This window comes from Monodelphis domestica, chromosome 3, assembly GCF_027887165.1.
Source record: "Monodelphis domestica isolate mMonDom1 chromosome 3, mMonDom1.pri, whole genome shotgun sequence".
In the NCBI taxonomy this organism is placed as follows: domain Eukaryota; kingdom Metazoa; phylum Chordata; class Mammalia; order Didelphimorphia; family Didelphidae; genus Monodelphis; species Monodelphis domestica.
The window spans coordinates 103,807,187-103,868,134 of NC_077229.1; the positions used below are offsets into that span (position 1 = coordinate 103,807,187).

General features: G+C 44.3%; 3 protein-coding genes and 1 long non-coding RNA gene across 10 annotated transcripts; 2 read left to right on the forward strand and 2 right to left on the reverse strand.

Annotated features, from left to right (window-relative positions):
• Positions 1 to 30,240: 30,240 nt before the first annotated feature.
• Positions 30,241 to 36,840, forward strand: LOC100019741 (leucine-rich repeat-containing protein 14-like). The gene is made up of 3 exons (XM_001372460.5): positions 30,241 to 31,317; positions 34,473 to 35,090; positions 35,763 to 36,840. Exons 1-3 carry the CDS (start codon positions 31,031 to 31,033, stop codon positions 36,328 to 36,330), a joined length of 1,473 nt encoding a protein of 490 aa, XP_001372497.2. The 5' UTR covers positions 30,241 to 31,030; the 3' UTR covers positions 36,331 to 36,840.
• LOC100019770 (uncharacterized) lies at positions 36,819 to 39,070 on the reverse strand. Of its 2 annotated transcripts, none has more exons than XM_007488814.3 (2): positions 38,932 to 39,070; positions 36,819 to 38,206 (listed from the first exon to the last, which is right to left on the reverse strand). In XM_007488814.3, the coding sequence occupies exon 2, from the start codon at positions 38,168 to 38,170 to the stop codon at positions 37,034 to 37,036; it is 1,137 nt and encodes a 378-aa protein (XP_007488876.1). In that variant the 5' UTR covers positions 38,171 to 38,206; positions 38,932 to 39,070; the 3' UTR covers positions 36,819 to 37,033. The 2 variants fall into 2 exon arrangements, with proteins under 2 accessions (XP_007488876.1, XP_007488875.1); XM_007488813.2 differs by lacking the exon at positions 38,932 to 39,070 and adding an exon at positions 38,603 to 38,792.
• LOC130458312 (uncharacterized) lies at positions 39,039 to 58,415 on the forward strand. 5 transcript variants are annotated; one of them, XR_008917464.1, is made up of 7 exons: positions 39,039 to 39,175; positions 45,567 to 45,674; positions 53,560 to 53,689; positions 54,751 to 55,232; positions 55,556 to 55,635; positions 56,178 to 56,318; positions 56,904 to 58,415. It is a non-coding gene; the product is annotated as an uncharacterized LOC130458312 (long non-coding RNA). The 5 variants fall into 5 exon arrangements; XR_008917465.1 differs by having other exon boundaries at positions 55,147 to 55,232; XR_008917466.1 differs by lacking the exon at positions 54,751 to 55,232.
• LRRC24 (leucine rich repeat containing 24) lies at positions 39,716 to 59,345 on the reverse strand. Of its 2 annotated transcripts, XM_056822910.1 has the most exons (5): positions 58,952 to 59,345; positions 44,220 to 44,394; positions 43,540 to 43,818; positions 42,140 to 42,308; positions 39,716 to 40,927 (listed from the first exon to the last, which is right to left on the reverse strand). In XM_056822910.1, the coding sequence occupies exons 2-5, from the start codon at positions 44,382 to 44,384 to the stop codon at positions 39,969 to 39,971; spliced, it is 1,572 nt and encodes a 523-aa protein (XP_056678888.1). In that variant the 5' UTR covers positions 44,385 to 44,394; positions 58,952 to 59,345; the 3' UTR covers positions 39,716 to 39,968. The 2 variants fall into 2 exon arrangements, with proteins under 2 accessions (XP_056678888.1, XP_056678887.1); XM_056822909.1 differs by lacking the exon at positions 58,952 to 59,345 and having other exon boundaries at positions 44,220 to 44,459.
• Positions 59,346 to 60,948: the final 1,603 nt, after the last annotated feature.

Genomic DNA, 60,948 nt, shown 5'->3' on the forward strand with positions numbered 1-60,948 from the left:
GTTCCTGGATGTTCCAGTATGTTAAAGAACATGGGACTTCAATCAAGGTGAGATAACAGTCAAAAATTATATGCAGCACAGATGAAAAAACCAAGACACGTATGTTTCTACAATCAACATCAAAGACATGGAAGGACTTTGAAATGTTGAACTTATGGTCTGGAGGTCATATAAGAATGCAGCATACATGTTAATTTCACATATACATACATACATATGTAACTACACATAAACACAATGTGGAAGAAAATCTCATGGAATGGGTAAGTATACAACACATTTCATAATTGCAACGAAAATATTCATATTGATTTATTTATAAATTTCTGTGGAAAATTCAAACAGACAAAGAAAATTTCTCATCTACATGACTTTGCACAGAAATCAAAACATTGTATTATATTTGTACATATGTAAAGTCTGTATAGATACAACCTATGTACATATGTAAATACTAATGTATTTACAAACTAACAATATACAATAGAATAATTTATAAATGTTCTAATTATTAACACAGGTAGGGAAGGCTTAGAAAATTTGTTCAAATTCCTAGGGAATGTAGGGACAGAAATATAGCATTAATCATAGAAGTTAGGTTACATAATAATTTTAGTAACAACTATTAGTCATAGAAACTTTTACTTAGTACAAGTTATAGACATTAGGAGATAAGATAGTTATATTGTCAAAAATATTGTTTAAAATGTTACATTGTTTATTATTATGTTCAAAAACTATATTCATGTAAAATTCCTATTACCTAAGCCATTTTCCTATACCCAAACTTAGCATAGGGTTAGTTCTGCAAAATAGTTAAGACAGACTAGGATTTATTGTTTTGGAGGGTAAAGGAATATTTAACATAGTTTAGGGTCAAGAATTAGATAGTTAGAAAATTTTCAAGATAAACTTATGAGGTAAGTAACGTTAATACAGAATGCGGGTTGCATCCTGGCCAAAAAAACAAAATGGGGGATTTGTAAATGAGAAAATTGGAGAAAACCTGCAACAGAGCTGAAGGAGTAAGATTTGTAGAAGTTGTCAATCAAGAAGCATTCTGGAATGGAATGGTAACCAGGGGGAGACTGTTGAAAGGAGCAGCCAAACTGTGAGAAATGGTTTCTTGCTCTTGAGACAGGATGGAGTAAGGACTGAAAAGATCCTTCTCTTACTGATTTCTCCCTATTGGACAAAAGTGACTAAAAATCCTCAACCTGTTAGCCATTATCCCTCAATTCAAGATTCTATTCTATTATTCTTCAATTTAGGAGTATTTTAAGATTAGGGAAACCCTAAAGCCTCTTCCCCATAAAACTTCCCTGTCCTTCCCCTGTTCCTAAATAAACCCCCTTGTTTAAACTATCCAAAGAGAGAGGTATCCATTAGATTTATCAGGAAACTCACTCAGAGTTGTCTTCCAGTGTCAAACCAATTGCTGGTGGGCGGGGGGGGGGGGGGGGGGGGGGTAGGGAGGAGGAAAATGGAGGGGGGAGAAAAGGGAGGAGGGTGACAGATCTGATCTCTCAATCACCATAACCCTTAAATCAATTACCTAATACGCTCTTATTCCCAAATTATTGTAATTTCTCCTTAGAAAGTACAATATTATGTGTATCTCTAGTTGAATATCTTTAGAGATGTAAGTAGGTTATGTGTACTGATTCCATGGGGAAACTAGGCATGTAAATCTGGGAGATTTCTACAATCTCGTTTTCCAGCATCATGGGGGGGTTGTGTAATTGGGATTTCAACCCCAGAACTACAATTCCCAGCACCCCACTCTCCTTTTCATGTTACATACTGACGTAGGCAGGGTATAAATTTTGTGTAGCCCTGCCTCTTGTTCTCTCTTCTTGTGATTGCAGGCAGCTGTGGACGTGGGCTTTTTGAGAGCCAGGAGAACCTACTCACATTGGTTTACTTTTGTTAGATAATTAGGTTTTTATGCTTCTATTTCCTTTTTATTTCTTCTACTTCGAGTGATTATTAATAAACTTTATAAAATTAATACTTGGAGTGTTGGACATTAATTTAAATCATATACAGATAACAAACTTAGAAGACCAGATGATAAGACCATGTTGGAAGGCCATAGAACATTCTGCTCATCTTGTTTCATGGGTGCATCTCTTATCCTCTGAGTTTTGGGATTCATTATTTAATGGTTAGGCAACTCTCATTCCCTTTTGCTCTCTCAGTTCTTGTGTTACTGAATTCCAAACTACCAAAAAGCTTCATCCCCATTCACCTCAGCTCTACATCCTCCAATGTCCATATCTCCCTGTTCTGGGAAGCTCCTCATTCTCCATGACTATTTCCACACACTTCTACCACCATCACTCAGTTAACCTCTTCTCCTTTGAGGTTCTCCTGATCAAAATTTCTCACACAATCCAAATACTGGTAACTGTTACTTATAGACACCCCCCCCCGCCCCCCTCAGGACATTCTTCCTCCTTTCTCAATAAGTTTCAGTACCTGGCTCATTCTTTTTCATTCCTCATTCTAGGGAATTCCTCCCAAACACTTTGTCTTCCCAGTTCTTCAACCTCATCTCCCATGATCATCTCCATTCTACCTTGGCTACACACAGATAGTTGGTTTTACCATCATCCATAAATTCATTTCCATCGTCAAGGACACTGAATTTCATTTATCTGCTCACAATCTTTTGTCCTTCCCTCACTAATGCCTTAATAACAAATTATTCTAATGCTCATGATGATCTATAATTTCTCTACTCTTCAGTATTTTGCCAGCCCATCACTTCTTCTTTGGCTTCACCCTTTCCAAATCTCAACCATTTTGACTCTACACTGCCCTCTAGTCTTAAATTCCTAGCTCTTGTTTTAGCACTGTTCATCCTTTGTTAAATCCCAGCCACTGGATCCCACACTATCTGCCTCTTTCACTTTTACATGTTGCTGAATGGAGCCAGAGGAAGTCATATCCATCTTGGTTGGTACCACTGCAAATTTACTCAATTGGACCCTCCCTGGAACAAGGCAGTTTTTTCACTCAATTCTCTCCATAACATCAAACCTCTTATCTCCTTGAGCTTCCCATGTTACCTGTTCCCTCTACTCTCTCAGATGAGATTCTCATCTCCTAATTTACTTTAAAAAGAAAGCAATTGGCTCAGATCTCAATCACTTGACCTATATTTCTTAAGTGATCTTTATCATCAAGGCCAATCATATACTCTTTTTTTTTTTTAAACCCTTACCTTCCATCTTGGAATTAATACTGTGTATTGGTTCCAAGGCAGAAGAGTGGTAAGGGCTAGGCAATGGGGGTCATGTGACTTGCCCAGGGTCACACAGCTGGGAAGTGTCTGAGGTCAGATTTGAGCCCAGGACCTCCCATCTCTAGGTCTGGCTCTCAATCTACTGAGCTACCCAGGTGCCCCCTTATTATATACTCTTGACCTCATTCCTTGTTGTCTTCTCCATGAGATTGCCCCATAATCATCCTCCCTAATATTAAATTTTCCTCTAGTTTCTGGTTCCTTTTCTGATCCCTAAAAACATGTGCAGGTCTTCCCCAAGCCTTATAAAAACACCTTGTTCTAGCATAGCTAGTTGGCTCAGAGAATCGAGATCCAGGTCTGGAGATGGGGGGTCCTGGGTTCAAATATGACCTCAGACTTCCTAATTCAGAGACCCTGGGAAAATTACTTAATTCCAATTGCCTAGCCCTCACTGAGATTATCATGGAACAGATATTTCATATTGATTTTGAGACAGAAGATAAGGATTTAAAAGAACAAAAATCTACCTTGATCTCACTATTTCTATTTATCTTCTCCCAAGCTATCTACAAAACTTTGAAGTCAATGTTTTGAATTTATTTTATTATTGTTTAAATGCTTCTATCAATATTAATTGTTCCAAGGCAAAAGGTTAGTAGGGCTAGGCAGTTAGGTTTGCATGACTTGCTCATGGTCACATAGCTAGGAAGTATTTGAAGTCACATTGGAACCTCCTATTTCTAGATCTGGTGCTGCTCCTATCATATTATTTTTAAAAAATAAACTATTTGTTAATTAGCCAGGTAGAGTATGCTAGATTATGGAGAAACAAATCAAGCATTTATCAAGAGTTCACAGTGTGCTAAATAAACTATAGAGTACTAGATCCTGGGGCCTATTGGGATTGACAAGGAAGGCTTTGGAATCCTATAGATTGACTGACAGGAGCTGGAGTGGCAGTTTGAACAGCAAGGGATTGTGGGAGAGAACCGTTGTCTGGGAGGTATTCTAAGGAGCCTGAGTTCTTCTGTCTCAGTACTGAAAGCTGAAAGGTTCAATTTCTGAGTGGCTGAAGGGACCACGAGGGAAGCCACAAGGGAAGACTTTGATTCTTACCTTTGATTCCTGAAGCTATTTTCTCCAAAGAAATCCTTCTGTTTCCTCCACCTGCTACCAAGAATGACAGACCAGAGGAAGTGCTGGCTAGGACTCTCTCTCGAAACTCAGAGCCCAGCCCTCCTGGTCCCTCTTGGTCTCTCCTTGCCTTGCTTGAACTGTTTTAAGATTTAGTCTTGAACGACCTCTAGGAATCAATGCAGAGTAAAAGAAGCAGAACCAGAAGAACATTATACACAGAGATTGATACAATGTGGCACAATCGAATGTAATGGACTTCTCTACTAGCAGCAATGCAATGATCCAGGACAATTCTGAGGGACTTATGAGAAAGAGCACTATTCACATCCAGAGGAAGAACTGTGGGAGTAGAAACACAGAAGAAAAAAAACAACTGCTCGATTACATGGGTTGTTGGAGATATGATTGGGGATGTAGACTCTAAGTCTAATCAATCACCCTAGTGCAAATATCAATAATATGAAAATAGGTCTTGATCAAGGACACATGTAAAACCCAGTGGAATTGTGTCAGCTACAGGAAGGGTTGGAGGGAGGGGGGGGGGGAAGAACATGACTCTTGTAACCAAGGAAAAATATTATAAATTGACTAATTAAATAAAATTTTAAAGAAAGAACTAGCCTTTAGGATATACTAGCATAGAGATCATAAAGAGAGCAATCAGTTGAGAAAGGGGCTGAGGTGTTTGTGGCCTCTTGATCCAGCTGCTGAGGGAGTAACTTGACAGGGCATCTTCCTCCCATTTTCCTTCAACCCATTACCCTATCCCTTCAATAAATCCTTAGCTTTTAAGTCAGATTTGGGATTGGCCGATCTCTACTACAAGAAAGGTGGGTAGGTGACTGGGTACAGGTCTCAAAGCTTGAGTCCAGTCTCTTTCCATGGCAAGGCCTGCCACACATCTCCATTGAGGAAGGTAAATCAGAATCCTTCCTCAGAAGTGGCTAACAGGGGAATTGACATCTCATACCCTCAGCTTTTGCTCTCCCAGGGACTCAAGGGGTATAGTCTGTTTGATATCCTTTGAGAAACGAGAGAGAGGAATTCATCTTTTCTTCTCTTTGGAGTTTATTTCAAGCCCCTGCTCCTGTTCACCCTAGGGAGGGAGAGAGCCTGCCATTTCCCCCTCTCTCAAGAAAGTTTACCTTATCCCCTGTTACTCTGATCACTTGGTCCTCTCAACTTCTCCACTAGTATTACTGGTTAACAGTGAGACAAACTAATCAACCCTTTATTAAAAGAGAAGAATCCCCCCTTCTTTTTTACAGGCCAAATATAAAATTAAGATAGAAGCACACTGCATAATTTAAAAAACCCAACAAGCTATACACATTAGAGATTTGTGGCATCATATACAATCTTTTTCTGTTCTTCATGTATAGAAATGTTTGCGTTTGTTGACAGTTTGTTTAATTCAGACAAAAAAATTTGAGGAAAAAAATGCTCTTCAGTAGGTGCCTCCATTATTTTTTTGCATGCTCTTCATAATCCCTTGCGATCTGGCTTCTGTTTTGATCACTCATCTGAAACTGGTCTTTCAAGAATTACTAATGATCTTAATTGCCAAATCTAATGTCCTCTTCTCAATTCTTATCCTCCTTGACCTTGGTGTAGCTTTTGACACGATAGACCGTCTCTTCTTCTTTATTCTCTTTTCTCTCCTGGTTTTCTTTCTGCCTGTCCAATAGCTCTTAGTATCTTTTGCTGGGTCATCTTGCCACATCACACTATCATTGTACTCCAAAACTCTGTCCTGGGCCCTCTATTCTGCCATTTCTTGGTGACTTTATCAGCTCTCATGAGTTTTGTCGTCTTTATATGGATGACTTTTATACCTAGCTCTAGCTTCCTTCCTAAGCTCCAATCCAGCAGCATCATCTGCCTTTTGGACATTTCAACCTCAGCATGTCCAAAGTAGACGTCATTATATTTTCTCTAAAACATATCTTACCTCTCCTCTAGACTTCCTTATTTCTATTGAGAGTACTGCTATTCTTCATGTCATCCAGCTTCTAAACCTTCATTTATCATCCATGATTCCTCACCCCTCATATCTTTTTTTTTTTAAACCCTTACCTCCTGTCTTGGAGTCAATACTGTATATTGGCTCCAAAGCAGAAGAGTGGTAAGGGCTAGGCAGTGGGGGTTAAGTGACTTGCCCAGGGTCACACAGATGGGAAGTGTCTGAGGCCAGATTTGAACCTGGGACCTCCCATCTCTAGGCCTAGCTCTCAATCCACTGAGCTACTCAGCTGCCCCCCACCCCTCATATCTACTAAGTTACCAACACTTATTTCTATCTCTACAATAGTTCCTACATGTCTCCCTCCATTCACCACCTTTGCACATCTTCATCACGTTTTGTTGACCATTAAAATAGCCTTCTAATCAATCTCTTTGCTTCAAATCTTTCTCCACTCCATTCCATCCTCCACAAAACTGCCAAAGGGATTTTTCTAAAAGCATAGATCTAACCATGTTACCTCCTTACTCAATAAACTCCAAATGCTCCTGATTACTGATGCCCAGAATTTAATATAAATTTCTCTAGTATTTTAAAAGTTCTTCAAACCCTGAACTGCAACTCCCTTTTGTACATTATTGTACATTATTCTCTTCTACAGTAAACTCTGTGGTCCAGCCATAGTTGCTACTATTCACACATGACACTATCTCCCATCACTGTGCCTTTGTACTGTATGGGAAAAAGGTATTAATTATATAAAAAGGTTTTGGACCGGATTATATTTAAAATAGGATTACCAGGAATTTAATTTATTCCAAAGAGATTTATTTACAATTTATTTACAAAATATAGAAAGAATGAAGTGGGAAATCAGAGAGAGGATAGGGTAAGATATCTAGCCTAAGCACTAAGTAATTTACTCCTGGCCCCTGGCTCAACTCGGGCAGGGAGAGTTAGTCCTTAGCTGGCCTTGGCCCTTGTAGCCAAGGACCTGGGGATACAGGGAGCCTTTCTCAAGAGGGCCCAGGGGCAGTTAGTTTAATTCTGATTCATCACCCACTATTGCACATATGCACAGACCTTTCCCACTCAAGTGTGAATGGGGTGTTTACACTTTTGGTGATTAAATCTAAAACTAGGCAGGGGTTACAATTTAATTTTCACAATTAGGGGTGAGTTCATTAATTTTATTTTCACAATCAGGGGAGAGTTTAAATTTAATCTTCATAGTACTTACTACCTATTCTCCATTCCTATCCTTTCTTCCCTCTGCCTCTTAAAATCCTTGGTATCCTTTTAAATCTGGAGTGTGCTCTCTCAAATATTCACAATGACAGTGCAAATAATGGGCATATATGGATTAAAATGATTGTAAAGCACACACATAGGGTACACATGTTGCCAGAGCAACTTGTGCCTCTGGTTCTACAAGGCCCTAATGTCCATTTTCTTGGGCCCATCTTTAGGCAGCCAATGGTAACCTCCCTTCTATTTCCATGTTGGTAAACCTATGGCACATATGCCAAAGAGAGCTGCTCCCCTGCCCCTCTCCACACATGCCTGAGAACATTTCTTTCATCACCTGCTCCTCTGTCCAGCAGCCCAATGAGAGCGCTTCCTCCCTTGCCTGCCTGGGGTAAGGCAGGAGGCTCACATGCACCATGAGGGTTGCAGTTTGGACACTTGGTCTCTAAAAAGTTCACCATCACTGCTCTAGTTTCATCGTTTGCTTGGAAGAACTTCATTCTTCCTAAAAGAGTAACAAAAAGCATAGGTCCTTTTTTATGCCTCATTTAAAATCTTAACACTTGTTTGTCTCTCTTACCCTTCTCTTTCTGTAATCATATCACTTGGGCTAAGGGGAAATCAATTCAGAGTTTCTTAATCAACTCTCTCCCATAATAGATGTATAAACACATTATTTCTTCATTAGTATGTGATTTGAGGGCAGGGACTGTTTTAGTTTTTCTTTATCCCTAACTCAATACCTGATGAGCAGTGTGCACTTCTTAATGCTTGCTGATTAAAGAATGTTTATTGTCCATCCTATGATTTTCGATTGTATAGAAAGTCCATTTTGCAGGTTCATCCATACATTATCTTGGTCAGACACTACAGATGGACATAAGCTGGACAACAGAATTCAATGGAAGAAGGAAGTAGTCCGAATTGTTCCCCTCAACCTGTTGAGCCACTGCCAGGATTCCATGATGTAGTACCACAGCCTTAGTGACTAGTGACCTTGTCATCTAGTGATTGTGGTTGTCAGAGACCAGCCTATAGAGATTAACAAGATCCTGGAGCAGAGATGAAGGACTGGAGGGTGAGGAGGAACGGGAGCTCCCAAGTCTTAAAACTGGTAGCTATTAAGAATCATGATAATATGTAAAACCCAGTGGAATTGCTTATCAGCTCCAGGAGTGGGGAGAGAGAGAACAAGTGTCATGTAACCCTGGGAAAATAAAGAAAAAAAATTTTAAATCGTGATAGTAAGAGAGGACCACTACCACAAGTCTACTTTCCCTTAGTATAATGCTTGATCCAGAATAGAGATCTCAGACCCTACTATGTCCCCTACCAGTACAACCGCTCCTGCTCCCCCACATCTTTTCCTTGGTCTTGCAGGCATATGTGGTTCTAGAATTCTCTGACCACACCCAAAGAATTGAGTGTGTATGGAGAAGGAAATTTGGCAAAACAGCCAGCAGTGGGTAGGTCTGTAAGACAGAGGAATCTTTTCACTTTCACTATATTCAATAAACTACATGGTTACAGTATTGAAGTGTCTGGATCCTGTGAATGTGTGGGGTAGATCATGACCCTAAGGAAGTCACTCAGATTGGTTTGGGATTTCATATTCATTTTTTGAGGAATAACATAGTTCAATTGAGAACCCAGTCAACATTGGTTTAAACTGTTCAACTGAGCTACTCAAAGCCACAAAGCATGATGCTAAGGTGATGAGCCTGTTTCAGGATGAGTACCCTCTGGTGGTCAGAGAGAATACTGTAGCCTTTTTGGAGGTTATCTCAACCATGAGTTAGAACAGGGGTCCCTAAACTACCGCCCATGGACCACATGCAGCCCCCTGAGGCCATTTATCTGGCCTCCACTGCACTTCCGGAAGGGGCACTTCTTTCATTGGTGGTCAGTGAGATGCGGATGCATCCTGTGCTCCTGGAGTCCTATATGTGGCGGTGCTGCAAAGCACGGCATCAGTCACATACAGTACTACTTCCGACGACATCCTTTGCATGGCACCTTGTTCTGAGAGTAACTGAATGAGAATGAGGCGCCATGCAAAGGATTATGTGACTACACAATGGAAGACGTCAGCACGGTGAGCGGTGATCTGGGGAAAGGGATTCTGCACTGTGTATAATGATGCTCGGTATAGTGGTGGCAGTGATGGGTCTGTGCCAGGTGTGACAGGCCCATCACAGTCAGTGCTGCAGCCTCCGCTATCCCAGAGAGTGGTATACAGTGTCATGGGCCCAGAACCACCTCCAGTACTGTATATAGCCATTGGATAGCGGTGATCTGGCCTGTGACATCAGCGATGGGCCTCTACTAAGAGAAGCCCACCACTGCCTCTGGGTGTTTTATAACCACCCCCTGGTTTTTTTGGGTCAAATTAATATGAGAGTGTCTTCAGGAAAACACGGTAGTACAATGGCCCCTATACTCCCCTAGATGCACAACATAATGGCCCTATAGGGTCATTGTACTGTCTAGTAATGTGGGGAGAGACATTTGGGCAAAGGGAGGTTATAGGGGCCATTATGTTGTGTATCTGGGGGAGTATGGGGGCCATTGCACTATGTGGGGGAAGTGAGGCATGTGTTTTTTATATTACGGTCTATAATTACAGATCCATAACTATGGACCGTAAAAGGGCACACACTAGTGTAGTGCCTTCTTTATTCCTGTGTGAGTTCACAGATTGCAGTGTGGTTTGCACAGGGTAGTGTGAACTAGAAAGGTGGTGGAGGAACTAGCTCTGTAATTGCACCAATTCTTGCATCACACCAGTGTGAGCCTGAGGTAAAAGTGGAGTTCCACCAATATGGCCACTGGTGAGACTAAAATGATGTGTACTGGGAAGGCTGCATTGATGGACACAGATCAGACTGCATCAATGGGCAGTACCGTCTGTACACCTCTGTGTGGACAAAATTATTGTTGGTATATTGTTTTTGTAGGGCTGTACATATATATATATGTGTGTGTGTGTGTGTGTGTATACATATATATTGGTATTTTACTAATACCAATTTGGAATTCCTAGGAAACAATGACATCAAGAAAGAGAAAAATTGACTTGGAGTGTAGGATATTCAAAGAACAGTATGCTTATGATTACTTTTTCATGAAGTACAAGGAAAGAGCTGTGTGTTTGATATGCCAGAATACAATGTTTGTGTTCAAAGAATACAATTTGAATCAACATTATCAAACTCAACATAAAGATAAATATGATTGTTTGGTCAGAGATGTGAGAAAAGATAAAATATTAAAACTGAAAAATACATTGAGAACTCAGCAAAATACTTTTGTGAAGTAGAAGCAGCTGAATATTTCATCACTGTGAGCAAGTTTTCAAGTTGCCAAGTTAATAGCATGCACTGGCAGACCATTTGTGGAGGGAGAATTTGTTAAAGAGTGCCTTCTTTCTGTTGCCAAAGAGATGTGTCCAGAAAAGGCAGACTTATTTAGTACAGTTAGTCTTTCTGGATCTACAATTACACAAGGGATTGAAGAAATGGGAGACAATTTGCATCAGCATTTGCAAAACTCTGCAAGAAAACTTTCCTATTTTTCCTTGGCACTCAACCAGAGCAATGATATTTGTGATTCTGCACAACTTCCAATTTTTATTCGTGGGACAAATGACAATTTTGGAGTCACAGAAGAGCTTGTTGCACTACAAAGCATCAATAGAATAACTTCAGGAGAGGATGCCTATGAAAAGGTTTCCCAAACTGAAGAATTGGGAGCTGGACTGGGCTAAACTAGCCAGTGTGACAACTGATGGTGCTCTTAGCATGGTGGGGTCTAAGAAAGGAGTAATTGCTTGCATTAACCAAGAGATGGACAAACATAACCATTCTCATCCAAAAGCCATACACTGCCTCATCCACCAACAAGCACTGCTATGTAGTAAATCACTGAAGTGGAACTCTGTTATGAAAATTGTAGTATCTTGTGTTAACTTCATTAGAGCTAATGCACTAAATCACAGACAATTTCAGGAATTTCTGTCTGAGCTAAATGTTGCCTATGAATGTTCTGTACCACACAGAAGTCTGTAGGCTGAGTCGAGGGAGTTTTGAGACATTTCTATGATTTACTTCCATAGATTACAGCTTTAATGTTTTCAAAAAACAAAGAAGTACCAGAGCTCAATGATGCAGAATGGAAATGGCGCCTCACCGTTCTGACAGATGTAATGGAGCTACTCAGCAGTTTCAATGTGCAACTTCAAGGAAAAGGGAAGCATATCTGTGATATGCAATCACATGTAAAAGCATTTGAAGTAAAATTAGGCCTCCTTATGAGACAAGTTAAGGAGGGAAATTTCTACCCTTCACTTAAAATCTGTTATTGGAAAAACCCTTGATTGCATTCCCAAAAGAAACGTGTCTGGATTCACTGGAAAAGTTGCAAAAGGAGTTCTAATTCAGATTTAAAGAGCTGGATCTCCATGAACAGGACATACAGCTTTTCTGTAACCCATTTTCTATTGACACTGAAAATGTGGATACAGTTTATCAAATGGAACTGGCTGAACTGCAGAATTGTGACTCTGAAAGATGCATTCAAGTCAAGCAGCTTGCCTAATTTCTATGCGTCTCTCCCCTCTGAGACATATCCTAATCTCAGGAACCATGCACTCAAAATGGCAACCATCTTTGGCAGCACTTATGTCTGTGAACAGACTTTTTCCAGAATGAAATATCTGAAATCTCCAACCAGATCTAGACTAATTGATGCACACTTGCATCACTTGTTATGGCTAGCAGTGACAAATATGGAACCAGACATTGACCATTGTGAATCTTAAAACTGCTCAAACTCTACCTTAAAACATTTGGTTAAGGTTATTCCCCATTTAAACAATGGAGGTACTTGATCAGGAATGTATTGAGAACTTAACCTTACTCCACCCATATTTAGGCATACCTTAAGGGGAAGATAAAGTTGTAAAACTCCTTACTGAACAATGAAAAAGTCCCCAACATATAGTGAGGCCAAGTCCTTAAGCTAGGTTGTAACATACCAGGTATATTAGCATTTGGGAAGCATGATTGTTGTATTGATATTGTATTATCAGACACGTGGTCAGAACTCTTGATGTTAAAGGGACTAGGCACTAGCAAAGGACCAGCAAATTCTTGGGCTGGGCTTGGAGACAGCCACACTGCCTCTGCTTCTCTGCTTGGAGCAAGGTCATTAACATAGCGCAGTTTGAATCAGGGCATTGCTGGCTGGGACTTCATTTACAAAAGCCCAGGATGGATTAATCTCCACCTTTTTGATATCATCATTGTCAATTTGACCAATGGAAATACCTATGTCATGTTACGTATACATTCCTAATACCTTCAATAAATACCAGGGGACAAGTGCGGACTCCTCCCTTACTAACCCCTCTCTTACCCTTACTAACTCCTCTCTTGCTCTCTCTTACCAGCTCTCTCTGACCAGGCCCTTCGGCCTTCACTGCCTCTCTCTCCTCTCTCCCTTATCTTCCTCTCCTCTTACCGTTCTTGCTACTCTGTATCTCTTTCCTAGGATTCGGGGCCCTCAGTACCTCCTACTAATGCTCAGACTTTATTGTCTATAGGAGGCACCAAGGAGTTGAGTCTCCCCCCTTTTCTAGTGCCACTGTCACCCCAGTGCCTCTGCACCAGGGAGTGGTGACTCCCCCCACTTTTCTAGCGATGTTGTCACCCCTAAAGCAGACTCTCTTGTCTAGGAGTATCAAGGGGTTGATACTCCCTACTTGTTCTCTTATTCCTCTTGCTTTCCAGGAGTCCGAGTTACTCCCCATGTGTTTCTACTTCTGTCTTTGAGTCATTATTATTCTCCCATTTCCTTAGCCCCCTCTTTCCACCTCAGGTTATTCCCACAGATAGATGTTATAGGACTCACGTGGGGGGTCCCTATACCTCCCATCTGGGTCTCTATATAGGTCTATTTTTAGATCTAATACAAAAGGTTACTAAGTACCTATGAAGGTCAAATTAATTACTAAAAGGGCAAGATTAGCAAAGAGATGTGAAATACTCAGAAGTTTTAGTCTACCCAGAGAAGGTAATAACAAGATGTGAATTAAGAAGGTGATAACAAGAAGTGAATTAAGGATGGTCAGTCCTTTGGAAAACGTCTACTGTGATTGGTAGACGTGAAAACTTAGGGGAGGTGACATAGGAGAAAAATTATCTTTAAAAGGAGCTGTCTGAACCAGTTCAGGGGGAGTTCGGATCAGTTGAACTCAGGAGCTGAACTGGAGGGTGTCTCTGAACACTAGAGTTTTGCTTGGAAAGATCTTGTGGTGAGTGCTTAAAGATTGATTTAGTTTCTGTCTTAAAGAGAAAGGCCTAGACCATTGGTCTAGACCCTAGCCTTTTCCTACAATTTCCTCTTACTCTGTCTCTTTTCCTTTCCTTAATTCCTTCATTTATATTAATTAAAATCTCCATAAAATCCAGCTGACTTGGGTATTTCATATTTGGGAATTTTTCCCATGGCGACCACTTATTTTTTATTTAAATCAAGATGCTAAAAATTATCTTTATAGTTTGGGCAATTCACAGTAATGAACTCACATTTTCACGGTCACACCATCTTATTAGCCAAAAGCAGGCCCATAGTTCCCATTAAAATACTGGTCAGTTTGTTGATTTCAATTTACTTGTTCTTTATTTTAAATATTGTATTTGTTCCCATTTTGTTTTTTTACTTTAAATAAGATATGTGCAGTGTGCATAGGGATTTGTTCATAGTTTTTTTTTTATAGTCTGGCCCTCCAACAGTCTGAGGGACAGTGAATTGGCCCCCTGTGTAAAAAGTTTGGCACCTCACTGCTAGAGGATAATTGAAGTAACTGAGTTGATGGCTCAAGAGAAGATACTTATATTCCCTAGGCTGAATTTTAAAATACAAGTCTATGCTATTATCTTGTGGGTTCTGCACTAGCCAACCTGGACTGCTGCCACTACTGGTATCATAAACAATTCATTCCTTTTTAAGAAATAGCTTTCCAGAATTATTCTAGTCATCTCATCTCCCCAAAAGTCAGCCATAGCCTCAAGGTCAATTTTATTGCCTTATTTAAAAGGAAAAAAAAAACTCTTCTGCATTTGAATCTATACTAAGTATTAGTTCCATGGAGGAGAGGTAAGGGCTAGGGCTAAGCAGTGGGGGTTAATTGACTTACTCAGATCACACAGGAAGTGCTTGAGGCCAGATTTGAAACCAGGACCTCCTGGCTTCAGTCCTGACTCTATCTACTATGCTAGGTAGCTTCTGCCCCTCACTATGTTTTTTTTTTAACCTTTACCTTCTTTCTTAGAACCAATATTGGTTCTAAGGCAGAAGAGTGGTAAAGGTAGGCAATGGGGGTTAAGTGACTTGCCCAGGGTCACACAGCTAGAAAGTGTCTGAGACCAGATTTGAACCTAGGATCTCCCATCTCTGGGCCTGGCTCTCAATCCACCAAGTCACCCAGCTGCCCCCCCCCCCCACTATCTTTTCAGCCAGATGTTCACTTCCTAAATCTGCCTTTTTTTTCTGACACCCTACCATTAGTTGGTAGTTGTAAATACTACAGGTGTCTCTAAAGTCTTTAGTATTTTGCCTAGCACCACACAATAACTCATCTCAGTATCCAGCTACCCTTTCCTCTCAAGGTTCTACAGGCACCCTGGGAGATTAGGATTTCTTTTTCTAATGCTATTGGCTAGAACCTCCATTCTAGCATGTCCCTTCACTTTTAGCTATCAGTGATTAACAACAAGTTCCATTTAACCAATTAACATAAATTAGTTTTTTTTCAAAGGGACATTTACTTAAGAAATTATCTATATCTAGCAGTGCCAACATTTCCCCCCAATATCTGTAAGGTACTCTCTACCATCATCTTGGTCTTTGGAGAAGTGGGCTCTAATGCAGGCTCTACATAGTATTTGGTCCCACTAAGTTCAAATGCAAATGTAGCATCATTGCTAAATTGTTAAATGATCAATGGGGAGACTAGTCTCCCAATGATCATCAGGGGGGATTGTGAACCTTAAAAATTCCCAGATCCTACTTCATAAGATTGGATTAAGACCATTCCCCATTTGGGCAGTGAACTCTACTTAGATCAGGAATGTGAGAACTCTACTTCACCTACTTAAGTCTGCCCTAGGGGAAGATAAAGTTGTAAACTCTTTTCTGAACAATGAAAAGTACTTAAACCCATACTTATAATAAGGCAAAAAGTTCTTAAGCTATGCCTATTTTGGGTTTATTGAATAATTGGGACAAAAGGGTGCTAAGTACCTATAAAGGTCAGACAACTTGTGAACTCACAAAGAGGTGAAAACTTATTCAGAGATTCTAGTCTACTCAGGTGTGAATTACTCAAAAAGATTAGTCTACTCAGGTGTGAACTAAGAATGGTCTGTCCTTTGAAAAACATCTACTGTGATTGGTAGATATAAGGACTTAGGGGAGGTGACATAGGAGAAAATGCCCTTTAAATAGGAGCTCAGATTCATTCAGAGATTCATTCAGATTGAGGATTGAGCTGGTGGAGGCAGCTGAGATGATGCTGGCCTGGTGTCACTAGAATCCTTGCTTGGATAAATCCTTGCTTGCTTGGATAAATCTTGTGATAAGTGATTAAGAACTGACTGATCTCTCTCTCTTAAGACTCAGGTCTAGGCCATGTTGGCTTAAGGCCCTTCATACTTATTCCTTTCTTATTCTCTCTCACTTTAATTCCTTATTGTATTATTAATTAAATTCCCTATAAAACCCAGTTGACTTGGGTATATTCATAATTGGGAATATTTCCCTGGCGACCACCTTATATTTGATTTGAAACAAGACACTGTGGTGAAAACATATTTTCTGCGGTCACAATTTGCTCATCCACTCTTATATCTACTACAATTTAAGTCTTCCACTATTTTAATCACTTCAGTTTATGACATCCAACTATTTTAATTATTACAGTTTGTATGTAGGGTGGGGAGAGGTGAGGAAAGGCAGACACTGACTAAACAAAACAGAGGCATACTAAATCATATACCCTTGGACAAGTTCAAGTTTCCATAAAGCACAGAATGTGTATGTGTGTATGTATTAAAATTGTATATGTGTGTGTGCATACAATGTATAGGCTTGTGCAGTTTTCATGGTTTGGATCTTTGTAGAAGCCTACACACACACACTACCAGGGATCCAAACCTATAATGGATTCTATTGAGATCCAAACCTCTTCCTTAACCTCTCCCCACATCAGAATTTTAATTTTTTTTATTCACACCAGAATTTTATATGTGTACATTACTATGGCTATACATGTAAATATGTGTTATATATGTGTGTATCTCAATAAATTAAGCTCTTGGGCAAAAAACAAGCCATAAAAGCTTGGAGTCCCTTGGTAGGAAGAAGCCTTCAGGCTCCCTAAGCTACTGCTTGCAAATAGTATCATGCCCGGTGGGGACCACACAATTTCCATGTCTTCCTTATTAAGTAGAAGACTCCCTGTAATCTGACAGCAAGAAAGACAGCATTGGAATGAATGCGATATGATGATGTGATGGAGTTGGTTGGTTGGTTACCATCATACTCAAAGAGGACCAAAATGACATCACTATGTCTGGGGAAGTGCACAATATCCAACTATGGCTGATGAGCTTGGAAGGCTGTACAAGGTATAGGTCAGACACACACCCAAAAAATCCTTCTGCACATTTGGGAAGATGCCTATAAATCTGTTTCTTGAGCTTTGGTAATTCCGCTTTGCTCATAGAACACAATGCCTTTTTGTGAGGCAGGTACATACAGCTGAATTGTTGTTTCCCATGTCTCACACCATAGTCTTCAGAAAGACCTTTTGAGTGTCTTTATATTGCTTCTGTTGACCTCCACTTGGACACTTGCCTTGTATGAGTTCCTCATAAAACAAAACAAATGTACATTTTCATATGGTCAGACTGTCCGAATTACATTCTCTACAGTAGAGTTGGAATGCTTGGCAGTTCAGCTTGAGAAAGGTCCTCAGTGTCTGATACTTTATCTTGCCAGGTGATTTTCAGAATCTTCTATGAGCTCTTTCACAAAACAAAAACATTTATAACCATTTAAACCTTAAGTCACAGAACTTCAATTCATGGAGAAACTTTCTCTATTTTAACCGACTTAGAGCAGTTACCAAGAAACTCAATTGAACACTCAGGTTCTCATGTGCTAACTCAAGCTTCCCATTCAAAGCTTTCAGCCAACCTTTCACGCCTCTAAACTACCCTCCTTGCCCTCACCTCTAGCACAGACTCACAGTCTGCACTCACAGAGGCACCAACACACCCCTTCAAAATCTAATTAAGCTCCCAGATTGTAGCCAGGTTGAACTAGATTCCATGTGTTAGGGTCTGAATGGAAGACCACACAAGGAGCATATGGAGACAATGCAATTCAGGCAAGGGGAAGTTTATTACTAGCAGCGCTAGGGGAGCCCAATCAAAGGGTTCCGAAGAGGCAGAGTCACAGTGGAGTTTATATTGTCAAAGCAGTCATAGTTGAGTTACTGATGGGGAATGACAGTATTTTTAGAATATTGTTAATCAATGATTTTGGCTAGGTTGAGAAATAGACATAACAGGTGGGTGATATTGGACAGACAAGAAAGGACATGAAGGTGGGCATATCAGGTGGGCGATTGGACAGACATGAAAGGTAGGTGACTACGTGACAACTGTAAAGGGTGAAAATTATGGTTGAGACTTAAAAAATCTAAATTTAAATGGTCGCCAAGGGAAATCCCAAATAATAAAATACCCAAGTCAGCTGCCAAATTTTTATGGTGATTTAATTACAACAGGAGGAAGAAAATATTAGAGGGAGAGAGGGAGAGAAGGGAAAAGGGAGAGAAGGAAAAGAGTTTAACTCAGAACCACTCTGGCTCAGGATGAGCCACTCACGTGACCGGTCTGAAGGAAAGCTGTCTGCGGGGATCCTCCAAGCTCAAGCTCCAGGATCCAACTGAACTCTACCCTCCTCACAGGAAGTCCTGAGAACTCCAGAGGCTGTTCTCTACCTCACTTCCTGTGTTTCACATGTGCCAATGGTGGTTCAAGTTTGACTTAGGACCGCCCAGAGGTCTGTCCTTTTTTTGCACATGTCTGATGAAGGCCATTTTCTCAGATAATTAAATCTTGAGTTTGATGCAGCCCTTCCTAATCTTGTTAAACTAAGAAGGGAGGAGAAATGTAGTTTCCAAGACCTGATTCTGTTATTCCAAGTATCTCTATTGTTGTTAATCAGGAAATAGCTAAATCAGATCTTCTAAAGAATGGCCTGTTTAGGTTGGAATAGTTTTGAAATTCACACTACTAGCATACTGGAGTCCTGTAATTCCTGGGATCTTGCCCAGAACATTCTGTTGCGGGACATTCTGTGGTCCCTTACAGAATGAGGGTCCATTGATTTTTACTGCATAACATTCCCCACTTCTGGTTGTTCATAATGAGGAATCTTACTCATGGCTATATTGTTATTACATAGCTTAGGGGTTGGTACTGTTGCCTTAATACCATGAGCTGGACAGAGCTAATATGATCCTTAATGAATTGAACCTTTGAGTCTAAGAAGCCTTTAGCTACACAGGCAGTCAAAACTGAGGACACACACAACCATTGGGTGCCTTCAGGTGGGAAAAAAGGTATTTACTGTAGCTAGGAGGCACAAGGATGTAAGGGAGCAGAAGAGTTTCCCTGACAATAGTCTGCCCGAGTTTCTGGGGGTACAATGCCCATGTTATCTCCTCTCTCTCCAAATATCTAGGGGAAAGGGGCTGATGGTTTCAGTCTTCTATAGCTTCTTCAGAGCTGAGAAAGGTTGTAGAGCTATCCCTGCCTATTGTTAGGATAGAGAGAGGTGTTGATTATAGGCCATGTCCAGGGCTTCAGGCTGGAATAATTGCCAAGGTTAATAGGGAGAGAAAGGCTGTAAACACAGGGTCTTTAGGGGCGGGTCCTCAATGAATGCCTGGGTCCTAGGTAGGTGGAGACCTGCTTGGAGATCTGAAGGATATCCAGCAACTGCTTCCCCCATTTGGCAGACAGGTCACAAGGGGTCAAGTCATCCCCTAAGATAGAAGTGTAGAAACTAGGACTGGGGTAAAAACTAGAACACCAGATAAAAACAAAGAAAATTAGTACAATAGCAATTGGCATTACAAATTTGCATTTGGGTATCTTAGCCAACAGACTTTCTCTTCAGGAGTCATCTTCTGACAGGAATAGATCCCTTTAGGAAATAAGATTACTGAGTTGTTTGCAGAGTTGGTATGTGGTGTTTCTGTCAAAAGAATATCCTTTTGCAAAGTACACATTAACTATAAACACTTATAACAATATTTTACAAATGAATTTCTTTACCTCAGATTTTGGGGGAATTCAAAAAAGCTTTGAGCTATATTTCCAAGCTCAAGATCCAAACTTCAACTGGAGTAAATTAAGGCTACAAATACAAGCCATTTATTAATAAACTTCACCTACTTCTCAAAGTATGTTCCCTAACAATTTAAGAATTTTCAATTATTAACCTAATAGGTTGTTTGAGGAAATGGAAACTTTAATTTTACAATTTGCATTATGTGCTGATTGTGGGAATGTCACCAAGGAAAGGCAGGGAAAACACTTCCTCATGTCCCAAAGGCCATATAGTGAGGGCTTCACATACAGGTCAAAGCTATCACTGGCTCATGCCATCATTGTTTCACTCAAGGATTAACAGCCTAGATGGTCAGAAAAGGTTCATTCCTAAGTGAGCCCAGAATATGCCTCTATAATCATCCCAGGACATTTTCCTGTCCTTTGTATACTTTGTCACCATTAGATCCCAGAAGCCTTCTTATTCCTTAAAAGAAAAGTCTCACCCATTTCAGCTGAGAGAAATTCTGCTTATCAGCCAATAAGAATTTCCATATACCTCAAGCAAGATTTTCTGATCATTTACCCTCTCTAAGGATTCCTTAAAGCCTATGAGTTTACATTATAGCAGTTATCCTTACATATTCTGGCAATAATTTACATATCACACTTTAGTCACAAAACCTGAAATAAAGAACATGAGTGCTGAATTGAGGAGCTCCCTAGTAATATAAATCAGAGCTATATCATCTTTTGGACCCAGGCCATCTGAAAGACTAAGACAAGGCCATACAGGAATCACTTCAGGGTAACTGTCCAGAGAAATTATAGAATCATATGTGTTTTTCCCACAACACATACATTAATTTTAGAAATTATCCCTAGGTTGGGGATTAAATTATAAGAGTAGAACATCCATCTGTTCTCTTTCACCTCCCTACTCATCTTTAAGTTCCATCACACAGTGGTTTTCAACTCTGTGAGGTCCCTATTTCAATCCCCAAGTATCAGTGTGGAACAATCATAAGCACTTCTTTCTCCTTCCTATGTGCGAGGAAGGCGTTAATAGCTTGTGAGCAATTATCCTAAGACTGCTTGGCTTGATTTAGGTTTTAACCTTGTTCCATCCTTCTTTAACAAGTGGGCTTAGCTTAAAATTGTGAATGTATCAAAGCACCTTCATGATAATTTACTCTCAGTGGATTATAGTTTGAACTCCACAACTTCCAAATAACTTTGATTAAGTCCTTTAGTAATCTCTCAGTGTGTAACCAAACTGAAGTTCAAAGCATCTACCTGCACTCCTCTCAAATCTCTGTCTCAGGTAGAATAGAACCACTAGTTTAGTCTTCTTTTAGCTCAAAACATTGTCACATGCCCTAAATTCCATCAACATTATTCCAATTTATAATTTGTTGTATCTATTTCACACTAGAATTCAAGCCCTTCTTGATTTCAGGACTGGTCAAATTTGTCTTGTTAAGGACATACAGTTTGCATATCATAAGCCCTTAACCTTTTTTGTTGGTACAAATATAGTACAAACACACACATAATCTGAATATATGTTCATCTCTAGGTCCCAAATTCCTTTCTATGCATTTTGCACATTTTAAAAACAATTCATGTAACCTTAGTCAAAGAAAACACCATTTAGCTCAGTACTGGTGTCATTAAATCCTATGCACAGATTACCCACTTTAAAAACTTTTTGTGTGTCAAATGAATACTTGTTGCTAGTTCTGACAGCTGTGACAAGGAAATCACTTTAAAAGACTGATATATATTAATTTAAGGTTGCCAAGGAATTCAGCTATGTAATTCCTAAATGAAAACTTAAGTCAGCAGTCTACCTTTTATGGAGTTTAATTACAAACAGGATGAAGAAAGGTATTAGAGAGAGAGAGAGAGAGAGAGAGAGAGAGAGAGAGAGAGAGAGAGAGAGAGAGAGAGAGAGAGAGAAGGGAATAGGGCTTAAATACCCCTTCTGTTTAGGCTGGGCCAAAAGGTCCAAGCCCTTAGATAGCTGGGGCAAAGAAAGGAGATCAGTCCCTATTACTCACGTGACCAAAATGGAGAAACAGTCTCAGGGGCCTCCACCTCCAGCTTCCTTCAGAGCAAGCTTCTCAGAGCACCTCTCCAACCACTCAGAGCCAAAACTCTCCAACCAACCACCCCTCAGTCCTCAGACCCCTCTATCTTTAAGGAAACCATCCAAGTTCCCTCCCCTCAGTTCTCACATCTACCAATCACTGTCCATGTCTTCCCTGTGCCAATGGTGGCTCTAGCTTAACCCAGGACCGCCCAGAGGTCTGTGGCTTTGCACATGTCTGTTGAAGGTCATATTCTCAAATAATTAAATCTTGATCCTTTGCTACAGCCCTTCCTAAATCCTGTTACCCTGAGTAGGGTAGAGATTGGAATAATTAAATTTTGATCTATGCTGCAGCCCTTCCTAAATCCTGTTAGGACTGAGTAGGGTGGAGATTGAAATTTCCAAGACCTGGTTCTGTCATTCCAAGTATCTCTATTGTATCAATTCTAAAATCAATCATGACTCAAAGAACTTCCTGTTCTATGCTTAAGCATAGGTCAAAGCCCTTTCCATTGTTCAGCAAAAGGTTTCTGTCCTAAAGTAATCTTAAGAAGGGAGGAGGAGGAACCTCCCATGCCAATGGGGTTCACATTCCAATAGAGTTCCCATTATCAATAGGAAATTTTTCAAGTATGAAATTTCCCAATGGTGAAATTTCCAACATTTATAAGTCTAAGAAATTTTAAGGTTTACACAGCACATAAATTAAAATAACATCTGATTTGAAAAATCCCAAGTTTAAATTCTAGAATAAGCACATCTGTAAGTAGCCAGTACACTTTCTGTCTTATAGAATAAAACATTTCCTCTCTGTGTCAGGCTGGCTATCAATCACATTTGAACAATTCTCAAATTCACTGAAACCATTATGCATTGCAAGATCTAACAAAACAAACCTCTAACCATGAGTTTTTGTGCTCAATAAAAATCTGGCTAACATTTCACATTTAACTGACAAACAATAATACATGAAATTACATTTGTACCATATCAAAATCATTAGCAATACTCCCAAGTTGCATCAACCCTTAGAATTAATCTTTTGGACGGGGAGGGCCATTGTGTAAGAAGGGGGGTTGTTCTCAGAAGGGGGGTAGGCAGCGGAGGCGGCATTGGGAGGAAGGGGAGGGGGAAACCCAAGGATCTACAACCACACACAGGATACAAACTTGTTACCCTTCTTCTCCCGGATCACCAACTCTTAGGGAGAGCAAAGATTTTCCCAGGCAGGAACCCCAAATCCTTGATTGTCCTAAAAATCCACCCAGGCCACAGACTTGTCCTCCCATTTCAGCCCACCCAACCCCAGCCCCCACCATCTAGCCCATCCAGCTCTGAGTGGGTTATACCTGGGGCTGGGGAAGAGCTCCTTTGAGTGCCAGTGGAGCAGAAAGGACATGTCAGTGGGTCAGCCCATTGCTCCACTGGGTTTTTGGCTTAACTCCTTTTCTGCTGACCAAGAGTTCTACACCAGTAGCTGGAGACTGGGAAGAGAGGAAACCTAGGGATGTATGGGGGTGGGGTTAATGGGGGGTCCAGGGGTGGGGACTTCAAAGGGGGCAACACGGGAGGGGTTGGGGTTGGTTCCTTGGCTACCAGGATGGTAGAGGGGTTGGTGGCCAACACCAGGGGACAGACCCCGGGGGAGTATCCAAGACCAGGTCCTGCCAGGTCAGGATATAGGGCATTTGGTCGGGGACACAGATAACAAAGAGAACAAGACAGACAAAGAGACAGACAGACAAAAAGACAAAGAATCCTTTTTGTGGAACCACACAAAATTTGTACAGGGGTTGGAGCTTGCTCAGGGATCCAGCCCACCTTCCCTGGTGCCCTTCTAAAAAAACCCAATGTCCCTTTTACTTGTCCTGTGCCTGCAGTGCACAGTGCCCTTTTACTTAATCTGTGCCCATAGCGCATCCTCTATGGGGCTTCCTGGAATTTAATTCTGCCAGGGACTCCAATTCTGGGCTCCCCCTTATCTCCCGGAGGACAGAAGGCCTCCAAACTTCTGAAGTTCCATAGAAGGCCTCCAACCTTCTAAAGTTCCATATACCTGTCTCCAAGCTTTCGTGGGACTCCCTTCCCACCCCTCTTAATGGACTTGCTTCCCAACTTTCCCGACTTGGTCCCTCGGGGGAAACAGGAACTGCAAAGTTGGCCATCCTCACTCATACACAGGTGGAACCAGACCACTTAGCAGAATTTGGCTTAGCGTAGGTCCCCTTGTATAAACCCCGAGGCGGAGGGGCTAGCCAGATCACTTAGCCATATGCCCTAATTCCATGATCTGTTCCCCATCAGTCACAGTCACACAACCAATTACACTGCACAGATACTCTGCTCACCCCTGGAGAGTTGTCAGGAAAGCTGGGAGAGAACTTCTCTTGTCCCGGTGGTTCTCAGGGGGTCATTTCCATCCTGGACAAGCCCCCATATGTTAGGGTTCAAGTGGAAGACCACACAAGGAGCACACGGAGACAATGCAATTAAGGCAAGGGGAAGCTTATTACTAGCAGCGCTAGGGGAGCCCAATCAAGGGGTTCTGAAGAGGCAGAGTCAGAGTGGAGTTTATATTGGTTAAAGCAGTCATCCTTGAGTTACTTGATGGGGAATGACAGTATTTTTAGGATATTCTGTTAATCAATGATTTTGGCTAGGTTGGCAGATAGACATAACAGGTGGGCGATATTGGACAGACAAGAAAGGACACGAAGGTGGGCATATCAGGTAGGCGTTTGGGCAGACATGAAAGGTAGGTGACTGCGTGACTACTAGCATACTGGGGTCCTGTAATTCCTGGGATCTTGCCCAGAACATTCAGTTGTCCCTTACAGTGAGGGTCAGTTGATTTTTACTGCATAACACATGTTGTCCAATATACGCTGGGGCCAGACTCTGCCATTTCCTGCCATCTTCTCATCTTCTCAAACCTTAAAAACGGCTGTATCATTAGGTGGTTCCTCGGGTTGCTGGCTGCCCCCACCTCGATTTTTGGGATCACAGACATACTGTTACCCGTGTCCAGCAGCACCCAGGTAGCTCTAGACTAATGCGGCTCTCTGTGTACCCCACAGAGGCCCACTTAACAATCCCTTAATTAAAGAGCGAGTCACTCCCAAATACATGAGATGCGAGTCCTACCTCTGAGAGTCACTTACCTGGCCCTTTGCTAACCAGACTCCTGACCCAACCCCAAACAGGTTGTGTGAGGTACCTCAAGTCTTGGGGGTCTTCATTAGCAGGAGGGCTCAGGCAGGTGGGACTTTGGATCTTGGTGGGACCTCCATTAATGTCAACTGGAAAAAACACAACTATTAAATAGTCAAAAATCACTCTTTAATCAAGGGTAAAAGGGGTTCAGCACTAGTAGGCCTCGACAACAGAGCTACCACACAGAGTCCGAGGATTTAATTCTGGCCGCCCTGGTTACTGACCCCTGGGAAATGCCAAATGTAGGAGAATGAAAATTTCGCTGAAGAGCCATTAAAGTTGGGGAGCTTAAATACCTTTCTAGATGAACTAGGGGCTTAGGGTGAGAGAGACAGTTGATTGACTTTACAATGGTAAGAAAGGAAAATGAGGAGTTCCAGACAGGAATAATAGTGAGGGGCTGATGCTTTACAATGGATACAAAAAGGGAAAGACTCATACCAGGCCTAGGCCACCTTGGTAACAAGGTACCTGTGTACTTTTGACTCTGGCATTCCAGAAGAATACCTCAAACTGTCTTTTGTTATTCCCTATGTTCATGTTGTCAACATGGAATTATAGAGATCCCCAGTTTGTTTAGTTTGAGTATAGAAACCCCAGGTTTTGACCTGGTCACAGGAGAGGTTTCCCCCTGAGGGAAGGTCCCTCTTCACCAGACAGTGAACTTCCTGGTAGTTTGGGTGGGAACAGCTAATCCCATCCAATATTAAGCATCCCTTTTGTCCCAATGGTTTCTCCAACCAAAGGCTTGAGGAATGCACCCGAGGAAAAACCTGGTCAGAACAGTCCATAGACCAGGAGAAGGGAAAGAATCAGAGAGGTGAGGGCCAGGAGAGCTCGTCAGAGGCATGAAAGGCTGACTGAAAGCTTTGAATGGGAAACTAGAGCTGGAGTGTGAGAGCCTGAGTGTTCAATTGAGAGTCTGAGTAACTGCTTTAAGTTGATTAAAAGAGAGAAAGTTTCTTCATGAATTGAAATGCCTTGGCTTAAGGTTTAAATGGTTACAAAGTTTTGCAAAAAAAAAAATAAGGAAGAAGCTTCTCATAGAAACTTAAGAACTTAAGTTCTGGATTTCTTAAATGTTTCTGTGGGCTTTTGCTTGTATTATATGTCTAATGGATTTCTTAGGCAGAGACTTCAACAATAACTTCAAATGCTTGTGATTTAAATGTTAGCAAATAATGTCTGAAAGTTGTGTTAACAATGAATTCCTCCCAAAAGTTGAAGAGGTGAGACCAGAACTGGTGATCTGGATATGGGAATATCCAGCAGGAGGCAAAAGGAGGTTCAGAAATTCTTAACTTTAAGGTCTAATCTTTCTTTCCAAAGTTTTGGTCTGGTTAATGTATGAAATATTGTGTATCAAGCGCAGTTAATATTAGTAACAAGGTGTATTTTATTCTAGGTACTAACTTGGTTATTTGATTGCTATAATTTCACATTTATTCTCAAGCTGTTAATTGTTTTCCAATAGCAAGGTGTGTGTAAGTTCTAGAGTAAAGAAAGTTCATTTTAGGATGGTCAACTACAGACCTGACTGGTCATTGAATTGGTGTAAATGACAAGAAATATTAGGGAAAAGGTATTGCTTTAAAGGGTAAGGAAACCTTGAACATTTTAAACTGACCCAATAAATTTCCTCTCTAGGAGGGGCTTTAGCCTTAGGCCAAGGTGGTTTGAGGCATGGATAAGAGAAAGGCAAACTTGGAGCCAAAAGTAAATTAGAGCAAAAGAGAGAGAGAGAGAGAGACAGAGAGAGACAGAGAGAGACAGAGAGAGACAGAGACAGAGACAGAGACAGAGACAGAGAGAGAGAGACAGAGAGAGAGAGAGAGACAGAGACAGAGACAGAGAGAGAGGGAGGGAGGGAGAGGAATTGTAAAGGTATTCAGAGTTAAAGGTAACTTTTAAGCTTTCTTAATAATCCTAAATTTTGTGTTTGGAGAAAAATGCAATGGGTTTTGGTTTTTTTAAAAGGTAAAAAGAATCATGAACTATAACCTGATTTTTGAATAACCTAATTTTGAATTTTTAAGGTAAATTTCCAGAGTGCAACCATTACAATAGATAATTTTTTGTTTTAAAAGACCAGTGATTACTGATAACTGATAAACCGATTACTGATAATTTTACTTTTTAATTGGAGAGAACTTGGCACATGACTGCTAATAAAGGAATTTCTCACCTGGTAAACTAAAATTTCTAGGAATGTCCTGTATTTTATCACCCCAATTCTGGAGTGTGGGTGAAGTGAGTAAAACCTATTAAAGTTTTATTTCAAGATGCTTCTTAGGAGTCCAAAGCCTGGACAAGATTTTCCTGTAGCCTAGAATCTGAAGGATTCCTGAAGAAGACACCTAGGAGAAATCCGAAGGAGCCCCAAGATATTGGGTCCCGATAAGTATTGTGTCTCATTGTTTTCATTGACTTTAGAAATATTTCTGTAGCAGACATAAAACTGGCCATTTTATTTCCCCTGAGAATTCTATTTACCCTGAGCAAAGTTTAAGTAGAGAACCTAGAAAGGACAGAGCTATTCCCCAAATTTAGTTGAAATAGGAAATGTTTAAAATAGGGGCATTTTACCTGACTAAGGTTTGAATGTAACATCTGTTAATTTGAGAATTTGCAGCAAAGATTCCAGAGTGCTAGGTTGTCCCAAAGTAGTATCAGAAGAAGTTAGGAAGAACGATGGAGCCTAGAAATAATTGTTAGTAATAGAAGATAAATTTATTTTAAATCCGGAGCATGGTTATGGTTAAGTAGCTAAAAAGGAATGAAATCAATTTCAAAATCCCTAGCATCTCAACCTCCCTAAAGGGGTGTGTGTGAGTTGAGTGTATAAGGTTTTAAATTTAGGAAAATTCAGAAGCATTTTTAATAGTGAGAATTCCATTTCAATATTGAAACTTAAATTTGACTTTAAAAATAGTTTTGAAGATGGAAGTTGTCATTCTAATGTGGTGTTGGATTTTTGGATGATAAAATATCTAGTTAGAAGCTTACTTGGTGCTAAACAATATTTTTAATTTTTGGCCACAAACAGGAGGTAGGGCCATTTCCAGATTTACCAAGTACCGAGTAACCTGTGATATGGATTTTGTTTCTATTTTTATATTTCTACAGTTTGTAGGGTTTTTATATTTTGGTAAAGTAAGGCAATCTTTCTGATTAAGCATGTAAATTACATGATTTTATGATTTGTGTGGAAAAGACATTAAAAATTAATAAGATGAAATTGCAGATTTAAGGTTAGCAGCGTGGATAATCTTTGTAGTGAGTAAGCATAGAGGGAGTTGATCAAGTCCTGTTAAAGAATGTGTTTATGGATTTCTCTTAAGTTTTCTCTTGCAACAGCAAGGAGGCGGTCTGATACCAAAGAAGGAGTCTGCCAGAGGACAGAAGTCTGGGAGAGAGGAGGCTGAAGGCATCATCAGGCCCCACCAGAAGTGAAAGACTTAAGACTTTGGGAAATGGGGCAGTGTTTTGATTGTTAGTTACTTTCTTTGCCAAAGGCAGACTGCCTGCCTTTCTGGCTCAATTGTCAATGTGCCATGGCATTGGGGAATGCTCCCAAAGGCCAATCACCAATATCTGTGTCCCTAGACTTTCCCACCAGTAGGGAATGGAGTCCAATCCCATATAGCATTACTCATTTGTCCATTTGTTTGGTCAGCAATGTTTGGTCTTGACCAAAAGGGGTGTGTGTCAACATGGAATTATAGAGATCCCCAGTTTATTTAGAGTATAGAAACCCTAGATTTTGACCTTGTCACAAGAGAGGTTTCCCCCTGAGGGAAGGTCCCTCTTCACCAGACAGTGAACTTCCTGGTAGTTTGGGTGGGAACAGCTAATCCCATCCAATATTAAGCATCCCTTTTGTCCCAATGGTTTCTCCCCCTAGGCTAAGGTCCATGACCAAGGTGACCCAGCCCTGGGCTGAGTCTTTCCCTTTTGTGTCCTTTGTTGGCCATCAGCCTCTCACTATTATTCCTGTCTGGAACTCTTCATTTTCCTTTCTTACCACTGTAAAGTCAATCAACTGTCCCTCTAATCCTAAACCCCCCAGGTCATCTAGAGTGGTATATAGGTTCCCCAAGTTCTTTTGTTCCTCGGTGCCACTCCCAGGGGCTGGTGACCAGGGCGTCTTGACTCTGTGCAGTCTTGAAAGCAGCTCTGTTGTCCTATTAGTAGCACTAACCCCTTTTTCCTTGATTAAAGAGTGATTTTTGACTATTTAATATTTCTGTGTTTTTTCTTGTTGACAATGTCAACCCCGAAAATACACCTCCACCTGAATTTGGTCATGCCCATTTCCCAGGGTTTTCAGGAAAGGTGAAGATTTCTCTAGAATGGGAGAAGCCCTCAGACTCTAATTAATAAATATGCCAACCCTGATTCACACTGGACAGAAGCTGCTACTCTACAGAGGAAGATGCCACTCTACAGGTGGGGCTGTTACTTCACACTGGAGTTGTTACTCCATTATCTTTTAGGCAATTCCATCACCCTAAGAGTTGCTTCTCCATCAGCCTAGGCCTATGATGCTAATATTTCCTAATTGGAGCTGCTACTCCACACCTGGAAAGCTGCTATTCTATCAGCTCCAAAGAGGCCACTCCATCAGCCTGCCTGATTAGTCCTCAGACTAGTCTATTAGTTAAAACCACAAACCATGGCTGATCAGACCAATATGAGATTGGAAGGCTGTACAAATAAAACTTCAAATAAAATTTTCTTCTGGATTGAAGAGGTCTGAGTCTCACATTCTTGGGGCAAGTACTTGGGTGTGTTTCTCCCACAATAGGGCGAATATCAGTAAAGGAAATAGAAGTTCTCTTTTTTATGAATTTGGCTGAAAATGGGAGGATCGATTTAGTAGTAGCTGGAACTGCAGGGTTAAGTGAAGATTTTTTTTTTTTCCAAAGGATGGGCGGCTGTGGGCCGCAGGGAAGGACAGTAACCCGCAGGGAAGGACAGTAACCCCGGAGATAGGGAAGATCCGAAACTAGGTAACCCAGAGGAGGAGTAGCAAATCGCCCAGGGTTAAATGCAATATTTAGGCTGGCGGCGCCTAGGGCAGAGGGACTGGGTTAGGACTGAGAGGAAATGGCCTTGGGACACTGAATACCCCCGGAGCGAGAGACAAGGGAGGAACGGACAGGCCTGAGGCAGCTCAAGCAACTGGGAGGGGGTAGGGGGTGGGGTGTGGAAGCCCGAAAATTGGGTGAGGAGCCTAGGGATTTAGAGGACCTGGTCCTTGGCCAACCACGAAGGGCTGCGCAACAATGGGGCACCAGACAGCCAATCCTTGGCGAACTCTCGGATGGGGCTCATCTCTGTCCAATGAAGGGCCGAAACGCCATCAATCTGCGCCATCGTCGTCCGGCTAGATTCCCCGGCCTTGTTTTTGTCAGTTAACGGTTTCTCCCAATAAGAGGTTGAGAGCTGGGTCTCGGGACTGGGCCTCAATGGGGACCCAATAAGTAGTGTTCTGATCTCTTTCCCCCCAAAGCTACCCAGTTCCCTTTCCCCGAGCTTTGGTCTGGGGACCTCAACCTGCACAGTCATAATTCCTTTTCTAAACACGCCTGCGCAGATTGAGGGGGGGGGGTTGGTGAAGTGTGTGAAGGTGCGCCTGCGTAGACGACCCTCTCTGGTCTAGAGAGCGCCGAGCCGCGCTTGCGCAGAGATATTGGGTTGGTTCCGCAGAAATGCAGTCGCTGCTAGCCCTGTGTGCGGTGCAGGTGACCCGGCACCAGAAAATGGCATGCCGGGCTCTATCTTCCCTTCCTCGGGAGCTGTACCCGGCCTTATTCCGGGCCGCCTTCATGTACGGCAGAACGTTGGTGCTTCAGGCGCTGGTGCAGACGTGGCCCTTCCCGTGCCTCAGCTTCCGGCAGCTACTGCCCCACCCCAAACAGATGGGCTGGCCCAAGCGGCCCCGTAGGGAGAGTGTGCAAGCCGTGATCTTGGCGCTGCTCGCGCCAGCACCGCGGAGGTAAGCCAAGCAGCGGAGGAGGGGACTGGGCGATGGCTTGGTGAATGAGCACGCTTTCCAGGGGCTCCTTCGACTCTAAGATGCTGTGCGCAGAGCGCTGTAAACTCTCCGTCTAGTAGAGGGGTGGCGCATATACATATATACGCCAGAAAGCCTGCCCTCTAGGGAATCCTAGTTAGTGGGCTCTGCTCACATACTTTTATTTTTATTTTTTTTAAATAAATGATCGTTGAATGAACTAGTGGGGCAAGAGGGAGGCAATTTTCAAATTATCTGGCACAAATGTACTAGCCTTCTTTCAGATTCTGGAGGGCCAGGGTGTGATTTTGCCAAGGGCTGCAGAATGGGGAATCACTTTGACCAAATATTTGTTGCTTGGGAAGCTTTTTGTAAGTCTTTGTAAGTCTCTAATAAGTCGTTTGTGGGGTAACTGAGGTATCTTTGGGCAGTTTGTCTAAGAAGCTTGACCTTCCTGAAGCTGGGCTAGCTCCAAACACATTTTTTTCCTGTACTTTCCCAGCAGTTAGCAGCAGGTAGGTCCCTAGTCAACATCCCTTTTTCATGGGATAGGCAGAGAGCCTGACCTGGGACAGCCAGGTTAGTTGGTTGTTGTCCTTCATTATTTAAAGGGGATCAATATATCAGATGATGTCTTTTGACTGGAGCATAATTTGGATATGTGAGACAAGAGTTGTGTGAAACTTGTCAGCCTCACTCTCTTTTACAAGTCATTATGATTATGTCTCTGGATGCAGTGTTTATTTAACCTTGGCTTCTTTGATGTGTAACCAAACTTTGAAGGCTCCATAGTGCCTGCTTCAGTTGGAACAAATTGTTCTCATTTGCCCATTCTGCTGGAGGCTTCCCATGGCTGGAGTAGACACCTCTCCATACTCACTGACTAGTTTGAAGCCCCTTAGTTACCCTCAACCTGATTTATGCCAGGTTTATGGTGGTGTGGCCTCTAAGCATGTTACAGCTTCTTGGAACCATAGGTGAGGGCTAGATGGTAGGTGGACAGCAGCCCTGAAAAGGGCTCTGCAAGCCATCAAACCAAGGTACTTTTAGGGACAGAACCAAGACAGGGTCCTTGAAAGCTAAGCATATTCCACCTCTCCTCTCCCCAGCCATCTATTAATTCAATTTACCTAGAGAAAAAGTGAGGAAGGTCTCTGACTCTTTTCCCTTCTAGCTCTATATAATAGTTAGCATTTATATAGAATTTTAAGGTTTGCAAAGCAAATTTTCCAATGTTACTTCATTTGATCCTCACAAGTTTATTTTTACAGATGAGTAAACTGAGGCAGATAGAGGTTATGTTTATTTGCACAGGGTCACAGCTAGTGTCTGAGGCATGATTAAAACTCAAATTTTTCCTGATTCTAAGTTCTTTATTTTATGCTTCATGTCACCTAACTGCCCCAGATATCTATGGATCCTTGATGTCACTGAATCAAAGATCTATGAATTCCTTTTGCCAAAGACATTTCAACCCATTTGTAAGTTAGCAAATAATGCAAAGGATGAATTTTAGATAACAGACTAAAAGCAGAGTTGATAGGTTATAAGAGTACATGAAAGCTAATTAAGACCTAGACTTGGGTGGCACCAGTGCTTGTGGAGAGGAGATGGGACTTTGACAACTAGTTGAATGTGAAGAGTTGGGTGAATCAGAGAGCAACATTAGTTATGATGTCCAGTATGCAATTGGAAATGAAGTTCTGGAGTTTGAGGAGGAAGAATTAATGATATAAATTTCAGAGTTAGAAACTTGCAGGCAGTGATAAAACATAGAAATGGAGGGGCAGGTAGGTGGTTCAGTGGATAGAGTGCCAGAACTAAAGTAGGGAGATCTGGGTTCAAATTTGAATTTAGATATTTGCTAGCTGTGTGGCCCTGGCAAATCACATAACTTCAATTGCTCAGCCCTTTCTGATCTTCTGCCTTAGAATGTATTGATTCTAAGACAGAAGATTAAGGGTTTTTAAAAACAAACAAAAACCTAGGAGTGGTTGGGATCCCATGTGGAGAGTAAGAAGAAAAAGGACCAAGGACAGACCTTTAGGGAATAGCCACTGGGCTAGAAAGGTACTGAGCCAGCAGAGGAGTCCAAAAGCAATTCTTTAGTTTTATCAGCTGCATTTTTTATTGTCTTCCTTGGAAAGACCATAAGGAAGAAAAGAGGCAGATACTCCACAGGGACATGGACTGGGGGCCTGCGTAGTCTTCATTAAACAGTGTAGTGTGTTGGAAATCAAATGAGAATTTGTTAGCATTGTTAAGAGCTTCAAACAATGATTTCACAGATATGGCAGGGAAAGCTATAGAACAGTTTCAAAAGAATGGAGCCAGAAGCTTAATAATTGTAAGGGACCACGGATAGACTAGATGGTGAAGAAGTATAGGGAGAGTGAACTGCTTTTAAAATATATATATACTTTTAGAAGTAAAGAGAAATAGGATTATATCTGGATAGGGTTTCCAAAGGTAAAACAATTTTTTTATAATTTTCAAAGGATTGGGGAGAATAGCATTTTTATAGTTATAGGGAAAGAAAAAAGGTCGAATGAAGACAAGGGAGAAAGCAGATGACATTGTGATGCATTTGGCAGGCAGATTAGTGAGGGAACTTGGGCTCTCAAGCCAGATCTGTAGGTTGGCTGCATACATTTGATCTTTGGGGACTATGGAATCATTGACAAGGGGTTTATTGATTAGGAGTGGCCACATTTCTTATTTAAAAATTTTCTTTACTTCTGAGGCCTGGCTAATTTTCAAATACCTTCTTGAAATCCAGTCTATCTTGGGATTGGGATGGAGAAAACTTTAAAGAAAAGAAGGAAATATAACTAGAATCTTGAATAACTAAAGTCAGGCAGGATGAGGCTGGTGGAGTTGGGTTTGTGACTGACCAGTTATCCACACACCTGGACTATGGTGGGAAAGTTTTAAGTACTTTAAGGTCCAGGCCCTTGAGCTAGAGAAGTTGGGGAAGAGGGCTCCTATTATGGAAGTAGTCAAGACTGGGACCCCAAAGTCTTGATTTTTTCCTGGGACATCTGCTGGACCCATTTTCCTGAGTAGTTCCCTTTAAAAAAAAAAAAAGGCTTGTCCAGGTTACAGTCTCAACATTTTTTACCTGTCTCTTCTTGCAGGAAGCCTCAGCTTCGAGTGTTAGACATGACTGGCTTCCTAGATGCCAGCTGTGGGCAGGACCCCACAACTATGAGCATGTGGGCACGCTCAGTCGCTGTGGCAAGAACCTGTCTCAGTGCCGAGACTCAGGCCAGAGCAGCTCAACGCTTGGCAAAACGCCGAAAGTTGGATCCCCAGGCCTCTGTCACTAGTCCTGTGGAGGTACATACTGACCTGCTAGTGAATCGTACTTCTTACAATGTCCTGAAGGAGGCTCTCCAGACCAGCACTAGTGGTCCCCTGCGCCTACGCTGCAGGGATCTTTGGGCTGAGGAACTGTCAGGTCCTAGCACAGTAGCCCTGTTGGAGCTTCTAGACCCAGTCTGCCTGCGCCAGGTAGATCTTCGCTTCAACAACCTGGGACTTTCAGGTCTGTGTACTGTCATCCCCCACATGGCCAAGTTCACCCACCTGCTGAGCCTGAAGCTACAATATAGTAATGTAGATGTGCGACAGCTCACTGCTGAGGCAGAGGGCAGTTTCCAACGCTTTGTCTCTGCAATTGGCCAGTTGAAAAGCCTCAAGGAACTCAACATGGGTTCCTCTCGCCTCTCAGGCCGACTTTACCAGCTCCTTAGGTGAGTGGGTCTAGGTTTCCCAAGCACTTGTCTTTTTATCAGGTGGGAGGTCCTTCCTGAGGCTTTTCTTGGTTTCTTCAAGTATACTTTCTAGTATTCTTTGGGAAGGGGGAAAGCAGGCTTAGATAGTTTGGCCAAGGCCTCTGAACTGGAAGCAAGAAGAGATGGAGCTCAGAAAATAAGGGTGAGGTAAGGGTTTGAGCTTTAAGGCCTGCTTCCCACATGATATTTGATGGTGTCTCTGTTGCTTAGAACTTAACTTGGCCCTTCCCTTGGGCACTTGAATTCTTGTAGGGTAAAAAAAAAAACCAAAGTCAAATTGATGTTTGGGTGTTTATGGGGAGGGAGAGTGGTCAACACAATTAGAAAGGGGCATGTCCAGAATGGTATGGCTTGGGGAAATTGGATAGGGACAGATCCAGGTACGTGTGGTTTAGAGTTTGAGGGTTAAAGTCATTAAGAGGAATTCTGAATGGCACAAAATTATTTCCTTAGGACTAGTGACCACCTGGTCAGGGGCCTGGCAAACTAGAGGATCTGGAGGTTTTACTCATGGCCAGAGAGAGCATAAGAGTATCAGAATGTTAGTCTTGCCCAGCCATGAGGGTCTCTGTATCCCAGCTTCTGTTCTTGAATTCTGTTAAAATAACTACTCCCTGTATCTCTCTGTAGCTGCCTACAGAGCCCTCTGGAAAGCCTGGAACTTCCCTTCTGTGCCCTTCTCCCAGGGGACTTGAGTTACTTGACCCAGAGTCCCCATGCCACCCATCTGAAGAAGCTGGACCTCAGTGGCAACAAGCTGTCTGGTGACCATCTGGGCCCCTTTCAGATACTACTGAGGGAGGCCTCAGCCACCCTGCTGTGTCTGGATATCACAGAGTGTCAGCTAATGGATTCCCACCTTCTTAATACCCTGCCCACCCTATGCCGCTGTACCCACCTCCGCTATCTTGGTCTCTATGGTAACCCTGTTGCTAGTGCTGGAGTGAAGACCTTGCTTGAACAATCACGGTTATTGTCTGAGCTCCAGCTGATTGTATACCCAGTCCCCGTGGATTGCTACAAGGACCTGCCATGGCCACCCTCTTCAGCCAGCCTCCTAGAGGGTACCGTGGATGAAGAGAAGCTTGCCAGTGTGCAGGCTGAGCTTCAACAGTTACAACAGGCCATACAGCGTCATGATGTGCTATGGACCATGGACATCTATGGTCACAGCAGCTTTGACTACTTCAGTCTGTAGTACATATACACATATGTGTGTGTGTGTGTGTAAGTGTGTATATATATGTGGGGGGAGGGGTAAGTACAGGGAGAGGCAGCATTTCTCTGCTTTGCTTTTTATGCAGGATCATCCCAAGACTATGCCTCCTCTGAGCTTTGGCAGAACCAGGATGAGCTCTACTCAGTATGCGCATCTGAATGGGTTGTGTTAAGAGTGTTATATCCTATACTCCATTCCATGTCCATGCTGGACCCAATGGCAGGATTGTTTTAGGTCTGGAAGTTAGGTTTGGGGGATGGGGATGGGGTAAAATAGGGGGTGGGGGTGGGAGTGGGCTCAGGTAGCTGTTTTCCTGGGGGTATTTATCTGTAACTGCAGGACCCATGCATAAAACCTGAATTTATGGCTATTCCCCCAATATTCTTCCCCACCACCTCTCAACCCCCACCCAGTTCATTCCCCAACCTGTCAAGGTCACAGATGCTCACAGACCACAACACCAAGAATAAAGGCAATACCAATGTAAAAGTCTCCTCCATTACAAACAGTCCCAGTGAACCCAGCCTCCCCTGTTCAGCATTCCTTCAGCCCTAATCACACTACCCTCATTTCCAACCTGGTGCTTTGAGGGATAGGGTAGCTGATTTCCTTACTGCTTGGTGGGCCCATACCCTGAGAGCTAGGAACATTGGGGAAAGGGTGGGGGGAGCTCCCATGACCCTCATAGGAGCCAGGTATCTGAATGGCGGGTACAATAGCAGGCCTGGAGTAATAAGGCATGCAGTTCCTTATAGGCCTGCTCCCGCCAGTGAGGCAGCAGGGTCTGGTTATTGAGGACTCGAAGATTGGGAGTCCCACGGCACAGAAGTGTGTAGAGGCAGGCCCAGCGGCTCTGCAGGGCCAGCCTTGTGCGGCAGTTGAGGATTATACCCCTGACTGTTTTCTTCACCCGGAGGGCTTTAAGTGCTGGCAGGTCGAGGTGTCGGAAAACTAGGCCCCTGCTTTGGGATACATCTAGAGTTTCCAGGGATCGGGACTCAAGTGCATATGATACACCTAGGTCCTTAACAGGCACCAGGACGTGCAGGACCAGGGTCTTAAGGTTAGGCAGAGCCTTTGTCAGTTCCTGCATGGTATCTGGACATACCCCCTTGAAGCTCCAGAAGTATTTGAGCTCCAGGGTTCGGAGCTGCTGGAAGCGAGTGAGCAGTGCCACTGATCGGGCAGACCAGTCAAAAGGTAGCTTGGCCCGGCTGAGGCGAGGTGCCCTGACCAACAGCCTCTCCAACAGCACCTGGAAGTTGTGGATCTGGTCCAGCTTGGTGAGGCTCACCTGGGTCATGCTGCACGTGCCCGGTGGGTAGAAGTCTGGGGGCTCTAGATGCGTCAGGGTCCAGTTCAGCTCCAAGTCCCGAAGATCCCCACAGTGAACACCTTCCAGGAAGCCAGTGAGGAAGTCGGCCCAGCGGGCCCCCTGATCAGCCAGGTCAAAGCTGGCACGGAGCCGCAGCAGGCTGGCTCCTCGGGCCATGAGGTGGTAAGCATACTGGTGCACCCAGTCCTTCCAGCGCTCAAACTCACGCGCTGACACCAGCACCACTTCCAGGCCAGACTGGAAGGCACCAAGCCGCATGAAATCGGCTGTGCGCCAGAGGCGGGGCGTGCGCATTAGCTGGCTCCAGGATCGGCACACCTCTGCTGCCGTGCACTTTTCCGCCTCAGTCAGAAAGGAGAAGATGTGCAGCTGACAATCCACGGGCAGCAGGCTGAAGGGGAAGATGCTGCGTCCGCTGCTTCGGCCTTCCTCCCGGGAGGCGATGCCTCGAATACCACCACGTCGCCGCCGCTTCCGGGGCATCGCTCCAGTAGAAGCTTCCCGAGACTCAGCAGGGTCCTGAAGGGTGACATGGAGTGAGGGAGCCAGAGCCCAAGCACTCTGAGACGCAAGGAGCCCCCTAGACCCTGTTCTCAGCTAGTTTCCTCTCTGAGTCCCCGCCCCCAATGCATCCAATCCGAGTCCCCGCCCCTAGCACTTCCCCTCGCGAGTCTATTCCCTCCCCAGTGCATCTCTTCCCCTCCCCCGCCCCCTCCTCCAACACCTCCCCTTCCGAGTCCCCGCCCTTCGCACTTCCCTTTCCTAGTCCTCGCCCCAAGCATCTCCTCTTCCGATTTCTCATCCCCAGCGCCTCACTTTCCTAGACGTCATCCTCAGCGCGTTTCCTCTCCAAGTCCCCGCCCCCTGCACGTCCCTTCTCCGAGACCCCCAGTGCTTCCCTTTCCTAGATCTTGCCTTCAGTGCGTTCCCTCTCCGAGTTCTCGCCCCAGCGCTTCCCTCAGCACCTTCCCTGGAGACTCCGCCCCCAGCACGTTTCCTCATTGGGTCCCCGCCCCCAGCGCTTCCTTTTCGTAATCCTCGTCCCTAGCGTCCCCTTCGAAGCCCCGCCCCATCCCCAGACCCCGCCCCTTGAGGCCTTGCCTCGTCGCTCCACCTCTAGCCCAGCCTCCCTCAGAGGGAGTCGAGGCCACCCCCTCAGCCCAGGCCCTCCTCACCATGGGAACACCACGACCGGCCCCTCCCTCCGGCCAGCCGACTGGCCCTCTATCCCAGCTACCCCCTACCTGGTAGTTCCGGGTACGGGCGATGCCTTTTCTTGGTCGCGGCGCCAGCTTAGCGCGTCTCAGAAACCGCCAGAAGAGGGAACAAGGTGCCAGGTTGGATCTCTTCAGGAGTCACCAGTCGGCGCGCGCAATCCGCTCTTACTTCGGAGCAGAGGAGTTCGCAGCCTAGAGTGACACCTTCCCGCCCTCTTTTGCCGGAAGTGACGCAAAGGGAGACCGGGGCGTCTCAAAGGCTGACAGGATGGTGCGTGGGGCCCCCTGGCGGGATCGGGGGACTCTGGAAAGCGTTGTGGGAAGGCGGTGATCCTCTCCCATCTAGATGCTCTCGAGTCCCATACAAGCTCCAACCCAAAGTTGAGGCAGCTAGGGGGCGCTGTGGATAGAGCGCTGGGCTTGGAGTTGGCAAGATCTAAATTCAAACCCTGCCTCAGACACTTGTGTGACCATGGGCAAATCATTTCACCTCTGCCTCGGTTTCCCCATCTGCAAAATGGTAATAAGACTCCTATTTCGCAGGTTGTTGTGACAAGTATTTGGAAAACGCGTAGGGCATGGCACATAGTGGGCGTTAGATAAATGCTTGTTATCCTCTCCTAATCCCCACCCCCAATTTAGAGCTCTTTTAGTACAATGAAGAAGCTGGGGGCTGCTTCCTTGGAGAGGGACCCTGGAGGGCTGGGTTGCTCTCATCTCTTCCTAGAACTCACTCTACTGAAGATCCCTCTGGTGCAGGGAATTCATCACCTTCCTAGACGGCTCCCATTGCTCTAGTGAATATGGCTGATTGGTCAGGAATTTCTCTTTATGATAAGACGCTAAGGGTGCTTTTGCCTTGAGGCTCCTGTGTCTGTGCCACAGCCCCCTCCCCCTCCCCACTCCCAGGTTCCCTAGGTCCCAAGCTTGGATCCAGGGCAGTAACTCCTCTCCTCAGGTGCCTGCCCAGGTTGGGGATCGGGCTCGATCTTTGCTCGCCCCACTGCTGCTCCCTTCCCACCCTTCCCACCCCGGCGCTCTTCACCCCAGTCCAGTCTAGGTCCTCAGCAGTGGATTTCATAGGCAATCTGTGGCTGAAATAAGAGGCCCGGATCCTGGAGGGGCTCAGAGCTGGGGACCAGGCCGGGGCGGCCGGCCGGCGTCCCCTCCCCCGAGTCCTCGTAGGTAGGAAAGAGGGGCTTATTTCGATTAATGACGAACATCTCGTGGCCCCGCTCGTCCCGGTATTCCTCCAGCTGGGCAAAGGTGGTGGGACCGTCTGAGTAGTCATTGACGTACAGGACGCTCTCCTCCTGTTTGGCTTTTTTCCTTTTCCGGTGCTTTCTGCAGATCATGATGGTCAACAACAAGGCAGTGAGGGCTAGCAGGGAGATGCCAGCGGCGATGGCTGTCTGCGTGGCCGTGCCCAGGGCATAGAAGTCCATGCTGCCCGCCTCGTACAGGGGCTCACGGCTCACGGCTCCGGAGGCGGGCGGCGGGGGGCGGGGCAGCTGCTGCTGGGACAGGTTCACTAGCAGGTGAAAGGGCATTCGGGTAGTGCCTCCTGGGTTGGTGGCCTCGCACTCATATTTCCCAGCGTGGGCCATCGTGATGTTGGTGAGGGACAGCATGCCGCTCCCTGTGTCTGAAGCCAGGTGTTCCCCTAGAATCCCCTCACTCATCCCTGGGGCCCCACCCACCAACCTGACCCTGGCCCTAGGCAGCCCCAATCGGGACTGGGCCACCTTCCTCCAAGTGACCAGAGGCTGAGGGTAACCCGAGGCCTGACAGGACACCCGCAAATCGTCCCCCAGCTGGGCCATGGCCTCCAGGGGCTCCACGTGCACCGTGGGGGGGATGCAGATCAGGCTATTTCCTGAGATGTCCAGGAGGCTCTGGTGGGCCAGGCGTGGGGGCTCAGAACAAACAATCTTCTTGTCCAGGGAGCTGAGGAGCCTCTGGCCCCCATCTTTGATCCAGGCCCCAAGCCAGTGCAGGGCACAGTCACAGCGCCAGGGGTTCTCTAAGGGATGGGAGGGAAGTTAGTGAAATCCCCCACCCAAGCCCAGACATCCCTACACATCCTTAGGACCTCCCGGCCCCCCCCCCCCCCCAACTGCCCTGGCTAAGTTCACAAAGTCAGAAAGCCTTCCCTGCCCACCCTCTTCCTCCTTCTCTAAGAGGAGTGTACACCTCTCACCAATGATAAAAACAAAGCTGGCCCAACTCCCCACTCTTATCTGTGCAACTCTGACCCAGCCCCTGGACACCCTGGGATGGTTCTCATTCTTCTCCCCCTCTTCTAAAATCCCCATCTGTCCTCCCTTCCCAAGATCATCTTACCTGCCCCAGGCCTGCCCCTGTTCCCACCCAGGCCGCACAAAGCTGTCCCAGTGTGGCCCGATGGTGGGATGTGTTGTGTTTACTGTGGATATTGAGATCTGGCACATCCTCAGGGCCCTCGCTGGGAGGTGGGAGGCTGGCCTGAGCCCTCCTTTAAAATCCCAGCTAGGCTCATTTCCAGCGACCCTTGTCTATCTGAGGTTCATTTTAGCAAAGGCATAGACAGCATGGAAGAATGCTGCCATCTATGAATTTGTCCTTACCTGATAGGCCAGAGACACTTCTCCAGGTCCCTATTATCTTTTCTGTTTACAGTGGTCATTTGGTATCACAGCCTTAACTGAGGTCCAAAAAAAGGGGGGCTCTGCCATCCCCAATCACAACAACAAAACAAACCCTAAACAGTGTGACTCTCTGGATCTGGTCTGGGAATGGGGTCTTGGGCCTGAGCTCAGCTTCTTAATTGCTTCTTTAGTCATAGCCTCGGTTTTCTCATTGGTAAAATGGAGATGATGCTCCAAAGATTTTATTTCTCCCTCTGTAAAAGGAGGGCACTGAACTAGCTCATGTCTAAGGTTCCTTACAGATCTAAATCCAATATTCTCTAACTTGTAGTGACCTTCTTTCCCAGGGCTTTTGGGAGTCTGGCTTTCACTTTTCCCCTTCCACCTGAAAATGCTTCCTCAGTAGAGGGAGTTCCTATCATTAACCAGTTCAGGGTTGGCTCCTTTGTGTGCCTGTTTAATGTGTCTGTCCTGTGTGTGTGCATGTGTCCGTCCATTCTGTGACTTGTGAGTCATGTGCTAGGAATGGCAGTAGGAGGAGGGGCAGGGAAAGAGCCAGGCCCTGTTCTCTTCCTCTGCTGCTTTGCCCCCTGCCCTTAATACACTACCTGTGAGCCGCAGGACCTGCAGGCTGGCCAGAGGGACCAGGACAGCCTGGCTGATGGTGCTCAACTGGTTCTTGCTGAGGTCCAGCAGAGCCAGGGAGGAGAGGCCAGCCAGTGCCTGGTCTTCCAGCAACTCAATACTGTTTTCCTGCAGATGCAGCTCCTGCAGTCTCTGAAATGGTGGGGAGGGACAAATAAGGGAGGGAAGAAGAAGAGGAAGGAAAGCACTTGGGTAATTGGAGTCTTTGCAAGCTCCATGCCACTTGCCCTTCTCCTTCCCAAGACTGCTTGGGCAGGCAGGGGTGGTGGGGGTGGGAGAATTGGCACTTTCACCCTCTCACATCTGGGGCCTAAGAAGGGGCCTTTTTTGCTGCTCAGTCCTCAGGGTGTTCTGAAGTCTGGTCAGCAGGCTGCAAAGCTGACACAGTGGCACAATGGCCAGACTTCACAAAAACTTGAGTTCAAATCCTGTCTGGCAACTTAATCTCAGCTCCAGTTTCTTCATCGGTAAAATGGGGTTAGTATTGTTACCTACTATTAGGGTTTTGAGGATGAAATGAAACTCTATGCAAAGAGCTTTGCAAACACTAAAGAACCAGGGAGCAGCTGGGTTGCTCAGTGGTTAGAGAGTTGGGCCTAGAGACAGGTCCTGGGTTCAAATCTGACCTCATAGTGTTCCTAGCTATGGGTCTCTAGGCAAGTCATTTAACCTCTATCGCCCAACCCTTCCTGCTCTTCTACCTTGGAATTATTACACAGTATTGAATCTAAAACAGAAGGTGAGGATTATTAAAAAAAAAAGCTAAGTGCTAGGTCTCATTATTGTAAATTCATCTGTTTACATCTATCACCTCCCAAACCACTGGGGCTCTTCTGGCTTTGTATCCCTGTAACCTAGCACCACCTTGGCCCTTGCAGGCTGCTCGTTGGGCTTGGTAGTCTTCTTTTCCTGCCTCATCACTGCTGCCCCTGGCGCTTCTCCCAGCTCTGCTTGCCTTGTCCTTCCTCATCTTCTATTGTGTTTCTGCTCATTTTTTAACCACTTCACTCTAATGCCACATACCCTTTTCCTGCCTTATTGTGTATTACACTCATCCATGCCTTACTTCCTTATGAGAGTGGAGATGATGTCTTATTTTGACTTTGGATTTCCTAGAGAAATTAGTGGGCACTTAACAAAGGGATACAGAGATGGACTCTGGCTGGAGCAGTGATGCCCTGGCCCTCACAGTCATCCTCTTCTAAGCTGGGCTGGTGCCTGCTCAGGCTGTTTGGCCTCATTGCAGCTCTCAAGGCCTTCAAGTGGGGCAGGGATGGACAGGCCCTGGACCTTTCCCTAAAAGAGCCGCAGGGAGAGATACTTTTCAGAGCTGGGCCCAGCCGGGGAACCATGGGATGCTCACCGGCAGGTAACAGAAGGTAAAGTCAAGAAGCCGGGTGATCTGGTTCCCTGCCAGGTAGAGCACTCGAAGGTGCTCCAGGCCCTTGAAGATGCTGCTGTCCAGCAGGTGGATGCGGTTACGATTGAGGGCTAACTCCAGGAGTTGTTGCTGGCCAAGGAAGGCACCTGGCTCTAAAGCCCACAGGCTGTTGTTCTGCATGTAGAGGTACTGCAGGCCCGAGAGGGGAGCCAGGTCGGCTTGATGAATCTGAGTGATGCTGTTGTCCTGAAGGAACACCGTCTAGAGAGGACACACATACACCAGAGTCAAGTTTGGGATCCCTGCTCTGTCTGAGAATAGAGAAAGGCGGAAATTGTTTAGTGTTAGGATGAACATTTGAGGGAGGGGAACACGCGGAAGCCGGGACTAGTACCAGGGCCCTGTGTCTGGACAAGGTACTTTCCCCCTGAGCCACAGGTTTCAGGCCTCCTCCCTAGCAGGAGGATAATTTTTTTCATGATCTACAAATCACAGGACTATGAGGAAAGCACTTTGTAAATAAACCTTAAAAGCCCTAAGGAAATGGGAATTATTGGCATATACATTTTCTGCCTGGGTATTTCTGAGGATCCTCTTATTCTCCCCAGTGGCCCAGTCTAGCCCTCCCTGGGAGAAAAGCCTCCGGAGTGCCAATTCTGTACCTGGGTGACGGGCGGAATCCCAGGCGGGACATTCTGTAAGCTCAGCGAGCCGCACTCCACGGTCATGCTGTAGCAGCGACAAGCGGTGGGGCAGCCCTGGCCCCTGAGCAGCAGGAGGCTCAGGATGGGGAGGAGGCTGGACAGCATGGACTCCCCCAAGGCCATCTTAGAGGAACTGCCGGAAAGAACAGAAAGGCTGACCCTTCCCATCTCCCCCCCACACATGCACAAACCCTTCAGGAGGCTGGCTTGGATTCTGAGAGGGGGAGGAGAAGTAAGAAGTCACCAGATCTCTTCCTGCCCCCTTGGACCTTCTCCAAAATTGGTTTCCTCATCCTGAAACCTGGTGATGTTTGCTCATTGGCCTGTAAGCCCGAGTAAAGCTCACACTCCTCTCTTGAGCATGCGGGCCTTACTGGGCCTCCCCACCATCTTCACCCTCTACCAACGAAATGATTCTGTCCCCCAGACATATGCTACACCCCGTTCTTAGACTTGGCTCTTCCTCCATCTGCTGTCCCTAGCCTTTGAGGCCTGGCTCTGCCTTCTCCAGGAGACAATAGCCCGAATGCCCCCTTCAGCTCTGACCTGTCCTCCCTTGGCGATTCCATAATGTGTCGTGTTGTTTGAGCTGTGTGCATATCTCTCCCTCTGACCCTTACACACACACACACACACACACACACACACACACACACACACACACGCGCGCGCATGGGATGAAGTCAGGATCTAACACTGAAGTGCTCTTTTGGGGAATGGGACTGAGTTACTTGTCGATGGAAGCCACCACCAGGATATAGTAACAGCTGGAGGAGGGTCTGAGGACCTGCCAGCAGGGAATAATGAGGGAGTTAAGAATTTGACTTCCATTTCTTTAACATTGCCCAGGCACAAGGCCTTGCTCAACCATGATGCAGTTTCCTTCTCCTTAGAAGGTTTAGATTTTTGTATTCATCCGTTAGCCCCTGTTAGTCTTACAGTCCTCTGGGCCTTTGGCCTAATATTAACCTAATTTTTGAACTTGCAAAATGTTCTGACCTATAGAAAATATGCAGAACTGTTTGTACCATATAGGGTCTGCCTGATGTGACATGCTGTGGCCTCTCTCTCTTTCCCTTTTATTTATTTTTTAAACCCCTACCTTCTATCTTAGAATTAATACTGTGTATTGGTTCCAAGGCAGACACATGGTAAGGGCTAAGCAATGAGGTAACATTCAGTGATTTGCCCAGGGTCGCACAGGAAGTGTCTGAGGTAAAATTTGAATCCAGGACCTCCCTTCTCTAGGCCTGGCTCTCAATCCAGGGAGGAGCCACCCAGCTTCCCCTTCTCTTTCCCTTTTAGGTTGTTGGTGAAACCCTTGTAGAGGTGGTGAGAGGCAGGATGGTTTTGTGGAAAGGACACTGACCCTGAGGTCAGAGGATCTGCTTCTGTTCCTCTGTGGGACTTTGGGTAAGTGACTTATCCTGTCTGGGCTTCTGTTTCCTCAAAATCTGTTATCCATAGAGCTCCAGGACTGTAATTGAGTGAACCTGGGTTCAAGTCTGGCTTCAGATATTTCCTAGCTATAAGACCCTGGGCAAGTCACTTAATTCTGATTTTCTCCCCTATAAAATGAGCCTACTAAAATAGTTCCTACCTTTCAGGGTTATTTTGAATCTCAAATATTTGTAAAGTGCTTAGCATAGTGCACTAAAAGCACCTAGTAGGTGCTTAATAAATATTTGTTCCCTTCTCCCTTCCTTTGCTTCTCACGTTTAAGCCCAGGGCCAATCTTCTTTGGTTGCCTGCTGACTACAGGGGGCACCAGTTTCTATTCTATCCTCATGATCAAAATCCCCTCAGTAATTTCCTTCAACATAGCTGAACCCCACAGGTGGAGAGGTATTCTCACAGGGAGTAAAGTAATGCTTGTTGACTTTCCTAGCTAAAAGTGAAACCCACATAAATTTAGGAATCTTTACAATCTGACAAGTGACTCAGTTTATATTGGGTTGGCTATTCTGGGTCTTGTTGAAGAACTGGGATACTTCAAGATCCTGGAAGGAACTCATGGGTCTAAGAAAGTAGAACAGGGAGGTCCAGGAAATCAGGGGAGGTGAGACTTGGCTCTAGGACCCCAGAGAAATCCCTTATTCCATGGTCTTCCTAGTGACCCCAGGGCTTTCTCCTATTTGCTAGGGCCAGTGTTGCTGCAATTCCATCCATAGATCTTCTCCCTCCCAAACTCTTCTTTAAAGGCAAGAACCAGGGGCAGCTGGGTAGCTCAGTGGATTGAGAGCCAGACCCAGAGACAGGAGGTCCTGGGTTCAAATGTGGTCTCAGACTTTTCCCAGCTATGTGACCCTGGGCAATTCACTCAACCCAAATTGCCTAGCCCTTACTGCTTTTCTTCTACCTTGGACCCAATATACATGATTGATTCAAAGGAAGGTAAGAGTTTTAAAAAAATAAAGGCAAGAATATTTTCCCCAACCCCCATCCTTTTCTTCTAGAGGTCAGAAAGCTTCTAAAGAAACAGGTGATTTCTTTAACTGCTGGAGATTCCCATAGTTAGTGACTCCTGGAGCCATGAGGAAGAAGAGCTGAGTAGCAGCAGGTGGATGGAATTTGCCAGATTCCTGGCAGGAGGCTCTCCTCTGGTCACAGTGAATCCATATGCAGGCTTTCTCTGAGCATCTGATAAAAGACTAGCTTCCATGTGAGAATGATTCTTTTGGCATTGAGGAGGCAATGAAGGCACCTCCCCGAGGGACCTGAGTTTAGATCTCTGGCTTCTTCCTCTCACTGGGTGATTTGGGAGTGGTAGTCACTAAGCTAGCCACCTCTCAGTGACTCCTCAGCCATGTTTACAACGAGAAGGTGGACTGGTGGAGATGAGAAGAGAGAGAAAGAGAAACAGAGAGAGAGGGACAAATGAATGAAATGGCAATGAAGACGATACTAACATTTATAGAGCACCTACTACATGTTAGACACAGTGTTAAGTATTTGAAAATTATTATCTCATTTGAGCCTTCCAACAGTCCCAGGAGGTAGGCACTATTATTATTATTCTCTTTTGGTAGTTGAGGAAACTGAGGCAAATCAGTAACTTGCCTAAGGCCACACAGTTATCAAGTTTCAGAGGCCAGATTTGATCTCAGGTCTTCCTAACTCTAAGAGGTCCAGCATTCTGCCCACTGTGAGCCCTCTAGAGCCTGCTCCTCACTTCACTCCCCACCAGCAGATATGACCAAGGAGCTGAGGGCCATGCTCATACCTAGGCTGGAGAACGGCAGAGGTGCCTTAGGATTGGAGAAGGTCAAACACCCTGCTTCAAAAACCAGAGCCTGCCTGGCACAGGGGGATAAGTACAGGGACTGTATTTGGATTTCACTGGTATAGGTGAGGAAACTCATTACTGATGCAAGTTCCCAATCAGCATTGTAGCTTAGGGAATTGCCTAGAACACTGAGGCTATGGACTTCTCTAAGGGCACATACAAGAGGTGGGATTTGAACCCAGGTGTGTCATCTGGCCTGCCAAATAATACATAACAAATGCTTGCAGATCTGTTCTTAAAAAACTCTTACCTTCCATCTTAGTATCAATTCTAAGACAGAAGAATGGCAAGGACTAGGTTATCAGAGTTATGACTTCCCTAGACACACAATTAGGAAGTGTCTGAGGTCAGATCTGAACCCAGGTCATTCCAACTCTAGGCCTGACACTCTATCCACTGTGCTACCTAAGATACTCTGCAGATCAAATTTTATTTATTTATTTTTTTAAAGCCCTTACCTTCCATCTTGGAATCAATACTGTGTATTGGTTCCAAGGAAGAAGAGTGATAAGGGCTAGGCAATGGGGGTTAAGTGACTTGCCCAGGGTCACACAGCTGGGAAGTATCTGAGGCCAGGTTTGAACCTAGGATCTCCCATCTCTAGGCCTGGCTCTCAATCAAAAGCCACCCAGCTGCTCCCTACAGATCAATTTTTAAAAAGGGAATTGATTTCAGTCTGCAAAATACAAGTCAATGAGCTTGGCTTTGATTTGACAAAATGATAGAATGTAGTAGTAGTAGTCTCTCGGTAACCGAGGATGACAATTGTCTTTGTGCACTTCCATCTGTGATGTAGATGAGTGTGCACAAAAACACTTGTGTGTGAAGGAGATTTAAGTGCAAAAGTTGATGCACAGAGACAGTCCCACTCTCTCGGCATTGGAAGCCTGGGTCCAGTGTCACGGAAAGTCATTACACCTGGAGACTTCCTCAGCTGCATTGGATGGCCAGGTTGTCTTTTGTGCTCCAACACGCCCTAAGCACTCCACAGTGCTTTGCTGCGTCGCCCTCTCAGCAGTTGAACCTTCTTATTGGTTTCTTCTGTCTGTTCGGCAGAAGCGGTCTTCACATGCTGGATGAGCAAAGCCCTAGTTCACCAGGGGTTGATGACCCGATAGCTACCCTCACAAGGTTTAGTCGGCCTGTAGAAGCCGTTGTCCCGGGTATGGCAGCTGCCGCATGCTAGCAGCTACTGGGAGCCACAAGTGAGAGCTGGGTGTCAGGTGGGGGTCAGAGGTTGGAGAGCTGCCCTACGAGGGCAGGACAAGCCCTCCATACCAGAGATACTACCCCTCCCTGAGCACCCCACAAATGTACAGTATTATTAAAGGAGTAGTTAGTAAACATTTAGAAAAAGAATTTGGCAATCACAGCAATTAAACACAGCTTCAACAGGCCATGCCAAATGGACATTTTCCTTTATACAGGATGTTCTAAAATTCTTAATGTAGTTTTCACCTTAAATGTCTTAATTATTAATGGGTTATGAATGGGTAGATGAAGGCAACACTGTAGACAGAATTTATCTGCCTTTTTATTCTAAAGAAGAAATCTGGTCTCTAATCACATTTCCTTTTGATTTAAGTGAAGTCCACATGTTGATAGAAACAAAAATAGATGAAGAAAAAAATTGGAGAACAGGAAAAAATAAAATGCAGTTAAAGGATCAATGACTCTGAGATGGACAGGACATAATACATAATAAATATTTGCAGATCTATTTTTTAAAACCTTTACCTTCTGTCTTAGTATCAGTTCTAAGACAGAAGAACAGCAAGGGTGAGATGATAGTCCAATTTCCCTGGTTTTTAGAAACAAGGAAGTTGTGAGCTAGGAAAGTGAAGGTCACTCTAGAATCTGAAGCCAGATCCTCTGACCCCCAGGCTAAGGGTCTTGCCCCACACCTGCTGCCTCATTGGTCAACTTGTCCCTCCCCTTCCTCCTCAACACTCAAGAGAAGTGTATCTGCTCCTTCTGTGCAAGGAACGTAGGGCAGTGACTTTTCATAGCTTTTCAATAAATATTCCTTGAAGTGAATGATCCGCTCTCTCCATTATTTACAATAAATATTCCATCTCAGCTTTGTTTTCTTAGACTAGAATGAGGTTTGGCCATTCATTAAATATGTGAGCTTTGTCATGTCATCTAATCTCTATGCAGCTGTCTGTAAAATGGGTTTACCAAGATTTTAGTTGAGAATTCCTAAGAATTGGGAGTTAGAAGAAACTTAGCAGCTATCTAGTCAAACTCCAAGATGAAAAGAATTCCCACCATCACCTACCCAATAAATTGAAGAATTCTAAGGAGAATGAACACATGGCCTCTCATGTTTGCTCATTTTACTTTTACACAGTTCCAACTGTTAGAAAATCTTCCCTGACATCAAGCCTATCTACACCTCTTTACTTTCCACCCATTACTTTCCGTTCCACCTTTAGAACAATTTAATCATTCTTCTACGGGACAACCAGTCAAATACTCAAAAGCAGCTCTCTTAACTTCTTCCTCCCAATCTTCCCTTCTTCAGGCAGGACAATCAATCTTCATATGACAAGGACTTAAGTCCCTCCCCCATCCTGGCTGTCCTCCCTGAACATTCTCCAGCTTATCAGTGTCCTTCTTAAACCCTGAACACAATATTCTAGGTACAGTCTGACTAGGACACAAGGCCTGTCACTATCCTGTTTTTGTAAGTTGTGCCTCTCTTAATAGAACCCATGATCACACTGGCTTTTTTAGCTGTCACAATACACCAATATCTTGTTTTGAACTAAGACCTACTGATGTTTTTTTAGAACTGCTCTTTTACCAAGCACCTATACCCACTCTTGTACTTGTTCAGATTATTTTTTTTTTTGTACCTAAATGTAAGAGTTTACACCCAAGACTAAATTCACCTTTTTGCAACTTTTATCATTTACCCCTAGTTTTTCCTTCAGTATCTTTTGGGACCCTGACTCTGTTGTCTAGTGTGTTAGCCTAGCTTTGTGTAATCTAAAAATTTATGAGTATTTCATGTATCCTTTTATCCAAGTTATTGATTAAAATGTTAAAACAGAGCCTAGCACAGATTTCTGGGGTATTCCACTGCCACTCCTGACACTATGAACCATTAATCAGCCTGAGACTGGCTATTCAACCCATTCTGAAGCCATTAAATTGTATTATTGTCTAGTGCCCCCCACCTCATAAAAATATTAAGAGATTCTTTATCTAAAGCTTTGCTACAAATCTAAATAGACTATATCCCAAGCATTCCCCTCCTCTCCTAGTTTAGTAATACTGTCAAAAAAGGGAATGAGGTTAGTGTGGCATGAGCCAGAGTCCTGCCCATCTTCCTTCCACTCTGCTCAGCACTCCTTCTTCCTCCCTGCCAGAGCTTTGTCAGGAGATTAAATCAGATCTGATTTGAGCCAAGAAGGAGATGCAGCTGCCGCTGTCCATTTAAGCTAAGCAGAGCCCGCCTTGCAGCAGGGGAGAGAGACCCTCCACCAACCTCCCAGCCTTCTCTTGAAAATTTACTTTCTTTGCTATCTCAGGCCTCTCACTTCCTCCTCTCCTATCCCCAGGCCTCAGCCTTGAAGTCTTACTTTCTGAAAGTCTAAGGAGGCTCCAAAGAATATATACAGTCCACTGATAGGTTCATGAGAAGGGATTTCACTGTATGATGCTAACTAGACTAAAGCATCTTTAAGAAGAGGATTAGAAGCCATAGAAAAGCTCCCAACATATTCCATGTTGTGTTGTTGTTGTATAGTCATTTTTTCAGTCATGTCTGACTCTTTGTAACCCCATTTGGGGTTTTTGTGGTAGAGATAGTAGAATAGTCTACTGTTTTCTTCTCTAGCTCATTTTACAGATGAAGAAACTGATGCAACAGCATCACCCAGCTAGTAAGTGTCTGAGACTGGATTTGAACTCAGGTCTTCTTGACTCCAGACCTAGTGCTGTATCCACTTACCATCTAGCCAGCTTTCCCAATACATTGTACCAAACTAGAACAGGTAGGGCCATGGGAAGGTCTCAGACCGAAATATAGGTGATACATCAGAGGTAGAGAAAATTCTAAGCATAAGACAGTAGGGGTAGTTCTTTGAGAATAGATTCAAAGGATATGGCCTCTGCAGCCTGGAAAGATGCCAGCTGAAATGGGATGGGATGGGCCTCTGTAAAGTCTGGTTTGAGGCCCAAACCAGGAGGAGGGCTCTCCAGGTTTTTTACCTTTTAGCTTCCAGTCTAGGGCCCTTATTGTCAGACCATCTGGCCCCCAAGACTAGCCCAGGCTCTTCCCCTCATCCCAAATTTCCCCCTTTCCTTTAAGGTCATCAAATCACCTCTGAAATGAAGCCTGCTAGTCTAGGAAGCCAGCTGCTAGGAAGGATATGACAATCCCACTCTGAGGTCCTCTAGTTAGGAAACTTCTTCAGGCAGAACCTACACTGCCTAGGTGCAAACTCCCTTCCCCTGCTACCTACCGTTTCTCACTTTCTTATACCCATCCACAGGATATAGCCACAGGGAAGCCTGTGTTTCCCTTTTCCCTATCTTGATCTGGCCAATCCTTCTCTTTTTGTCCTATTCTCTTATTAATTATCTGCCATTTATATTAGACCTCTAACTTCCCCTAGAAGACACTATATCCATCTTTATATACACTTTTCAGTATCAGATGCACTTTTGTTCATGTTCCCAAACATCATGGATCAGGAGGAGGCCTCAACTTTCTCTTTCAACAGAAGACCTCATCTCCTGCTTTATCAGGAAGAGACACTAAAAGAAAGAATTAAGGTCAGAATTGCAAGCTTCCTCTTCTCCCCAACTCTACTGTTCAAACCCCCTCAACACTGAACTCCTTTCTTTGTTCCAATCTTGAGGGAAAAGGTAGCCAGCCATATTTTTTTACCAGGCCCCAAAGAGGTGATTCCATGTTCTCCTATCTTCTTCAGGGGCTTGCCCCTTTTATCATTTTCTCTTTCTCAAATTTTTTCTTTCTTCACCTATGCTCCTTCCTTGCTGCCCATAAACATGCCCAACTCTCACCTATCCATAAACTAACCTTGACCCTGTCATTCCTTCAGTATATCATCCTTGATCTGTCCTTCCTTTCATGGCCAAACTCCTAGAAAAACTGTATATTCTTGTTGCCTCTAGTTCTTTACTTTCAACTCTCACTCAAATGAAGCTATTCTCTTTTAGGACACCCTAGATCTCTTAGTCACTAATTTCAATGGCTTTTTATCAATTTTTATCCATCATGACTCCTCTACAATCACTGACATTTGGCCTCCCTTTCCTTTCGGATATTTTCTACAATTCAACAAGACATTTATTAAATGCTTATTATGTGATAGTCACTGTGCTAAGTTCCTACCCTCAAGGAATTCATATTTTATTGCTTTCTCCTCTCTCTCTCCTTATTCTCCATCTGTGTATCTGGCTGCTCCTTCCTGGTCTCCTTTCAGGGTCAAAATCAACAATCTACCCCTATGTATGGGTATACCCTTGAACTCTGTTCTGAAATCTCTTCATGTCTCTATCTTATAGGTGTCTGAATTCATCTGAAAAGTGCTCAATTTGTCCAATTCCATGGCAGGACTTACTTTCTCATTAGCCTATCTGACAGAAAGAGAAGGGGCCAAAGTCCTCAAAGCAGCTCCCTAAAGCTCAAGGAAAGGGCAAAGTAAGCAGTCAAAGAAACCAAGAACCTGAGCCAGCTACACCATGAAGGGAAGGTCTTTATGCCCTGCATTGTCTCCACTGGTAGTGGAGGGGTAGGAACCCCAATGAATCTGAGAAAAGAAGCACACCCATGCTTTGGGTACCCCCACATGGGACCAGGTAGCATCAGGGCTTCTATTTTCTTCATACCATCCATGGCTTAGCCTGTTGCCTATATTTGTAAGGGCAAAAGAGCTCTTCTGGAAGAGGGTCTCAGTGTTGAAAGTGGATTTGTGGGAGGACAAAACCTAATCCGTTGTGTTCTGCATTCAATATCTTGCTGTCAAATTGCAGAACCAGCTGTAGCAGGTGGTTTCTTTCCTTGTCCTCTTACTCCCCCAATTGGCACAAAAGGAAGGGATTGCTACAAAAGGAAGACTTCAATACTCCAAGGAATGTTTCCCATCTATATCCTACCTGACAGGTAATATATAGCTTCTGTTAAGTGAGTACAATTAGCTCTGCTAACAAGGATATATCCCTTCCCTATCTCCTGAAGCTATTGATACTTTCTTCTTAATGAGCATACTTTTTTTTGTATAACCAGGTATAAGCAGCCACCTTTTTTTTGCTTTGTCCCATGTAATATATACATATTACCAGCTGAATTGTGGACAGCACCCTTTTCTGTTAACTGCTGGTGGAGTGTGTCACACTCTGAATGAATAAACTGTAGTAAAATCTGTCTCTGGCTCATGCTAGCTTATTGGCAGTGACTATTCAATGAATTCCTACAAAAAGTTTCCCCACAAATAGGTCCTATGGGAAAATCACTTTGTATTTTTTAGGAAAAAAAAAACAACCCCTGTGTTCCATTGAAATGTATTATAAGTAAAAATTTGTAATAAAATAAAACCCTACCAACCTTTAACATAGGGTAGAGCTGGTTAGAGATAGCTAGAATTGCTGAGTGGATAGAGTGCTGGGGCTAGAGTCAAGAAGACCTGAGTTCAAGTCCAGTCTTAGACACTTCTAACTAGCTGTGTGACTTTGGGCAAGTCACTTAATATATGTTTGCCTAGAAGGCAGCTTAAAAAGTCCTGGGCCTAGAGTTAGGAAGAGTTAAAATCTGACCTCAGACACTAGCTATTACTTAATAGAGGCTTTAATCCACTGGAGAAGGAAATGGCATTCACTCTACATTTTTTGCAAAGAAAATTCCATAAACAGTATGTTCCATGGGTCCCAAAGAGTTGGACATGATTGAGTGACTGAACAACCACATGGACTAGTTAGGGGACTTAGAACTGTAAAATATCTCTAGGTAAGCTCAGAACATTTTTATGGTGAATTCTTTTATAGACAAAGATAGACCCAGAGCTAGTTAACTAAGGCCTGGAAATAAGAATTAGTAAAAAGTGCATTAAACTATAGCTAGGTGTTTATATTTCTTTAAATCTTGCTCTAAATTGCTTAGCACTTTCTGGTAATTAGAGAATTATTATTACATTTAACAGTTTCACTAGTTTTTTTTTTTTTAAACAGAAAAATCAGTGTTGAGAGGACACATGGATTATTAAGAGATGACTTATTGGGAAACTTTTCTGTCTTTCCTGTCCTCCTGGTGGCAGTTACTGAAAACTCCAGCCATCAAACCATGGAGAAAATATCCTCTCAGGGAGTAGCCTTGTAGACTTGGTACCATACCATAGAATCCAAGGGGAAGACAAGGTTTGAGTCCCTGAAAAGTTTGGTGAGAGTTTGGCAGGTTGAAGGAGGGTAAGCAGCTCTCATAGTTAGGCCCAGGGAGTTTGGGAAAGTGAGAGCAGAGATGGGGTGCTGTTTAGGCAGAGGTGTATATACTCTAGACTGGGGTCTGGCTAGGTCTAAGGATAATCTTGCAATAATGATTACTGATCCTTTCTGTTCCTCTGGTCAAAGGACTGTGAAATTTAGATTACTCCACCCTACTTAGATCTTACCTTCTGGAGAAGATGAAATTGTAATCTCCTGATTGAACAATGAAGGTACTTAGTTCTTACTTTATAGTGAAGCTAAAACTTTAAGCTAAGTCTGTTTTAAGATCTTAATACAAAAAGGTGTTAAATAACTATAAAGAGTAAGTTAATCACAAAAAGGTTAAGTAACTAACAAAGGGTGAATTTAACAAAGAAGTGTTAAGTAACTCAAAAGATATAATCTAATCAAAGAAGATGAGAACTTAAGAATGGGCAGTCCTGAAGAAAAGCCTCTGATATGATTAGTAGACGTGAAAATTTAGAGGAGGGGACACAAGTGTAAAAGGTCTATATATTTCGCATCACTTTCTCTCTCTGGTACCTTTTGGCAGCAGAGAGTTGGCTGGGCGTTGGAAGGTGTGCTGGGCCTTTTGGCATCTTGGCATGGCTACAGCTATTGTCTGGTTCAGTGGTGAGTTTCTGGCTGAGTTTTTCTCCTTTACTTTACAAATTTATCCTCTTAGAAGCCTCTAATCTCCTTCAGAGACCTAGTGGCGGAAATCTTGAACTCCCCCTGGCACAGGCCAGGCGGGAGAAATCCCATACCCTCTTCCTCCTTAAAATCCTTCCCTCTATATTAAATAAAATTACCATAAATTTCCAGACTGACTTGAGTATTTTATTTGGGATTTTTTTCCCCTGGCCAACAATTAATTTAGATTTTAAGTCACAACCTTAAAATTATCTCCACAGTCAGCATCTGGCTTGTATATATAAATGCAAGACTACTTGCCATTTAATTGTTTTCACTGATCTGCTATTCTCTCATATAAGGAGGGGTTTAGGGTTTTCTGAGCCCAGTAACACCAGGGCATTTACTGGATTCTGCTTCCCTCCCTGAGCAACTAGTGTGTAGTTGAATCAGAGCATGGCCCTCCCTCTATCACACGGTTTCAGGCTTTTGGTTTAGAGCCAAAGAACAATTTTGTTTCTTTCTGATCTATTACTCATCAGAAAGCACCTCACAGCTCAATGCAGCTCAGGAGAAGAGAGTGGGTGAGAATGGAAGGATCGGAGAATGAATTCAGCATCCTGCAATCAGGAGGACCTTCCAAGGGTGAGCCAGAGAAGGTCTGGGGAACAGACACATCTAGGGTGAGTTCTCTGCCACCTGGGTTTCTGCCCTTTATTTGGATACTGTCTTCTTTGCCATGCACTTTTCCGAAGAGGTCACCCCCTTCACAATGAGAAGTCTCATCCCTTTCACAATAAGAAGTCTGAGAGACAGTATAACTGGTAGGTCAAAACCCTCTCTGGGGTTATTCTAGCCTCTCTAGCAGGGAATCTACTAATCCAGACTTGTGACACTGCAAGCTCAGATGCAGTCAGGAGCCCTGTAACATTATCTGCTTTGGGGACATTATTTCCCCAAGTTGCACACTGTATAAGGGACCGACCTGGCTAGGCCAGAAAGCTCAGCCCAACTATGAGCCACATAAAGGAATGGGAACAAATGCAGTAGGGTAAACAACCCATAGGGCTCAGGGGTAGAGTTCCTGATTTATAAAGCCTGCTTCCCATTCCTGAGCCCCAGATTGCATTTTATAGCTTTTCCACACAATTTCAGCATTCAACATTGTCTTATTGACTATACCTCTGTGTATACAGGTCTTGGTCCCACCATTAGAATTGTTGGCTGGCTGAGGGTAGGGACTATCTTTTTTTTTTTTGTCTTTTCAGGATGGGTGGTTTATGTGTCCAGAAATACTGGAAGGGTCCAGGGCATCCTATTGATTTCCTGCTACAGAGGAATTCCTGGCTGAAATCTCCATCTGACTGATACAAATGAGCATGTTCATTTTCTCTTGGCTTCCTGAGGGATCATTATAACCTTGATTCTCCTCTTCTCCAACTTCAAATGCAGCACACAAACCCCTGTAACTAGCTAGCTAAACTGCCCGAGACTCTTCCTCCTGACCTTCTCTTCCCAACCCTTTCCCAGGCTCCTTAAGAGTATTCTCTCCTCAGAATGCCATAGACCATGGGCCAAGTAGAAGAGGGAGCCCACTATTCACTACAGAGAAGCATTTGGGTTCTAGTCTCACCTTTTATAGGTGGGCACTAACTGTAGGTCACTTCCCTCTGGGCCTCAGTTTTCCCATGATGGGCATGTAGTAAACCCTTCCAGCTCTAAAATAAATCCTAGGTTACTAAATAAAATGCAATTTCTGGTCAGTCTTGGAAAGCCTGGCAAAAAGAAAGGCTAAACATTTGGCTGTCTTTGGAGCCAAGGGCTCTTCTACAGAGACCCGAATCCTAGCCTTCAGATTCATCTATAGACTTCTGAAGACAAAATCCATTCCCATAACTGCAGACCTTTGAGGCTGCAGTGGAATGCCTACAAGCTATCTGGCTGCTAACCTTTGTGGCAGGAGGTAATTTGCCCAGTCCTAGCCATTCCTTAAATCCAGGCTCCATCATTTACGGGTCCTGGTTTAGCCAGTTAGCATCAGCCTCTTGCACTCTCTGATTCCTGCCCCTCTGAACCAACCATATGTAATTAGTTCCTTGAATCAGTTTATTCCCCCCCCCCCCAAGCTTGGGAGTGGGAGTGGGGCATTAATTTTACTTCCTTTTCTCCAGAAACACCTTCAGTCCCAGGTAGCTTCAGTTTGCTAGCCTAGGATATTTGGCATACCCAAACTTCTGGCTAGACCCTGAGACAAAGAGAAGGAAGAGGTTTGTTTTGTTTGGCTCCCAAGGCCAGAAGCAAGGACAATGCAAATTGTAAAGAAGAAAATTCAAGCTTGGCATGCCAAAAATATAACAATAAGGGCTATCTAACAGTGGACTGAGCCTCCTGGGGAAATAGTGAGTTCCCCTTCATGAGAGGCATTCAAGCAAAGGTTAAATTATGTAGAAGGGATTCTTGTTCAGGTCCAAGTTGGACTAAATGGCCTCTGGGATCCTTCCAACTCTTCAATTCTAAGGAGACATAAAAGGGGGCACAGGCCAGCAGCCCCACCTCTCACAGTCCCACACATCTACTAAAAGCCACCTGGACCTCAACTCCAGGGCATAAGTACAACAGCAGCCAATCAGGACACCAAAGGAATTCCTTGGATAATCCCTGGGGACCATCTTCAGGACTGGAAAGTAGAAGAAGCTACTGGAAACTGAGCACAGGAAGCCTGGTGAAACTCACTACTCACTCATTCATTCATACATTCATTCATTCAAATTTCTTAAGAACCTATGTGTTATCCACTGTCTGGGAGGGGATACGGAGGGCTGGTGGTGTGGAGGATACAAGGATAGAGCTCTTCTCCAAGAGACAGGGGGGAACCTGGTGGGGACTTTGCCCGAGCAGCTTCCTCATCCCGATTCTTGTGCCAGAGGCAGCCATCCCATCTTGATTTAGCTTGATTTAGCTAGGATAAAGCTGCCCAAAGTATAAAGGGTCGGAGGGGAAACAGCCCAGGAATGAGACCTGGGCCCTGGGGACCTGGGCCAGATCATCAGGAGAGTGGGAGGGCAGACAGGGGACAAGCGATTAGGTCAGAGGTGAAAGCCAGGCAAGGGCGCCTGAGTCGTTCACAGAGGTGGGGGTGCGGGAATCCCGGGCTGCCAGCAGACTGACCTTGGTATTCATGGGCGCTAACCTGGAGTCTAGCGGTTCTCGCAGGGACGGAGGGGGTCTGAGGAATGCTGACACCCCCTCCCCCAGCTCACCACAGGGGTGCCCCGCCTTCCCCTCTTGAGGGCTCTTTCGACCCCCAGCCCCTCACCTGACGGGTCCTCCGGCGAGCGGCTCCCGCCATGGCCCCGCGGCACCTCGGCCCGGGCGGGCGGGGTGTGTACAACCTGACCAAACAGCACTGGATGGGACGGAAGAGGGAGGATCCGGGCCTGGCAGACCAGAATCAGACGAGTCCTGGGAGAGCAGGTCGGGCCACGCACCCAAAGACCCGAGCCGTTGCGCGTGTCGTGCGTGTGAATTGCTACTGAGGGGAGGGCGCCTGACGATCCGAGCGCGTGCGGGGAGATGGAGGCCAGCGCGCCTTTCCAGGCTCTCCTACCCCTCCCCCATCCTTATCCTCGCCCCAAGCTCTTCCCCCACCTCCACCTCTGGTCCAGTCTTTTCAAGTCTTGAGCCCCCCGTGGGCCACGTCATGGGTTCGCCAGGCCAATCGCAAAGCCTCCTCGTGATGTCAGGGCCACGGAGGTAGGGATGGGGGGGGAGGGTAGGGATACCCTTTCTTTTTTAACCCTTTCCACACTCCGCTGGGGTGAGGGGAGTCACTAGAGACGACCCGGATCCTAGGTCTCCCTTTCCTTCTTCCCACTAGAGAGCCTGTCTCCGGACATGTGAATGGGGTGCCCAGACAGGTCTTGCGGGAGGTGGGGAGGAAGGCGAAAAAATGTCTGAAGCAGACTCTGTGGTTGAGGAGTCTCTAAGCAAGAGAAATATCTGTCATGGCCACATCCAAGAGGCTAGAATGGCCACTGGCTACAACGTCTCCAACTCGGAAAACTCTAAACTCCTGTAGAAACTGGAACCACTGTCACAATAATGTTGGGGCCCCGGCTGGCAGGGAGAGCAGGTCTTTGGGTTCCACATCACAACCAGGTTTCCCCAGCGGCAAGTGTTCAAAATTTTCTAAATCTCAGGCCTTATACTCAGACTAAGGAGTCAGCACCACGGACAGCTCTCCCTCCCTAATCAATGACAGTTGCTTGGTGGAATCAACTAAACTACTAAAGTAGGTAAAGCTGAATTGGGTGTTGAGGAGGAATGTGCCAGGTTTTGGCAATGGGGCCTAGAGAAGAAGAGGGAGCCTCCAGATATATGGCAAAAAATTAAGGGGAGGAAGGGACAGTCAGGAAACACTCAGAGACTATCTCCATACATAGTGAAGATCCAACTAGTGTAAAAGATTTGTCGAAAAACATGCATGCAGCTACATAAAACAGTGAACAGGTGTGTGGATGCATGTTTACACAGTTGTGCAGATAAAAAAGGATGCAGAAGTGCACATATATGTATACACTGTCTTCTGCAAAGGATCTTTGTGAAGAAATGTACTTTTATGTTTACAAAGTACTTTCTCAACAGTTTTATATAACATGTAGAACAAATATTATTGTTCATATTTTACAGATGAGGAAAACAGACTTAGAGAGGGCAAGTCACTTACCTCAGGGCCATATAGCTAGTAAGTGACAAAACTGAGACCAGAATCCAGGTCATGGGAATATAAGAGCCGCAAGAGAGCAGCTAGGTGGCTCGGTGGATTGAGAGACAAGCCTAGAGACAGGAAATCCTGGGTTCAAATGTGACCTCACACACTTCCTAGCTATATGACTCTGGGCAAGTCACTTAACCCCATTGCTTAGTCCTTATTTGCTTTAGAACCAATACATGGTATTGATTTTAAGACTGAAGTTAAAAAAAATGCTGCAAGGGACCTTAAAGATCATAAGGTTTAACCCCCTTATTTTACAGATTGGGAACTGAGACCCAAAGATGTTGACTTGTTCACTATCATAGAGGTAGTAAACAGAAATCAGGATTTGAAACCAGATTTTCTGATTCTAAATCCAGCACTCTTTCCCCTGGGTTAGTAGATTTTTCAAATAAAAAAATATTCTTTTCTATTAAAAATCTTTCTCACTTCTTCCTTTCGATGGAAAAAAAAAAAGCAAAACCCTTGTGATTAACCTAGTCAAGAAAAAACAGATTCCTACATTGGCCATGTTAAAAAGTCTCATTCTGCATTCTGAG

Excerpts from the sequence above, each read along its gene's own strand:
- LOC100019741 (XM_001372460.5), top strand. The coding sequence starts at position 31,031 with ATGCAGTCGCTGCTAGCCCTGTGTGCGGTGCAGGTGACCCGGCACCAG. Across the intron at positions 31,318-34,472 it reads CTCGCGCCAGCACCGCGGAG|GAAGCCTCAGCTTCGAGTGT; the intron begins GTAAGCCAAGCA and ends CTCTTCTTGCAG. Across the intron at positions 35,091-35,762 it reads CGACTTTACCAGCTCCTTAG|CTGCCTACAGAGCCCTCTGG; the intron begins GTGAGTGGGTCT and ends ATCTCTCTGTAG.
- LOC100019770 (XM_007488813.2), bottom strand. The coding sequence starts at position 38,689 with ATGAGGAAACGTGCTGGGGGCGGAGTCTCCAGGGAAGGTGCTGAGGGA. Across the intron at positions 38,207-38,602 it reads GGAGAGGGAACGCACTGAAG|GACCCTGCTGAGTCTCGGGA; the intron begins GCAAGATCTAGG and ends GTCACCCTTCAG.
- LRRC24 (XM_056822909.1), bottom strand. The coding sequence starts at position 44,444 with ATGTGTGGGGGGGAGATGGGAAGGGTCAGCCTTTCTGTTCTTTCCGGC. Across the intron at positions 43,819-44,219 it reads GGATTCCGCCCGTCACCCAG|ACGGTGTTCCTTCAGGACAA; the intron begins GTACAGAATTGG and ends TGTCCTCTCTAG. Across the intron at positions 40,928-42,139 it reads GCAGGTCCTGCGGCTCACAG|AGAACCCCTGGCGCTGTGAC; the intron begins GTAGTGTATTAA and ends CCCATCCCTTAG.